At 44.6% G+C, this 71,838-nt stretch overlaps 4 protein-coding genes and 1 pseudogene across 6 annotated transcripts; 4 read left to right on the top strand and 1 right to left on the bottom strand.

Moving 5' to 3' along the window:
* Positions 1–5,492: 5,492 nt before the first annotated feature.
* On the bottom strand, positions 5,493–7,944 carry LOC125518442 (putative carboxylesterase Os04g0669600; annotated as a pseudogene). Its single transcript, XR_015609755.1, has 5 exons — positions 7,792–7,944; positions 6,314–6,439; positions 6,118–6,229; positions 5,914–6,021; positions 5,493–5,826 (listed from the first exon to the last, which is right to left on the bottom strand). The product of XR_015609755.1 is annotated as a putative carboxylesterase Os04g0669600 (transcript).
* LOC125525494 (uncharacterized) lies at positions 6,834–11,996 on the top strand. 2 transcript variants are annotated; one of them, XM_087535258.1, is made up of 2 exons: positions 6,834–9,283; positions 9,335–11,996. In XM_087535258.1, exons 1-2 carry the CDS (start codon positions 7,943–7,945, stop codon positions 9,599–9,601), a joined length of 1,608 nt encoding a protein of 535 aa, XP_087391384.1. In that variant the 5' UTR covers positions 6,834–7,942; the 3' UTR covers positions 9,602–11,996. The 2 variants fall into 2 exon arrangements, with proteins under 2 accessions (XP_087391384.1, XP_048546447.2); XM_048690490.2 differs by having other exon boundaries at positions 6,839–9,283; positions 9,371–11,995.
* A 10,927-nt stretch (positions 11,997–22,923) lies between these two features.
* On the top strand, positions 22,924–24,910 carry LOC147958355 (uncharacterized). Its single transcript, XM_087532103.1, has 2 exons — positions 22,924–24,219; positions 24,584–24,910. Exons 1-2 carry the CDS (start codon positions 22,924–22,926, stop codon positions 24,908–24,910), a joined length of 1,623 nt encoding a protein of 540 aa, XP_087388229.1.
* A 425-nt stretch (positions 24,911–25,335) lies between these two features.
* Positions 25,336–26,591, top strand: LOC125526929 (uncharacterized). The gene is made up of 4 exons (XM_048691528.2): positions 25,336–25,418; positions 25,525–25,827; positions 25,910–26,015; positions 26,088–26,591. The coding sequence occupies exons 1-4, from the start codon at positions 25,336–25,338 to the stop codon at positions 26,589–26,591; spliced, it is 996 nt and encodes a 331-aa protein (XP_048547485.2).
* A 5,410-nt stretch (positions 26,592–32,001) lies between these two features.
* LOC147958356 (uncharacterized) lies at positions 32,002–34,533 on the top strand. Its single transcript, XM_087532104.1, has 7 exons — positions 32,002–32,013; positions 33,009–33,164; positions 33,546–33,701; positions 33,799–33,904; positions 34,040–34,287; positions 34,373–34,430; positions 34,517–34,533. Exons 1-7 carry the CDS (start codon positions 32,002–32,004, stop codon positions 34,531–34,533), a joined length of 753 nt encoding a protein of 250 aa, XP_087388230.1.
* Positions 34,534–71,838: the final 37,305 nt, after the last annotated feature.

Raw genomic sequence — 71,838 nt, forward strand, 5'->3', positions numbered from 1 at the left:
TTTAACTTATGTAATCTTAACCTATCTCTATCTCTTTCTCCTCCCGTAGCTATCCCTGTCTCCTAAACTGAATCAGATCGGTATTCTCTCTGGACTTGTATGCCACGGCAAGGCATGATTTGCCCCAATATAAATACATACGATGCGGCTCCCTCGTGGAGTAGGAACGCTTATACCTATTCTTACATGGTATATAGAGCTAGCCTTTTCCCTATCATCTAGCGACACAACAAAAACAACTAGAACCCTAGCGCCCATCCTTCGTCTTCATCATGAGTTCCAGCGTCGTCGGCCTCAACCTCGGCGCTCCTCCAACAGAGAAGCTCGCAAGGGGGAATTACCTCTTATGGAAGGCGCAAGTTCTGCCGGCCCTGCGAGGCGCGCAGGTGACCGGTCTTCTCGACGGCAGCGCCGCAGCGCCGCTGAAAACAGTGGAGGTCGCCAAGGCGGACAAGACCACGGCCATCGAGCCGAACCCACTGTGTAGTCCATGGATTGCCAAAGATCAGCAGGTCCTAAGTTATCTGCTGAATTCGCTCACTCCAGAAATCCTCGCGCAAGTTATTGATAAGGAAAGTACCCTTGATCTATGGACCGCCCTTACCACAATCTTTGCTGCGCAGTTGCAATCGCGAATAACAAATTTGAGGATCGCCATCTCCAACACCAAGAAGGGCAACATGTCCAGCAATGCCTTCATCGCCAAGATGAAGAGCCTCGGAGATGAGCTTGCGGCACCAGGCCGTCCGGTGACAGATGGAGAGATGGTGGACTACATCCTCGCCGGACTCGATAGGGATTACGATCCCATCGTCGCAGCAGTTGGCGCCATCAAAAACTCCATCACGGTTGATGACCTTTTCTCGCAGATTTCCGCTTTCGATCAAAGGATGGAGATGCTAGGCGAAGGACCAGGATTTCGTTCGTCAGCTAACGTCGTGTACAGGGGACGCGGCCAGTATCGAGGCAGAGGAGGCCGCGGACGAAGAGGATGTGGTCGTTCTGACCGTGCTCCTTCTCCTTCTGTTCGCAACGGTGGAAACAGCGGCTACCAGCAGCGTCAACACCAGCCGCCACCACAACAGTATCAGCAGCAACATGAGGACGATTACTGAGAGTGCCAGATATGTTACAAATATCATGCTGGCGGCGCCAGGGACTGCTGGGATCGGTACAAGGAAGATCGTCAGGAAAAGAAGAAGGTTAACCTCGTCACCAACTCATATGGTATCGACACTAACTGGTATGCAGATTCGGGAGCTACCGAGCATATCACAGGAGAGCTTGACAAGTTAACGATGCGGGAGAAGTACCATGGAGGTGATCAAGTGCACACGGCAAGTGGAGCCGGTATGGATATTACTCACGTTGGTAACTCAATTGTTAAAACCTCTCAGAAAAAATTTCGTCTAAACAATGTCTTACATATCCCTCATGCATCGAAAAATCTTGTCTCTGTTCATCGTTTTACACTTGACAATAATGTTCTCATCACATTCTATCCTTATTATTTTGTGATTAAGGATTTGGCAACGAGGAGTCATTCTTAGAGGAAGATGCGAGGGAGGTCTTTATCCAATCATATCATCTTCTTCGCCGGAGTCAAATAAACAAGCTTGGAGTGTCACCAAACCATCTTCAGAAAAGTGGCATAGACGCTTGGGTCATCCATCTTCAGTCATAGTTCAACATGTCATTAGTAAAAATAAACTTCCTTTTGTGTCTAGTATTGAGTCAGTTTGTGATGCGTGTCAACAAGCAAAAAGTCATCAATTACCATATCCCATCTCTACTAGTATATCTACTGCTCCATTATAACTTATTTTTTCAGATGTGTGGGGACCAGCCCCCACTTCAGTCGGTAGATTTTCTTATTATGTAAGCTTTATTGATGACTATAGCAAGTTTACTTGGATTTATTTGCTAAAGAAGCGATCCGACGTCTTTCAAGTTTTTAGCAACTTTCAAAGTCTTGTTGAACGTCAACTGAACTCTAAAATTCTTGCCATGCAAATAGACTGGGGAGGTGAGTATGAGAAACTAAATTCCTTCTTCCAAAAGATTGGAATTTCTCACCATGTATCTTGTCCCCATGCTCACCAACAGAACGGTTCTGCCGAATGAAAGCACCGCCACATTGTTGAAGTAGGACTAGCATTGCTAGCTCATGCATCTATGCCTCTCAAATTCTGGGATGAAGCATTTCTCGCCGCAACATACCTTATCAATATTAGACCCAGTAAAGTCATCAAATTGGAGAATCCTATCACTCGTCTTTTTGGTATTACTCCTGATTATACATCCCTCCGCATATTTGGTTGTGCATATTGGCCGAATCTTCGACCATACAACACTCGCAAACTTGCGTTTCATTCCAAACAATGTGTTTTCTTGGGTTATAGTCCTATACACAAAGGAGTCAAATGTCTTGATGTCTCTACTGGCAGAGTCTACATATCGAGGGATGTTGTCTTTGATGAATCTATCTTTCCTTTCAAGTCACTTCATCCAAATGCCGGTGCTCTTCTTCGAAAAGAAACTCTTCTACTTCCGGAGTTTGATCAAGGGGGTGATAACAATTGTACTAACCAATGTGCTAATATTCCTTCTAGTTCTACTCCGGGTACTTTGTCTATGCAGGTGCATGAAGAAAACGGCGTTCAAATGGGCCAAAATGATCAAAATCCGGTACAAATTGACCATATATTTCATGTGTTTGAAGAAGAAGCAGCAGGCGCAGAACACGAGGAGGATGCGGCGGCGCCTGCCACGCCTGTGCGCCGATCCGCCTTGGATCACGGGCGGAGATCCGCGCGGAACTCCACGCCTGTCAGCCAACAGGAGAATCAGGCGTCCCCAACCCGCTCCGCGTCTGCCACATCAGCGCACATGCGGGGGACAGGAGACGACGCGGGATTTCCCTCGTCCAGCGCGCGCATGCAGGGGACAGGAGCAGCAGCGGTTTCGGGATCTTCTGCTCCAGATTACTCTGTGGACTCAGCTGCTGCTAGCTCAGGTCAGGCCACACCAGGGTCCACTGGATCCGGTGCACCAGCGCAGTCTGCACACATGGATGGATCTCTTGGATCTTCTGTCACTAGCCGATCTGTGCAATCTTTTGTGCAATAGCAAGAACAGCCTGCTACCACCTCAAGGGTCATGACCCGGCTGCAAAAAGGTATTAGAAATCCCAAAATAAGAAGAGATGGTACTGTACCGTATGGTATGTTAAATGGAAAAGGGCTATGGATGAAGAGTATGACGCACTCATGAAAAATAAAACATGGCACTTGGTGCCAAGTCAGAGAGGTAAAAATATTATCAACTGCAAGTGGGTCTATAGAATCAAAAGAAAAGCAGATGGCTCTATTGATAGATACAAAGCACGTCTAGTTGCCAAGGGATTCAAGCAACGGTATGGTATTGATTATGAAGATACCTTTAGTCCACTTGTAAAAGCCGGTACTATAAGACTTGTGCTAGCCATTGTTGTTTCTAGGGGATGGAGTCTTCGACAGCTAGATGTTCAGAACGCGTTTTTGCACGGTGTTCTGGAAGAGGAGGTCTATATGAGGCAACCACCAGGATATGAAAACAAACAAACACCTCATTATGTTTGCAAGCTTGATAAAGCTCTTTATGGTCTGAAGCAGTCACCTAGAGCATGGTTCTCAAGGCTAAGTTCACAGTTAAAGCATCTTGGGTTTATTCCATCCAAGGCAGATACATCTCTCTTCATTTACAATAAGGCAAACACAATGATTTTTGTGCTCATATATGTGGATGATATTATAGTTGCAAGTTCTTCTCAAGATGCCACTAATGCTCTCTTGCATGATTTGAGTTCAGAGTTTGCCTTGAAGGATCTTGGTGATTTACATTTCTTCTTGGGCATTGAATTTAAGAAGACTCAAGATGGCATAGTGTTGAATCAAGAGAAATATGCCACTGAACTTCTGACTCGTATGGGAATGAAGGATTGCAAACCCTCACCTACACCATTGTCTTCTTCAGAACAACTTTCAGCATATCAAGGAGAACCTCTTAATGAAGAGGAGAGCACAAAATATAGAAGTGTTGTTGGAGCCCTACAATACTTAACTTTGACACGGCCAGATATATCATTTGCTGTAAACAAGGTTTGTCAATATTTGCATGCTCCTACCTCTACTCATTGGACGTCTGTCAAACGGATTGTATGATATATTAAGCATACTGTGAGTTTGGGACTTCAGTTCAGACGTTCTAGTTCCACACTTGTCAGTGCCTTCTCTGATGCTGATTGGGCAGGTTGTGTTGATGACAGAAAGTCAACTGAAGGATTTGCAGTGTTTTTTGGTTCAAATATTATTTCTTGGAGTGCCAGAAAACAGGCCACTGTGTCAAGGTCAAGCACAGAGGCTGAATACAAATCACTAGCAAATGCAACTGCTGAAATTATTTGGGTGGAATCTTTACTTCATGAGCTAGGAATCAAGCAACTTCGTATATCTTGTCTATGGTGTGACAACTTGGGAGCAACTTATCTTTCTGCTAATCCAGTGTTTCATGGTAGAACCAAACACATTGAAATTGATTTTCACTTTGTGCGTGAAAGAGTTGCAGAGAAGAAGTTGGATATACGGTTCATTTCATCCAAGGATCAAGTAGCGGATGGATTCACCAAAGCTTTGCCAGCCAACTCTTTTGAAGAGTTCAAGAGAAATCTTAACATAGGATAGTTTAGATTAAGGGAGGGTGTTAGAGTTTGAGCTGTTTAACTTATGTAATCTTAACCTATCTCTATCTCTTTCTCCTCCCGTAGCTATCCCTGTCTCCTAAACCGAACCAGATCGGTATTCTCTCTGGACTTGTACGCCACGGCAAGGCATGATTCGCCTTAATATAAATACATACGATGCGGCTCCCTCGTGGAGTAGGAATGCTTATACCTATTCTTACAAGTTCTATAACTTGCAAAAGTGCACTATTTAGTCCTAAAACTTGTTCAAGATGTGCAAGTTTAGTCCTGAGCCAATCACACATAGCCAAGTGGCGCCAGCAGTACCGAGCCAGTCAACTGCTGAACATTTGTAGATACCCCCTGCCATTTCGTGAATTCAACCCGCAACACGAAGGAAAGGAGAAGAAGAAAAGCTCGTCTGCCAGCCATGGAGAGCTCCTCCTCGTCTCTGATGTTTGGTTCGTATACCGGCAACAACAAGAGGGCCAGGGAGGCCGACCTTGATGCGGTCGTGTCTGCAGAGGCGGAGGCCACAAAGAGGATGAGGCCGAAGGACCTGCTCGACGACGACATCGACGCCGTGGGGGCCGACCACCTGGCACCGCTGCAGCTGAGCTCGGTTTCCTGCTCAGGGCCTCCTCCTCGTCAGACGACGCCGGGGGCTGGGAGTCAGAGGAGCTACTATTACATTCAGATAGCACTAATAATTTAACCGTAGGATTAGATTTAAATATCTTCGTACAATCGTAAAGATAACACTAACCAGAGAACATCATCGATGAGCCACTGGGCATGTCAGATTCATGTGACACAGTTAATCGAAGCATCAATGAATAACAGAGCAAGTCATCAGGCACACGAATTGAGAAGACAGAGAACTAGTCAACTGAGATTCAGGTCACATATGTACTAGCAATGTGCCACCAATGGTGCCCATAAGTTTGTGAAGTACTCTAACTAGTGTAGTTCTTCGTGGTTCGACGACGATGATGACGATTGTCTTGCAGCTTCAGTTCCTTGAGAGATCCCTAGGCGATCGAATATGAATCATCAAAATACTGGAGCTCTTCATCCACAAGCCAGTGCCCAAGGGTCGGATAAGTCTGATAATATTGAAGAAAAATAGTCAGAGAAGCTAAAACCGAAGCTCCAATTAAACGGTTATGACTACAAGTATGCTTTTCTACCACCTTGAATTCGCAGGCCATGCCAAGCTCTTGGAGAAACGTGCAGCCAGCGTACCTGGCTTCAAATAGTACCACCCCGTCTGCCATCCCATGAAACCATAAAATCGGCATCTGCAGGTTTGCAAGAATTCAGAGACAAGACATTTGCAAGAGGATTCAGCTACGAAATATAATTGGTTTAGCCATGATTTGGTCAGTTGTTGTTACCTTTCTGGCTTCAGGCATCACCCTGTCAGCAAATGATTTGCTCAGAGGAATTGAACCACTGAAAACACACAAGTCTTGGGGTAGAGCTGAACACTTGCTATGGCTAGAGCACCTGTGGAGACAGAATGGAAACCAAATTCTCAGTAAGTACTATCTTGAAACCAGAAATGATTAGATGCATATTTCACCGCCGTACCTCCTTGGCTTAATCCACAAACGAAATTTTGTTTCTAGGACTCATCCCGGCAGCCAGTTCTTTGTCTAACATATCGTGCACATGCTCAACAGCTTCTAGGACTCCTTCCTCATCTCTAACAGTGGTCTAACAAACAAATTGGGAAGAAAAAGCATATAATGTTAAAACACTCTAAAATGAAAAGGTGTTAGCCTGTAAATGTTGAACGACCAGGAACAGTTTATCTGTTCTTCATCCAATTTGGTGGTCTAATACAGGGATACAGAAGTACTAGAACATTAGAACAGCAATCCACTCTGCTCGGTATATCCAGGCTCTAGTTAATCTGCTTTATAACATTAGAACACGCACCGATGAGCTTAAATAGCCATGAGGATTCCATACACTTAGTGCAAGAGATTCGTTGTAGTGCAAAGTGCTATAAAACTTGCTTTGTATTTAAAATATTCAAACAGAGATTTTTGACGCTGCCGAGAAAAAACTTTCTTTGTATTTAAAATATTCAAACGCTGATGAGAAAAATGATGTCATATCATTCTATAAAGTAACAGTGAAAAGATACTAAACCTGATTAGTCTTGAACAATGTTTACTTTGTAATATAGATTGACGTGCAAATCTGATGAGAAAAATGATGTCATATCATTCTATAAAGTAACAGTGAAAAGATACTAAACCTGATTAGTCTTGAACAATGTTTACTTTGTAATATAGATTGACGTGCAAATCTGGCAGTTCCAAATTAATGATTATTTGCTGGAGGGGGAGCACAGCCAGAGTCAGGCCTTTTTTGGTTCATAGGATTGGAAAATCATAGGAATAGGAAAGTCATAGGAAATGAGATGACATGCATCTCAAATCCTATGCATAGGAATAAAAAAGGAAATGCCCTTTGATTCACACCATAGGATTTTTTCCCATTAAGTCTAAGCTAATGTTTATTTTCCTATAAAATATGGACGATAGAAAGAATTTCTCCATAGGAATAGGATTTCATTCCTACAAACCAAAGAGCTCTGAAGGGATTTTTTCTATAGAAATCCTATCCTATGAAAATCCTACAAAATTTCTCCAAACTAAAGGAGGCCTCAAAGTGCGAAGGAAGCTTGATTTCTGACGCATGCATACTCTGAAGCATAGGCAAATAACACTAACCAATTCTTTAGCAACAATTATGACACACTGAAGAGAGATTGCGAATGGAAGAATGGCTACAGTATACGTAAATCACTCAACAGCAAGCGATTATTTCTGGGATTAAATTGAGCTGGGGATGATTACGGCGGTTATCGGGACCTCCGGCGAGGCGAAGGGTACTCGCAGGAGTAGACTGCTAGTGCTAGCAGAGTCCTTCAGTCCGGGGGTGGGGTAGCTGGCTCGTGACTTGACTCTTCGGTCCACGTGGCTGGACTTCCAGACGGCGTCTTCTGTCGTCTAGACAAAACTAGACATTGCAGCTCGCTGCAGCCTGCTACTGACTGCATCTTCAGTGCATATTTCTTTCCCTGCAGTAAATTTCTGCCTGTGACGGTATAGTGGAGTGTCCACAGTCTTTGCACAAACCCATCCGCGGGGAGAAAGCTCTTTGGGAAGCAAATCTGAAGCCATTGGAGTAGGACCTTCGCCCGCCATGGCTGCTTCTTCTTCTTCCTCCTCCTCGTCCTCCTCCTCCTCTTCCTCCTCCTCGTCCTCTCCGTCCTCCCCCTCCGACCCGGACTACAAGGTCACCACCTCCGACATCGAGGACGACGCCGCCGGGGTCGAGCCCCCATCGTCGGACGAGGAATTCCCCTCCGTCTTCCGCACGCAGGGCCACGTCGACGCGGTGTGCAGGAAGTACGGCATCGCCAAGGACCAGTACACCGCCTTCCCCGCCGGCGACCTGCGCGCGAGCTCGTCCCCACCGCACGGCGCCGTCTGCGTGTACGCGCACGCGCTGGAGGCCGGGATGCGCGTCCCCCTGCACCGGTTCTTCGTCGACGCGCTCAACCACTTCGGCCTCGCGCCCACGCAGCTCGCGCCCAACGGGTGGCGCATCATGGCGGGATTCATTGTGCTCTGCCGCTCCGCCGGCGTGCCGCCGTCGCTCGCGGTGTTCCGGCGCTTCTTCCTGCTGTCCGCCCTCCCCCACAAGCACCAAAAAGGCTGGTACTACTTCCAGCCCAGGTCGAAGGGCAGATCCGGCTTGCGCTTCACGGGGTTGCCGGAGTCCATCAAGGGTTGGAAGCGCGGGTTCTTCTTCCTCTATTCGCCGACCGCGTGGCCTTGTCCTGTGGAGTGGGGCAAGCCGTCCAAGAGCTCCCTCGTGGACCCTGTGCTCTCCGCCGAAGATGAGGCAGCGGCGGCCAAGTCGCTATCTGCTCAGGGAGCCTCCTCCATTGATCTCAGGAAGTATCTTTGCATCAGAAATCTTGCCGAGGCCGGGATATCTCCCTTGCCGGCACCGGTACGGGCGCCGTCATCACCGCAGCTCCCGGCACCGGAGCCGTCGTCACCGCAGCCGCCGCCTTCTTGTACTTGTACTGCTACCCAGTCCAAAGGGATGGATCCCGCAGTGTACGGCATGATGAAATCCATGCTAGCATCGAAGGCGGCGGCGGCACGAACATCGGCGTCGGCGAACAAGGTGAAAATTGAGCCGGACAGCGATGTGACGAGATCGTCGCCGTTGTGTGGGAAGAAGAGGAATCTGGCCGAAGCATACGGCGACGACGGCCCACCATCTGTGCTGCCAGACACTCCGCCTACCGCCGATGACAGCTCGGCGCCCACCGGAATTTGTTCCCCGCCCGAGGCCTTCTCCCGGAGCAGCCGGAAGATTCAGCATATTCCCAGCGGACACGACGGCGACAGCGCCGACTGGGTGGCCGCGCGGGAGAGGCTGCGGGGCGTCGTCCCGCTTCAGGCGCGCGTGTTCGCGGCGACCGAGCCCTCCGACACCGTCGCGTCCACCTATGTCGCCGTTCTTCAGGTATGCTAGTACATTGCTTGTCCGCGGTCGAATCGATCTCACTGGTTGTAGTATTTGTGCGTGGACGGCAACGACGCATGCGTGCAGGCTGCAAACTACGCGTCCTTCTCCTTGGCCTACGCGCTGGAGCTGGAGCAGCGGCTGGACGCGCGGGACGCGGAGGTCGCCGCACTGCGGGCGCGGCTGGAGAGGTCGGAGGCCAAGCTCGCCGCGGCGGAGGCGGAGGTGGAGACGGTGAAGGCCGAGCGCGCCCACGGCGCGCGCAGGACGCGCTGGATGGTTACGAGCGCTGGCGGGGCGCGAACGCGGGGCAGATGACGTGAAGCGCGCTGTGCGCTCTAGCTGTCCTCTCTACACCGTCCGGCAGGTCAGGCGGACGCTTAATTACCTTGTAGATTAATCTTTTGGAATACTACTCCTGAAGCCTGGTTGATGATTTTTTGCACACGACTGTTCTGTGTTCCAGATCGACCAACATTTTGGGGCCAAATTCACTGTTTTGAACCTTATGCAAAAGTTTAGCACGATTTGACCATGTTTGTAAAAAAACTTAGGATTTGACCATTTTCCTACCGCCGTTGGCATTGGCGGTAGAATAGTCATGGTCAACGACGGTAGACTTCTGGTCAACACAACGATGTGGCAGCGATGTGGCGAGTACGGCCTGACCTTGTCCACGGGCCGGGCCTGGGCCTAATTTTTGAGTCCGAAGGTCGGGATGGGCATGGGCCTGCCATATTAGTGATTTATCGAAAAGGCCTAGTGGGCTTTTACACCGGCGGGCTAGGCTTGGGCCTGATTTTTAGGCCTGATGCTTGGGGCGGGCTGGACCGGACCTGAACCCGAGCCTAGGTTTTCTGCATTGGGCTTGGTTAGGCCTGGTCCGGCCCGATATGAGGGATGGCCAGATATAATGGCAAGTGGCTACCGCCACAGTCCCTGGGCTGACCTGAATGGCATAGATAGCGTGCGTTGCTATGTTATACTAGTGGTTGGGACGCTCCTTCGGTGCGACGCATGAGCCGCTCCTGAACGGTGCTAGATAGGTGGCCGCACTTTCTCTTTCTTTTTACAACTTCTGAATAGAAAGGCAAGGTAAGAAAATGCCCCTTTCAGTGGCTTTTTTTGCAGTTGACAGGACAAGTGCATATACAACTGGTTATCAAACTCAGTAAATAAACAAGCAATCCTAACATTATGTCTCTAGAAGATACTCTCCATCATGCCGTTGTATTGCATCGCATCCGCCTTCGCATCCTCACCGCTCTCCGTTGCCCCAATGAGCCGACACTCACCTTCATCATCGCCTTCTTGAGCAGCTACTCCTTCACCATCTTATTAGTGCCCAACACGTCCCATGTCGCGAGCATCGCAGAATAAGTAGCAGTCCTTGTCATAGACATCAGGGGTTTGCAGGATGAATGGCACAATGCAGGACATAAACTGGAGCACACACATGGAGGGGGTGCGGGACTGGACGCTTGCATTTGAACGATGGAAAATTCCCGCTCGTTGTCGTTGTGGTGCCTGCCGCCGAGGCCAACGTGACTGTGCCGCATGTAGTGTCTTAGAGCAGGCGGAGATTGTGCGCCGCGCTCCCATTGCGCGCCCACGAGCAAAGAGGACCACCTTTGATCATTGAACCCTTGCCAAAGCAAATGGCTCCTGCCCAGGGTCTTTGGTTCTGAAAAAATAAACATAATACCATAAGATAAATTTCTAATGCAAAAGAATGTACAAAATGTTGCATCCAAGAGTTATGATCTATAAGGCATGGTAGCACAATTCTTACATTTATACACGAAACATGGTAAGAGAAATGCCGCATTGTTCATAATATTTACTGCACGGAAGCTAAGCTATGGCCCGTGAACCACAAAAAATATAGAAGACTATTCATGATTTACCTCTAAAACTTGGTGGACAGATAAATTAACACTGGATAGCAACATGACAAGAGACAAAAGTTAGCCAGCCCTTAAACTAATACAGGATAAGAAGTCTAAAATCTATCAGAAAAGGTAGCTATACTGGACAATGGTACACTTGCAACTTCAAAAAAATCGTGGTAAACTTTCGCATAAGGTTCAGAAATGGTGAATTTGGCCACATTTTGTTGGTTATTTGCAGCACACAAGTGGTTAATTTTCTGACATAATATTCGCCGGATTTGTTATTTGTGGTTTGCTAACTTTCTGTTCATACAGTTTTGCTAAACAACATTTAGAGCATATGCCATTGATTTTAGGTGATGATTCATGTGGGTATCTTATTTTTCCTTTTTTTTTCCTTTTTATGTTTGCTAGAGTTACTTAGATGAGTAATAACTAGGGCGCATTTAGATATGCTATAGACAGACTCATATTCATACTTTACTAATTATCATCTGCATAAAAAGAAGTTAAGTCTTATCTAATTCCTTGATTACATGATCCACACGTCCATATTCTTGTTTTCGCTGCGTTGCATTGCTTGTGGTTTTTCCGTGCCATACCGCCAGGGCGCACCTATGTTAACGAGATTATGTCTTGCTTGAAGGGAACCCTCACGTGAAGGGAAGCCCGAGACGGGCCAACCCAGGCGCACGCAAGGCCCAAGCCTTGTTTTTTTCCATGGTTTTTTTTTCATTTTTGCTTTATTTTTTATTTTTGTTTATTCTTTCAAATATTCTAAATATATATATGACGAAAAATACTCTACATAAAATTTTGAAAATATTAACAAAGAATTAAAAAAAGTTAAATGTGTATGTATTATCATATATACAAAATATGTATTTAAAAAAATTAATCAAGCATTTGAAAAATGTTTAACAATTATATGGAAAATTATAAATGTGTATACACAAATGTTGACACTGTATTAAAAAGTGATGAATTTTTTTGATCATTTATATAAATATGTGGATCAAGCATTTGATAAACTAGATGATCCCCTGCGCGTTGCTGCGGGAATTTGTGGTAGCAATATGCATCCTAAATGTTTATGTATTGAGTAATAGTAGTTAAAATCAAAATGTGATAGTTCCCCTATAAAAAAGTGAATATTGTAACTACATAAAGTTTGTTATGTTTGCATGAATAACTCATTGTTCAATTGTAAACATAACAACTTGTAAGAGGTGTGCTTGTGGTTTGTGCCCTCTTCAGTAAAATGTGTGGAGATCTGTCATTACATTTTTAATGCAATCATCTGTTACAGCCGGGTAAGCATATGCTTCGGGTTGTTTCATAGGATTCTCAATTTCACCAGTGAACAAACTTTAGTATAGAGGTGTAGAAGTATCACGTGCCTATTACTTTATTGTGAGTGTTGAATTCATCCCCTCTATACCAACCATTAGTATTCAAGTGCAGAAACTTGCTTGGAGGGCAAAGAGTGTACATGATGTGATAGTGACTACTTGCGGCTGGAATTTTGTCTATTTTGGGCCTAGCCTAATAACAGTTTCAGAAATTCCTAATAAATCCTAGAGGCCCACGCAGCCCATTTATGCAAGGCAAGAGGTGGAACAAAAGTTTAGTCCCACATTGCTAGTTTAGAGGGAGTTGGACCTCTTTATAAGGGAGGTTCTTTCCCCACATGTATGAGTATGAGAACAAGAGGAACATCCACGCGCGCTCCTCCTCCTCCGCCCGCCTCGCCACGCCTCGCCTCGCCTCGCCTCGTCACGACGCGCCGCGCCGCGGGTTGCGGGAATGAGCCGAGGCCGCTGCCTGTTCGCTTCGTCTCCCTTCGTTGCTTCACCTCCCGCCGCAGCCTCTTTGCGTCCTACTGGCTTCTTCATCACGGACTCCGACGACTACTTCCCCGATGTCCACGACCTCCTCGACGACATGGCAGGCGAGGACACCGACCCCAAGTCCAGCGCTTCTGCTGCTACTGTCCCGTACGTGTTAGACTCTATTTCATATATGCAACTTGCTGTACTAGCTGCTCTAGATGTGTTCGGTTATAGTCCATATATGAAGATGTTGTTTACCTTCTCTTTGTCAAATCGCATGGCTTGTTTTGTCATTGTTATATTAGTCATGCTTTATCTAATATTTCTGCTAATAAAATCATTTGGTAAATTGCTCATATTTCCAACAATCCAAAAACCTTGTAATAGGCGATTTACCCCAAGTGGTTTTGCTGCTTCCATGAGACCTCCTATGTTTGAGGGTATCCACTATAAGAGATGGCGCGTGAGAGCAGTCTTATGGTTTCAAACCATGAGTTGCTATGACGCCACTCTCGGCAAACCTGAAGGGGAGCTTGATGCTCAACAGGCACAAGCCTTTCAGAAAATGGATACTCTATTTAAGGCTGCTCTCTTGAGTGTTCTTGGTGAGAACATAGTTGATGCTTATGCATCAATTGATAATGGAAAAGATATATGGGATGCACTCGAGGCCAAGTTTGGGGTCTCGGATGCTGGCACTAAGCTGTACATCATGGAGAAATTCTATGATTACAGGATGACTAAAGAGCGCTCCGTGGTTGAGCAAGCTCATGAGATAAAGTCATTTGCTAGAGAACTTGAGCACTTCGGTTGTATGCTACCGGACAAGTTTGTTGCCGGAGGTATCATCACTAAGCTTCCTCCTTCATGGAGGAACTTTGCTACCTTGCTGAAGCATAAGAGGCAGGAGTTTTCCGTCCCGGATCTCATTGGCACTCTTGACGTGGAAGAAAAGGCGAGAGTAAGGACACACGTGCTCGAGGTATTGAGGGAGGATCTAGTGCCAATGTGGTACAGAAGCAGAACTTCCAGTCCCACAAGTTTAAGAACAAGGGCAAGTTTGATGGTAAAGCAAAGTTTGATGGGAAGAACAAGGCTGTGCAACACACGAACTTCAAGAAGAAGAATGACAAGAAGAAAGGTGCTTGTCATGTGTGTGGGGATCTTGATCATTGGGCTCCTAGTTACCCTAATCGCTATGACAAGCGTCATCCTGAGAAAGGCGGCAAGACTGTTAATGTTGTCATTGGAGACATTGACATGAAGGATGCTGGGTATGGTATATTTCCCACTATTCTTTCAGTATGTCATTCTCCTGACTGGTTGATTGACACGGGTGCTAATGTGCATGTATGCAGTGATATTTCCATGTTTTCGTCTTATCAGACCGCAGGGACTTCAACCGTGCTGATGGGCAACGGTTCAAGTGCTTCTATTCGTGGTGTTGGCACGGTCGATCTGAAGTTTACTTCGGGGAAGATCGTGCGACTGAAGAACATGCATTATGTCCCCTCCGTCAATAAAAATCTTGTTAGCGGATCTCTTCTGTGTAGAGATGGCTAAAAGCTTGTCTTTGAGTCGAATAAATTTTTAATATCCAAGTATGGAACCTTTGTTGGTAAAGGCTATGAGTCAGGAGGCTTGTTTCGTTTATCCTTATCAGGCGTTTGCAATAAAGTTGTTAATCATATTTGCAACAATAGTAAATCCAATGTGTGGCATTCACGTCTTTGTCATGTTAACTTTGGTTGCATGTCGCGACTAGCGAAGTTGAACTTAATCCCTAGTTTCACCACCGTCAAGGGATCTAAGTGTCAAGTGTGTGTGCAAGCCAAGCAACCTCGTAAGTCTCACACGACTGCGGAAATAAGAAATCTTGCACCACTAGAGCTCATACATTCAGATCTATGTGAAATGAATGGTGTGTTGACAAAAGGTGGAAATAAATATTTCATGACGTTAATTGATGACTCCACTAGATACTGCCGTGTGTATCTTCTGAAATCTAAGGATGAGGCTTTGAACTTTTTCAAGATCTATAAATTTGAAGTGGAAAACCAACTTGATCGAAAAATCAAGAGGCTTAGGTCCGACCGTGGTGGAGAGTAATTTTCCAATGAATTTGATGCTTTTTATGCGGAACATGGTATAATCCATGAGAGGACGCCTCCCTATTCACCTCAGTCAAATGGGGTGGCCAAAAGAAAGAACCGTACTCTAACAGATTTGGTTAACGCCATGTTAGACACTTCGGGTCTCTCCAAGGCATGGTGGGGGGAGGCGATATTGACTGCATGTCATGTACTAAACCGAGTTCCCACAAAGAACAAAGAGATAACTCCATTCGAGGAATGGGAGAAGAAAAGGTTAAAACTCTCTTATCTACGAACATGGGGTTGTTTGGCGAAAGTCAATGTTCCAATTCCAAAGAAGCGGAATCTTGGACCAAAGACTGTGGATTGTGTTTTCCTGGCATATGCTTTTCATAGCATTGGCTATAGATTCTTGGTTGTAAAATCTGAGATACCTGACACATATGTCGGTACGATCATGGAGTCGAATGATGCGACTTTATTTGAAGATATCTTTCCCATGAAGGATATGGCTACCTCATATAATCAGGAGATGCCTAGTTCATCGAATCAGGAACCAGTTACAATTACCGAACCTGCCATTTCGATGGAACACTTTGAAAGTCCTGTGGAGGAGAACAATGAAGTTCCTACTAGGAGCAAGAGATAGAGGACTGCAAAGTCTTTTGGTGGTGATTTTCTTGTGTATCTCATAGATGACACTCCCAGTTCTATTTCAGAGGCCTATGCATCTCAAGATGCTGACTACTGGAAGGAAGCGGTTCGTAGCGAGATGGATTCCATCTTGGCGAATGAAACCTGGGAGATAATTGATCGTCCTTATGGGTGCAAACCTATAGGATGCAAATGGGTATTCAAGAAGAAGTTTAGGCCTGATGGTACTATTGAAAAGTACAAGGCTCGGCTCGTGGCTAAGGGTTATACCCAAAAGGAAGGTGAATACTTCTTTGATACTTACTCACCTGTGGCTCGACTGACCACTATTCGAGTTCTACTTTCAATAGCTGCCTCGCATGGTCTTCTCGTTCATCAAATGGATGTTAAGACCGCTTTCCTAAATGGAGAGTTGGACGAGGAAATTTATATGGAACAACCAGATGGGTTTGTACTAGATGGTCAGGAAGGGAAAGTGTGCAAGTTGCTGAAGTCTTTGTACGGACTTAAGCAAGCACCCAAATAGTGGCATGATAAGTTTGAAAGAACTTTAACAGCTGCAGGCTTTGTTGTGAACGAAGCTGACAAATGTGTGTACTATCGCCATGGTGGGGGCGAGGGAGTTATCCCGTGCTTGTATATTGATGACATACTGATTTTCAGAACAAATCTGAATGTTATTAAGGAGGTCAAGGATTTCCTATCTCGTTGTTTTGAGATGAAGGATTTAGAAGTGGCTGATGCCATTCTGAACATCACGTTGTTGAAAGACGATGATGGTGGGATTACATTGCTTCAATCTCACTACGGGGAAAAGATCTTGAGTCGCTTTGGTTATAGTGACTGCAAGCCCTCTCCAACACCATATGATACGAGTGTGTTACTTCAAAAGAATCGAAGAATTGCTAGAGATCAATTGAAATATTCTCAGATTATTGGCTCGCTTATGTACTTAGCAAGTGCTACAAGACCTGACATCTCTTTTGCTGTTAGCAAACTGAGTCGGTTTGTCTCAAAACTAGGAGATGTGCATTGGAAAGGTCTAGAGAAAGTTTTGCGTTATCTGAAAGGCACTGCAAATTATGGAATTCACTACACCGGGCATCCAAAGGTGCTTGAATGGTATAGTGACTCAAACTGGACCTCAGATGCTGATGAGATAAAGGCCACGAGCGGTTATGTATTCACTCATGGAGGTGGCGCTGTTTCTTGGAAGTCTTGCAAGCAGACCATCTTAACGAGGTCAATAATGGAAGCAGAACTCACATCACTAGATACAGCTACGGTCGAAGCAGATTGGCTTCGTCGGCTCTTGAATGACTTATCGGTTGTTGAGAAACATGTACCGGGTATCCTTATGAACTGCGACAATCAAACTGTAATCACGAAAGTGAGCAGCTCAAAGGATAACATGAAGTCATCAAGACACGTTCAGAGAAGGTTAAAATCTGTCAGGAAAATGAAAAACTCCGGAGTTATTGCATTGGATTATATCCAAACGTCTAAAAATCTGGCAGATCCTTTTACTAAGGTTCTATCACGTAATGTGATAGATAATGCATCGAGGGAGATGGGTATGAGACCCACAATATGAGTTGTTCACAGTGGTAATCTATTCTTTGTGATCGGAGATCCCGTGAATTAGATGTGAAAGACAAGCTGTTGGTCAACTGAGACGAGAGTATCCTTACTATTCATAATACCACTCCATGAAGATGCAATACTCTCCTAATCTGCATGGCAGGTTGATGTATATCTTAATGTGTTCTAAGTGACTTATTTAAGCAGAGATGTTATCCTGGAGAACATCTTTTGAAGAACACACATATATGAGTCTGATTATCAAAGGTCGCGATCTATGAGAGTAGGGTTCTCTCTAGTAAACTCATAAAAGGTCACAGAGTATGACGCATAAGCTCCACCCGCGGGGAAGACCCACGGTAGCCACATATCGGTCAAGGCTTTATGTGAAGTTAGATTCGCAGAAAACTTGCAATTCAAGGCACAATCCACTGTTCAAGTTGCTTACTAGTGTAGCATAGAGTTCTAGGTGGAAGTTCAACTTAACAGTCTTCACTACAGTACCGGTATATAAAACAGTGTTTTGGAAGCAAAGGCAAATTTTTGTGTGCCTCTGGGATCTGGTGGGGGATTGCTAGAATTTTGTCTATTTTGGGCCTAGCCCAATAGCAGTTTCAGAAATTCCTAATAAATCCTAGAGGCCCACGCATCCCATTTGTGCAAGGCAAGAGGTGGAACAAAAGTTTAGTCCCACATTGCTAGTTTAGAGGGAGTTGGACCTCTTTATAAGGGAGGTTCTTTCCCCACATGTATTAGCATGAGAACAAGAGGGACATCCACGCACGCTCCTCCTCCGCCGCCCGCCGCGCCGCGCCGCGCCGCGCCGCGCCGCGTGTTGCGGAAATGAGCCGAGCCGATGTCTAAATTTTTGCCACGCACGACGGGTATACGAAAGGTCGCGTGGGAGTTGAAACGTTTTCTTTAGTGGACACTGAATTCGAACGGCGTGCCTCTTCGGCCGCTGCCTGTTCGCTTCGTCTCCCTTCGTTACTTCACCTCCCCCCGCAGCCTCTTCGCGTCCTTCTCCTGTGCCTATATAAGAGAGGTCGCTCCTCTCCAGAGAGACACAACAGAAGCTCCTCTTCCTCTCGCCACAAAGTTCCAACCACTGCGCTGCTGCTACGTTCTTCTCCATCCCGTTTTGCGGCGTGCACCGCAGGTCGGGACAGTAGGTCTCCAAAATCGCACCTTTTGAGTTATGTACGGGAGAAGGGTGATAAGGTTTTCGGGGAGCGCTCCGCGTGACTACTGGCTTCTTCATCACGGACTCCGACGACTACTTCCCCGACGACGACTTCTTCCCCGACGTCCACGACCTCCTCGATGACATGGCAGGCGAGGACACCGACCTGAAGTCCAGCGCTTCTGCTGCTACTGTCCCGTACGTGTTATTTTCCTTTCTGTTAGAGGTCTTGCTGCAGTTCCTTGTTCTAGTATTTGCCCTACATATGTTAGACTCTATTTCATATATGCAACTTGCTATACTAGCTGCTCTAGATGTGTTCAGTCACAATCCATATATGAAGATGTTGTTTACCTTCTCTTTGTCAAATCGCATGGCTTGTTTTGTCACTGTTATATTAGTCATGCTTTATCTAATATTTCTGCTAATAAAATCATTTGGTAAATTGCTCATATTTCCAACACTTGCAGTCATTATGTCAAGCATATTTGAAATATGAAATGTAGCAAGTAGCAATAGCTAACTCAAGACAATATTCTAGGAAAATAAGCCTATAGGGGAGTAAAGTTCTTGCAATCAGAAATCTATAATACCTAAATAGTTTATTCCCACTAATCTATTTCTCTTGACATGCAAGCTATCCACGTCAACAGCCTAACCACATCAGCGTTTCACTACACTGTCGTGCGTCCACATCATCATCTTGCTTGCACCATCCTACAGGTTCCCTTCCACGACTGATTTATTGCCAGTACTGGTCTACGACGCCGCATCATCCGAGTGCTGAGGCCCACACCTTGCCGTCTGATCCCCTTCCCTTGAGTGACACACCTTCCCGTCCTATCCCCTCCCCGTACGATATTGGCAACCACTACAACAAAAACGGTTTGTATGGTCGCTTTTTCTGAGACGCTATTTGTCTTCGTCTCTATGCCCAAAAACACTAGCAAGCTAAAGACGCTTCTTAAGACGTTTATGGGGCGTCACAAACTTTTGCTTATAATTGGCCATTTAGAAAATAGGTATATAATTTTAATTAACTTAGAGACGATTTGTGAGATGTTTTATATGCGACTATAATCAAAGATTTTGTACTCAAAAGGCAAATAAAATTGTACTTGTGGTAAAATTCGAATGGATGACCCGAGTAATTGCACGAACAAATTGACCAAGAGGCATTTTGTTATTTGATTGCAACCTTAATCATCACATTCATAATATTCTCCTAAGTAATATTATATTACCTTTCTAATATTCTCATGTTAAAACAAAAACCTTAATCATCTCTCCTTGGAAAAAAATCCTTAATCATCCGAAAGATACAAGGGATTTGATGATTTGCCCTATTATAGTTTGGCACTTGATGATTTGCAACATTTGATTTAGACTTATATATACTTTTCATTAATTTACTGATCATTTGCCCTAAGTGGCGTTTTGCTGAATTTTAATTTATTTAACTTGATAAATCCTGGTGGACTGACCTATATACCCTTTGGTATTTTTGCAATCTACTTTGTACTAATATATGCGGCTCCTGGACTAAAAAAATTGATGTACTATGAGGGTTCGTTCTTAGCGTCGCCGCTGCTCGGCACCTCGGCACCAACCGCCGCTCTCCCGCCACTGTTTGCCCCCAGCCAGAGCTCTCAAGCCGCCAACGGTCGCCACCTATCAGAGATCTGACGCCACCGCCACTCGCCCTTAGCCTCAACTCCTACTTCGCTCCACTCTGCTCCCCCGCCGCTCGATGGCTGTTCCCTCTGGCCAGAGCTCCCCCGAGGCCCCCGCTGCTTCTCCCAGCCAAGTTCCCCAGCCGCCATATGCTGATATCCTCCCTCCAGCCCAAGTTTCCCCGCCACCCGACGCCGGTCTCCCCGCCAGCCCAAGCTCCCCCGTCGCCTGACGCGATGGCGAAGTTAGGGGTCTTCCTGGGAATTCCGGGCAGATCCTATATGACACCCATGTCCGTCCGTTCGTCGCTGCTTCGCTGAAGTGAAGTGAGCGAACAAGGCGCACGGGCCGGCTCACTTTGAGCGAGACCTGGTTTTGGGAACCTTCTAGTAGGTTCCCTAAACCGACTTTTTTCCTTTTGCTAGTTTTTCCATTTTTACTGTTTTTTTTTACCTTTTTGTGTCCATTTTTTTGTTTCTTTTCTTTCATTTTATCCTTTTTTGTTTTACTTTTATACTTTGTTTTCAAGAAAATGGTTCGAATTCCAAATTTTGTTCATGATTTTAAAAATTGTTCATGGATTTATTTATTTTTTCACTTTTTTAAAAAATGTTCAAAATTTCAAAAATGTTCAGCGTATATCACAAAATGTTCAATATATATTTAATATTTGTTTAGTGTATATAAAAAAATTGTTCCATGTGTAGTTAAAAATAGTTCAATGTATATTACAAAAATGTTCAATGTATATTTAAAATTGATGCATCATATATCACAAAAATTTACAATGTGTAGTTAAAAAATTGTTCGGCATATATTCACAAAAAATTCAATGTATATTTGAAATTTATAAAAATTCAACAAATGTTTGGAGTTTCATCCGTGGTCAATAATTATTCACGTTCTTTTTTTGTAAAAATCAAGTTTTAAAATTTTGTTTTAGAAAATGTTATTCATTTCTTGAAGGAATGATTAGAAGACGGATCTACCTCTGTACATAATACCTATCTTTGAGCGTTGTAATTTAACATATGGTCAATCGCTGGTGCAGTGAGGAACAAAGTTGCTATATCGCGGTGGGTCGCGGGTTCTAGTCCATGGAACGCTCCATTTTTTTCGTGGCATTTCTCTTTTTTAGATTCGCTCGTTGGAATGGCCGGCCCTTTTTGCGCTAATCCTTCAGCGTGTGGGTGAGCTCGCTGCCGGCCATTTCTCTTTTTAGGCGTGGACTATGAAAGAGTTTTGGAGTTTTGTGCAAAACAAATACTACATGTAGGTAATGAGTGACTAGGCCGTTGGCCCATGAGCCCAAACACAACCAGGCAGCCACGCTCGTTATCAGACACGAGCGACGTGGCGTCTGGTCAGGCGCGCGAGTCGCCGATCGTGTTTTCCTTCCTCGATTCCAACTTTTCCCCAGCCTAGCGCTAGCTGAAGGCTCTGGCGGCGGCGAGCGATTCTTGGTCCGGCGGCGGCGGCCGGCTCTCTTGCCTCTCCCTTGGTCCCTCCCCTCCCCTCCATCCGGCCATCTCACTCCCCTGCCCTCGCCCTCCGGCGCCCAGCCCTCTCCTCCGCGGCTCCCCCAGGCGCCAGGCCACCAGTCTGCCTCCGGCCTCCCGAGCGCGGCGGCAGCCGGCAGCGCCCTCCAGGCTCCAACCACCGTCCTCGCGCCTCCCCGGCGCGGCGGCAGCAACAGTCCGGCCTCCGTTCCTCAACAGCCACAATGTAGTGCATCTATTCTTTCCCTCCGTTTCTATTTTCTAAACGAATTGAAGATTATTCTGTGATTGCTTGTAAATTTAAATTGAATTTGATTCATTCGCTGCGTATGATCATAAATGATTGCTACTTACTAATTACTATGTGATTCATTTGCTTCTTACTATGGAAATTGAAATGTTTATCCAATGTACATCAGACCCTGACGCCGGTTGCCCTGGCAAAACGCCGCTCCCCGCCAACGCCCCTCTCTCTCAGCTGCCAACCTCGGCAACGAGCTCACCCACACGCCTCTGCTGCCAGAAGATTGCCCGCAGGTTGTTGTTTTCTTTTTTTATATCTCTTCATCATGTGGAACATAGCTCGAATTGAGATGTATCACTTGTGTTTTCCCTTTCTATCTTACTGTGATGCACTGTATTATTGCAATTTGAAAATTGTTGTTAAAAATCGGTGAACCTTTTTGGTTGTTGAATAACAATTGTTGTTAAAAACAGTGGTACTGTTGATTGGATGGCGCTTATTTATGACATAATATTCTTAAGTCGATCTGGTTAGGGGGAACTGCCTATGAATGCCAGAGAAGAATATTCAGCAGTGTGATGCAAAATTTGAATTACCTAAGTTGTGTGTCATCTCTACTTTTCTTGATTTAGCAAAGCGAAACTAGTGGATATTACTTAGATTTTTAGTAACTAGTTACACTAGCTAGCCTTCTGCTGTTTGTCACTTGAATGCAGAAAAAAAATCAAGCATTGGAGACATCCATTTTTTGTCATCGAGGAAAACTTCTTTATGTACTTCACATAAATTCTTCTAGTAAAGACACATCTCGATTTATGTTTTGTAATGTAAGGTGAATGATGTCGGTAAATCATATTATACAATTTGAACCTAAGTATCGAATGCATAGTTTAAAATATTCATATAAACCTATGCTTAATGTAAAAGAGCATATGGAAAATTATAAACTGATCTATTTTGTTTTCATTACTACAGCTAGCAAAGGCTAATGGATCGAGGTTGGATGAGTAAACCAAGATCAACTACTGATTATAAAGAAGGTTTCGAGCAATTTCTATCTTTTGCCTTCCATGATGTTCCACTCGGTGATAAAATTCTCTGTCCCTGTGTAAATTGTGGAAATAAGGCAACACAGAATTACGACGAAGTGAAAACCCACCTAAGATGTGATGGTATTCTTCAGGGTTATACAAAATGGGTTTGCCATGGAGAAGAGTATGATTCACCGTCATTTGCATTTGCTCCCATGTCAAATAACAACAACAATTTTCATATTCCGGGTTTTCCAGTGAATTCTGATGTAGAAGGCAGTAATAGAAGATTGCATGACATTTCTGGGCTCTTAAGTGCCATTTTCCCCATGGCTGGCAGCTTCCAATCACTATCAAGCGCATCTGATGGGGAACTAGATGGTGTTCAGTCTGAATTTGAGAACTTGGAACCTGGTATGGCTGAGAATGTCAATACAACATCTGCAGATGATGATGCAATGAGAGAACAAGACATATACACAAGTTTCCTCGAGGAAGCAAACACAGATTTATACCCTGGATGTGCAACATATTCGAGGTTGTCATTTCTTGTCACTTTATATCACATGAAAGTCTTGCATGGATGGTCACAGGAATCATTCACACAGCTACTTGGTGTATTATCGGTTGCATTTCCTCAGATAAACCTACCCAAGAAATATTATGAGGTGAAAAAAATCATACGCAGATTAGGGCTGGACTATGAGAAAATTCATGCATGCCCAAGAGACTGCATGCTTTTTAGAGGCGAAAGAGCTAACCAGGAGTCTTGCCATGTGTGTGGTGCCTCTCGTTGGGTTACCAATGAAAATGAGAAGAAAGATTCGGCAACTGAATCTAAAAAGAAGAAGAAGAAGAAACCAGCCAAGGTGTTGCGATATTTCCCATTGATTCCAAGGCTCCAAAGGTTATTTGCAACCAAGAAGACATCAACTGACACGCGTTGGCATGATGAGGGTCGTACAAAAGATGGATTGCTGCGATGTCCAGCTGATGGAGAGGCTTGGAAAGATTTTGATGCCAGATATCCTAAATTCGCTCAGGATTCCCGTAATGCGCGGCTAGGTGTTGGGTCTGATGGGTTTAATCCTTTCCGACTCATGAGTGCAAAGCATAGTACTTGGCCAGTGATACTTATTCCATACAACCTACCACCTTGGATCTGCATGAAGCAAACATCTCTAATTTTATCAATGATTATTCCTGGACCAAGTTCCCCTGGCAATGACATTGATGTATATTTGCAGCCATTGGTAGATGAGCTGCAACAACTTTGGAAGGGTGTGGACACTTTTGACTCATGTACTCAGGAGAAATTTTCTCTTCGAGCTGCACTATTGTGGACTTTGAACGATTTTCCAGCATTAGCTTACCTCTATGGGTGGAGCACGAGCGGTAAATATGCTTGCCCGTCTTGTGGTCCTTTCACAAGATCATATTGGCTAAAGAAGAGTAAGAAATTTTGTTATATAGGTCATCGCCGATGGCTACCACAGAATCATGTATTTCGGAGACGAAAGAAGGAGTTTGATAACACCGAAGAGATGGAACTTGCACCTATAACAATGAGTGGTAGCACAACTTTGAGAATGTTGCAGGGCAGAGTGTTTGTCTTAGGAAAAAAAGGTTATTGTGGCAAAGAAAGGGAAAGGGAAAAAGAAGGGCAAAGACAGTGAAAAAGGAACTGAAGGTCCTGAAAAACAGAAGCGTAAAAGAGCGCCTAACAAGAAATCAGGTAACGTCGCACGTAAAACTGAAAAGAAGCCTGAGGATTGTTTCAAAAAGAAGTCGATATTCTTTGATTTGGAATACTGGGAGCACAACAAGTTAAGGCACAATCTAGATGTAATGCATATTGAGAAAAATGTCTTCGAAAATTTAATTGGAACCTTACTAGATATTGATTCTAAAACAAAGGATGGCCTTAATGCACGATTGACTTAGGAGAAATTGGAATTCGATCTAGCCTTCAACCTCATGAAGGTGATAAGGGTAAAACTGAATTGCCGCATGCACCTTTTAATATGTATAAAGAAAAGAAGGAGATTCTTTGTACAGTGGTTAAGAATTGTAGGACACCTGATGGTTGTGCATCAAACTTTTCGAGGTGTGTGAACATGAAATAATTGACATTGATTGGCCTCAAAAGCCACGACTGCGATGTTATTCTACAAGACATCCTTCATGTGGCACTTTTACACTGTTATCCTAGTAAAGATGTCATGATAATAGTTGTTGAGCTGGCTAATTTCTTCAAGAAGCTATGCTCCAAAGTGTTAGATGTCTCTGAGCTTGACAAACTGCAAGAGAGTATTGTGAAGACACTTTGTAATATGGAAAAGGTTTTTCTTCCATTGTTTTTTACTGTCATGGTACATTTAATGGTGCATTTAGTTGAAGAAGCTAAACTTGGTGGCCCGGTGCATTACAGGTGGATGTACCCTCTAGAGAGGTATTCTACTTTGATTGATTTGTTATTTTCCACGGTGCATCTAAGTATGTGGTTTGATTTATTGTTTCCCACTATGCATATAACATTGTTGTTTTATGATGTTCAGATCATTTGTTTGGCTAAAGTCACTTGTGCGCAATAGAGCTTATCCTGAAGGTTCTATTGCTGAAGGATATATTGTTGAAGAATGCTTGATCTTTTGTTCAAGATTTCTAGAAGGAACCACGCGTTTCACAAGAACATCTAGGAACCCTGATCCTTCAGATAATACAAAGGGCATGCACATGTTTGATAGTGTTGGTGAGCCAATTGGAAAGGCTGTCACTATAGGCCAGTTGGACGATCAGCTTCTAGTTCAAGCACATCGATATGTCTTGCGACACTCTGATGAGCTTGATGATCTCCGTAGGTGTGCTTCAATGTTGTCTCCTATTTCTTTTATTTTTCACAAGTTGGAAAAAATCATGATGTTATTTGTCTTATTATTACAGAGAATTTCTAGACCAAGAGAGGAGGAAACCGGGTAACTTAAATTTGACGGATGATGACTATGAGGATTTGATTGGTAGACACTTTGCTGATTGGTTGGAACAAAAGGTATAATTCACCTTTAGCATGTTCCTTCACTATAGTTCCATGTGAACTCAATGTAACCACTCTTACATACAGGTTATACTAGATGATGGACCGGATATCACAGAAAAGATAAGAGCATTAGCCGCAAAACCAAGCAAATGCGGGGTGCGCTATAGTGGCTATATAATTAATGGTTTCAGGTTTCATACTATCAGTCGCGAGACAGGACACGTGACACAAAATAGTGGTGTTGTGAACCTTGCTGAAAATGGCGTGTCCTATTATGGTCGGTTATCTGACATCTTCGAATTGTCATACAAAGATTACAAGGTGGTCTTCTTTAAATGTGATCGGTATGATGTTCACCACAAAGCTGGTATTATAAGAGATGAGTTTGGATTCACTCATGTGAACTTCTCCCGAAAAATACATACAGGGGAGAAGTTAGAGGATGAACCTTTTGTATTTTCTTCCCAAGTGGACCAGGTCTTCTATATCCAAAATCCGAGAAGTGAGAATTGGAATACCATGGTGAAATTCAAACCTCGTGATATTTTTGACATGGGTGGAGAACCATCTTCAGATGAAACAGAGTAGTCTTTGTGTTTTTAGCTTGTTATCTCTAGCTAAGATATAGGTTGAGCAATTGTCATCCATGCTCCTAGGTAGAATTACTCCAACATAATTATTCTAGCTGGGTGGATCTTCTTCGGAATGTATGTTACTTTGTGATGAACGAGCCTATGGTCTTTTTTTTAATGTGTATGTTCCCTTTTGTTATGAATGAGTTGTATGGCTGTCCGTTCTTTGAACAATTTTTTAACTTTCAGTGACAGTACTACTGCTAAATTTTGGAACCTTCTGATAAAGTGTGCTTCAGGTTAATTTGTCCTGATTGGATGCCTCTTTGTGCTAGTTTATAGAAAAGGAAAGTAGTCTAGTCAATATTTCAATAATATTTTGCAAGTGCATGACATCGACTTTGCATGATTAACATCCCAGTTAACCAGAAAAAATTATAGTCAACAAAGATGGAGAAACTGGAAAATCATAAAAATCAAACGCAGTAAGGGATATTTGGTGAAATCATTGAAGTGTTACAGTAACTAGTACATTTCTTTTGTTATTTTTAAAATCCTCGAAACGGCTACATATGGCCGTTGACTTTTATAAAAATTTAAAATTTTGGGGGAAAATCAAATTTGAAAATGTTTGCGATCTTGAAGAAAAACATGAATTTGAAAAGGATTCACGCCTTCTGAAAATGTTCATGAATTTGAAAAAACTTCACCAATTCAAATAAATATAATCACGAACTAAAAAAAATCAATTTAAAAAATATTCATGACCTTTAAAAACTTTGAGTATTTGAAAAAGTTTCGTGAATTGGAAAATGGTTTATGGTTTCAAAGATTTTTTGCAAAAAAATGATTTTTTCACAAATTAGGGAACAATCCACAAATTCCAGAAATGTTTGTGAACTTGAAATTATTGTGAATTTAAAAAATGTTCACGGTTTGAAAAAAATATTCATGAATTAAAAAAATTGGGAATTCTAAACAAAAGTTCACAAATTTGGAAGAACCTCAAGAATTTGAAAAATAAGAAAGAAGGGAAATAAAAAAATAGAAAGGAAAAATAAATAAAAATTAAAACAAAAGGTTAAAAATAAAAAATAAAGGAAAAAAAGGAAAACCCAGGAAAACATAGTAAAACCCGGCCGAAATAAACCTAAACAAGATAAAGATAACCGACTTTAAAAAGCTAACAAAGCTTCTAGATGCTTCCTAGAACCCAAGCAAGGAAGCTTTTGGGGGCCTCGAAACCAGGGAGCAAGAGAGAGGTTCGCGCTTGTGCTTTAATTGGGCCGGTTATTTGTAACAAAAACAGCATGTCGCGAGATGCTGCAACCGGCTACGCCGAGAGCTGGAAATGGTGACGGTGGCCCTACCGGATGCTCGAGCTAGCCACACGGTTTGCTGGAATCGGTGTGGCAGGTTTATTTCGGACCAACTGCATTTTTTGCTCCAACCGGAGTTGGGTATGGACTACGACCGGAGGCATGAGATGCTGGAAATGAGTGGCGGCGCGGTGCTTCAAGTGAGGTACTACGTTGATCACTCCTACAAGGATAAATGAACACGGGGACTGAGAAGCCTACTCCGGTCGATGTGCCACATTGAAGCAGTGTCGGTCTGTCTGCCCTGGCTATTTAAGTACGACGCAAACGCCGGCCAACATACATGTTGAGGAGGAGCCCCTCTCCTATGATGAAACTGTCGAGACCAAACTAGACGTCGCATTAAAAAGGAGCCACCCCCTCACGCAACACGTTTGACTGTTTCGACCAACTGGCATCACCACCGCGCCGCAACTGGCGTGACAAGGTCGTGAAGGAGGAGGAGCCCTCCCGGACGCCTCCTCCATTACCTCTACATGGAGAAGACACATCATCACCCAACACCCTGACGTCGGCCAAGAGGATGGCACAGGAGAAGGAGCGGCAGGAGTGGCGCAATGCTGGGCCACGTTTGCCACATCAGACGTCGGCACCGCAGAGATGCCGACGCCGCAACAATGACCAGCTGGTCTAGATCGGCTTGGAGGAGTCGCTGTGCGCCGCCACCCCTGTCGCCGACAAGGGCTAGGTGAAGGGATGACACGTCGGGGCGGCGTCCGCAGTCGACACAGCATCGCGCGGAGGAGGGGCAAGCCCAACTTCGATCTACCACTGCCTTTATTATTTTCATTAAGCTATATCAAAAATACTTGGAACATATATTACCCAATGAAGTTTCATATTTTTTCAGAAAAGAACAAAGCATACAGATTTATCCAATAAATGATACACCTAAAAAAATTGGCGCTAGAATGTTTTATTTACCGTGGGAAAGACTTCCCACGTCTCTCCTATTTCCCCCCCTCCATCTTCTCCACCTCCCCATTATCCAACCTCCCCCAATGTGCCTCCATTCCCGCACACCGCGCGGTGGCAGCCTCCGTCGCTAGCTCCGCCCGCCGACGACTCCCTTCTTCCTCCATCAACAAGGTCGCTAGTTGGAACCTCGTCGGCGTTCGTCGTCCTCACCATCACGAAGCCGCGCTCCTCCCGACTTCGTCCTCACATCCACGAAGCCGCATCCGTGCCGATCTCTCAGCCTTGACACAAAGCTGCGCCTGTCCATCCTGTACACCGCCCACCAAGCAGCTCTTGCCTCCATCTAGCATCTTCAGCATCCACCACGTCAAGCAGGTGATCCCTCCATACATTCAGAGAAGTATGCTTCAGTAGTACAGTAGGTAAGGTAACCCACTAGTATGCACTCTAATTGTTTATTGAATTGCTTGCTTGCCTATAAATCAATTCCTTTTTAGGTAAAAGAGTTGCAGTTGTTCTTTTTACAGTATCAGACAAGATGACTACAGATTTTCAACCTTACAGACTGAACACTAGTCATAAGCAGGCACTGTCAGTGTCATGCACAATGAATTAGCCAAGTGACTTTATACTCTGAGAGCTTGAGTAGACAAGCCTTGGTAAAGTAGTTACAAACTCGGATCCAAATTTGAGCCTAATCCATGAGAACATTTTGTTATGATGGCTAAACACACAAACCATTTGCTAAAATCCTCTCTAACCATAGCAAGGCGTTCATGTTAATCACCTAGACCGACTTGCTGTTAATAGCAAGTTTATACAAACATGTACTGTACATGAAGGATGGAGTTAGTTAAATGCCATTGACACTCAAGGTCAGATATAGGACTTAGAACCCAGCAACCTGATTCCTTTACTTTATGCATGCATACAACGAGATATCCCTATACTACTGAAGCATACTTCTCTGAATTTGGTACAGAGAAGTATGTGTACATACTAGTGGGTTACCTACTGTACTACTAAATTATACTTCTCTGAATATATCCTCATCCCAAAATAATTGTAAACTTCCAAGCTACTTCTACTCATGATAAAAAGTACAGTATGTTATGTAAACTAAGTGTCCATATGCTTAGTATTTTATAAATTTGGTTCCAAGAAATTTGTGAAATCATATGCAGGACCTTGACATATGCTTTGATGCTTGACCTTAACATATGATTTTAACATTGTTTGGTAAAGATATCATGTCGACGATACCTCGACGGCTTCGAAGCCTAAACATCCCAGAGCAAGCTTCTGAAAGTGTACAACCAGATGAAGAAAATTTACAAGGCCCTCCAGAGATTGATGATGTAGTACCAAAAAAGCCTCCTGAATCTACTAGGCAAATTAAAATAATTTGTAAGCTTAATTTTCTTTTTCAAACACATATCTAGTATGATGTATATGGTCCAGTTATATGCCACTGTGATACTCTTGCATGCAGGGCCAAATGGAGATGTGCGACAGATTATAGGGGAATTCCGAGGTAAAAATTTGTCGGAATTACGCGGGGGGAAGATAATTGTGGAGATTGACGGAAGTGGAATTCCAAATGGAAGGTCGGCTGCGATTCTCGGTCAGCATCTTACCTGGCTTGCAGAAAACTCAACATTTGCACCATTGCATATTCCAAGATGGGACAATGAATTGTTTCTACAAAAACATGGGCAGATGATCACAGATGTGGAGGTAAAAAATTTATAACACTGTTCAAGACTGTTCATTTCACATTGCTGATTGTCAATTTTAATATTTGAAGGAGAAATTTATCTACCCCAATGAGACTAGACAACTTACGAGAGACTGGATCCTATTGAATATTAACAAAAAATGGAGAGTGTATAAGTCTCGTTTGAAGAGTAAATATTTCAAGCGTGACAAGAAGTCTTTGGCTGAAATTGTAGCAGCTGTTCCCAAAGGTGTTAATGAACATCAATGGGGTACTCTTGTTGGGTTTTGGTGCCAGGATTCACACATGGTAATGTGTTATATTCTCACACTTAATCTGGTGTACATAACTAGTTTGGTGACATTAATATTGACTATATGTGTTGTTTTCCTAGAAATTATGTGAAAAGAACACCGAGTGTGCAAAGAAGCAGAAGACTCCACATACAACTGGGAGAAAAAGCTATGCTAGGCTCAAAAAAGAGATGGTAAAACTTTTTCTTTCTAAAGATGGATCAGAAAATGTGAAGAAAACTGAACATGTTCTAACAGAAACAAAACATTCTAATTTACTTTGTTGAACAGGAAATTAAGAGCATCGAAAGGTTAGCAAGATTGAACTATGGGATGAAGCTCATAAGCAGAAGAAGGACAGTGAATACAAAAATGTGAATACAAAGATAGGGATGGTATACTTCTACTTGTGATTAAAGTAAAGGTTTTAATTTAAAACTACTTAGTATAATGAGATGTTTGTATTTATTTCAATAGGAGAAACTGGAAGAAAGAAAGAAAGGTAACAACGGGAGCCTTTCATTTAGTGATTATAAAGAAGTATTTAAAAGTGTGCATGGGGAAGAGGCAAAAAAACTTCGAGGGTATTATGGTGATAAGTATTGGAGCGAAATAAAAGTTTCTCAGGGACTGACTTTTGTTCAGCATCCTGAGAAAGAAGGAAATGTTCAATTTAGAGTGCGGGCACTAGGAGATAATGTAGAAAATGTGACAGATGAGTTGGCTATGACCCGTTCATTCCTGAAGAGAAAATTCCCCACAGAGGATTTGAGAAATGAATATGTAACCGCGGGAAGTGATGAAGTTAGTATCTAGACCACACCTCTTTCTGCAAAGATAAAAATATGAGTATTAATATACTGTTGTCCTATTCTTGTTTCAGGTTGATCTCAATGAAAGAGTTGTTGGCAGTGATCTCCCAAATGAATCACATAATGAAGCTGAAGAATATGCTTGATTGAGTGCTATGCAGGTGATGTAATAGTTTCTTCACTAATAAATATTCCACTTCATTCTCATACTTAAACAATTGTTCATCATATGTCGCAGGAACTACATCCTAGTGATTGTGCGCGAACCAAAGAGTGTTACACCGGTTTATCTTTACCACAAGAAAAAATGGTTGCTAAGGTGTGTGCATAAATTTCTGCTTTTTTATACTTGGACCCTGTTTTGATTAAAACAGGCCAGTTTTGAAGAGGTCAATTAAGTGTTTGTGCAAGAGTATGTGTGTGTGCTTGTGTACAAGTTAGTCTAGTGAGAACAAGAGAAAAGTAAAGTGTTTGCACTTCTACTTGTGTGTGAACAAGAGAAAGGCAACTGTACTGAATATAGCTTAAGAAAATCTGAATATAACTGAACATAGTTTGGACATTTCAGAGCATCATACTGGATTTAGTTGAACATAGTTTGAACCCAATTTAGTTGAAAATAGTCTGAACATATTCTCAGCCCAATTTAGTTGAACATAGTCTGACAAAGTCCTAAATCGGAAAGGGAAATAGTACTGAATAGAGCTTACAATCAACGACAGACATGAATTCTCACATGGTTTGACATAAGAACAGACAGCAGCAAATAAGCCATTCATAAGAACAGACAGCAGCAAATAATCCTTTGAATCTTCATTTGCAGCATCTGGATCTTCATTTGCAGCCTCTAGGTCTTCATTTGCATGCTCATTTGAGTTACCTGCAGTGATTGCAAGACAATCAGTAGGTGCAGAACTAGCGACCACCGCCGTTGCCACGCCTCACTGCCTGCCGCCACCGCCCATGAGGGACTCGCCGCTATCGTCGCCGCTCTATTTAGGGTTCATGAATGGGAAAGGGGATTGAGAGAATGTGAGAGTGAGAGTCGACAGGTGCCCGTTTTAGTCAAAAACCAGACCACGTGGTTCTTTTTAGTTAAAACAGGGTCACATCACTGTAAAACCACCTTAAACCATATTAGTGATGAAAAGTATCCGGTTTAGATAGTTGAGGGACTAACTTTTGGTGGTTTTGAAGTTGAGGGACGATTTCTCAACTTTGGGAAGAGTTCGAGGACGAAAAATACTTATCCCTATTAAAAATACCTATGTTTTGTATAAGTTTACTTACAACTGAACTAAACCTCAATTGTAGAAAGCACACATTGAAAAGTTTGATAGGGCCAATCAAGGAAGTGCAGAATCAACTTTGTCGGACAAGCAGATCACTACCCAGGAATTTTATCCTAGTTTTTCTATGAGAACCAAAGAGGGTTACACTGGTTTATCTTTACCACACATGGTTGCTAAGGTGTGTGCGTGGGCATAATTTTTTTACTTCATTATCAACCAATGCCTATGATTGTGTATGTTTATGTCGTACTGGACTGCACCTCAAATGTAGAAGGCACGCATTGAAATGTTTGAAAAGGACAATCAAGGTCGTGCAGAATCAACCAAAGAGGGTTACACCAATGAAGGAAGTGCAGAATTAACTTTGCCGAATAAGCAGATTACTGCCCAGGAATTGCATCCTAGCTTTTCTTCAAGAACCAAAGAGGATTACACTGGTTCATCTTTACCAAACATGGTTTCTAAGGTGTGTCTGTATGCATAAACTTCTGATTCTTTGTCAAACAGTGTCTATGTTTTGTGTATGTTTACTTACAACTAAACTAAACCTCAACTGTAGAAAGCGCACATTGAAAAAATTGATAGGATAAATCAAGGTTGTGCAGAATCAACTTTACTGGACAAGACTAACCAGGAATTGCATCCTAGCAATTGCGCAAGAACCAAAGAGGGTTGCACTAGTTTATTTTCACCACATGAACACACAGTTGCTAAGGTGCGTGTGCATGCGCGCATAAATTTCTGCTATGTTATCAAACTATGTCTATGTTTTCTATAAGTGTACTTACAACTAAACTGAACATCAACTGTAGAAAGCACATGATGGTCCTGAAACAAAGAATGGTCATGCTGAAAATAACAATGCGACCAAGCAAGGTGGTCCTGAACCAAGTGTACAACTTCATCGCATCACTAAGCAGGTATATTATATATATCTGAATGACAATGGTTAGAATAGTTAGTTGGTCTAATTCCATGTGCAATCGTCCCTTTCTGTGTAAAGTGAAATCTTCCATGGTTTGTGATAATGGATGTTTCATTTCTTGAAAAAATATGATAAAATGAAAGTCTTCTTGGTTTCATTGAACCCAAGATGCAAAGATAAGTTTGTGGCCAATGGAACTTTAGTGAGTAGAGATATGACATACGTGGTTGGAGGAAACATGCTTGGAGAGCAATATGTAGCGGTCTCTGTTTGTGCTGTTTCAAAACTTGGAGATCAGACAGTAGTTAGACCATATGGAAAATTGCAAACAGTAAGGGATGCTATTGGTCATGTTATTGCGTGGCCTCTATCACATGTAAGTGCACTTCCATGCAATCATCATATGCTCCAATGTGCGTGCTTAAGGCTTTTTATTTATGAAGGATCTTTATGATTTTTAGGTTAAAAAACCGAAATTAACCATTCCTACACAACCTCAAAACAAGCCACCAAACACTGGTATGGTACATCATCAAAACACATTTCTTCTCACAATAGTCCTAAAGCTATGTTCTAAATTTTTCTCTGTTATCTTTCTTTTTCAGGGCAGCTCAAGATTTAGAAAAGGAGTGCATTGCAGGAGCCAGGAGCAACTATAGAAGAATTAGTCTTTAGATGGAAAAATATTATGTTTTATATACAGATTTTAGCTTTGTAGGGAAACTTAGTTCAAGTTTGTATTATATCTTCTTAATTATTTGCACATTTTATATGAAGATCTTATTTGATTCAGTTGTGAACCTAAGGTGTTTGTTCCTACTAAATGAAATTGTACGAATGGGATGGTTGTGTATACAATCGGTGATATGGGTGGATCCCTTCATATAATGATATTTGTTGTTTATGAATGCGATTGGTGATATGGGTGGATGTTGTTATATATAATATTTCTTGATCATTCTGCACAAGCATATGGCATGATAAAGTTACTGGATTTGAAATGGCGAAGTACAAATTTGGAATAAATCAAATATTATTTAAATTCAAATTTTACATGGTTAAAGCTTTTGTATATTTAGAGACGAATACAACGTCTATACATAGAGTGTATAGGAAAGGGCCTAGGGCCTATGACAAATCAAATGGCCATGTTAGTAGAGACGCACGAGCGCGCCTAACAGAACGACTCTACATATCAGAGACGCTTTTGAACGTCCAAATATAGCGTGTCATATCTAGAGACGCCTTTGGACGTCCCAATATAGCGTCTCATGCCATGTACAGACGCTTAGACAGCGTGTCTATATGTTTTGAGACGGTCCGTGGGGAGACGCTCCAAAAACGCTTTTCTAAGTCGACTCTACGATTGCCTAGAGATGAAATAACAAGTCTCTAGCTTTGGAATATGACGTCTCTACATGCAGTTTTTGTTGTAGTGAACTGAAGAGGCGGTGATCCCTTAACTCTCCCCTCCGATCTATAAAGGCGCGCGGCCTTATGAACTTCGAGTGGGAAATCAAGAGCCCTTCATATTGGCACTACTCCTCTTCCGGTTGTCTCCGAGTTAGTATATATAGGAGTAGATAGTAGATTTGTGTCTCCGTGCAACACCAAAAATCAAAGCAATCAATCTCCTTCTGTTATCAGGGCTTCCGGCGGCCAAATCTGTCGATCTGTCTACCCCCATCAGGAGTTCTCGGCAGATGAAGAGGGGTGAGGGAGGTGGTGCGCTAGAGCAGAGTGTAGAGTTGTGTCTAGGGTTTCTGTGGTCGTGCATGTCAGGTGGAGGAGGGTGGGCTGCAGAGGAATAAAGCCCCCTGACTCCATCCCTGCCGTGGTCGTGTGAGTTCCGGTGAGGTCGGGTATGCTCCTTCATGGTGCTGCTGCTAGGTATGTGGGGATAATAATCAGATAATGTACATGAGTCCTTTTTTTTTTGCCTTGAGGTGTGTGTGTGTGTGTGTGGGGGGGGGGGGGGGGGGGGGGGGGGGGGGCGGCTGTAGGTGTATGGATTGTGTTGAATCGGCGACGCCGGTAAGTGGCTTCTCATGTTTTCCTCCGATCATTGGGGTGATTGCAGGGGGCAGGGGAGCATGCGGTTGTGGAGAAACAACGGCCATGTTCGTTAACTGGAAAACATCCTCATTTGCTCCCGTAATTCTTGCGGCCAGAAAAAACTATTCATGGTGCTGCTCATGGTCGGAGTGTCCATTTTTTGTCCCTGCTACGACATGCTCACCGGCGACAGCGTAAATTGGCCAGGTGCGGTGCCGCAACCGGGCTGTAAGGTGCATATTTTGAGGGTGCTCTGCGCTAATTGCTTGAACAGCTGTCCTTCGTGGTATGTACCGTATGTGTATGCATCGGTATTGTACGTGCGTGTGGTATTGTCACTCATGGACATGTTGTAATGAAACCGTGCAATACTTTTCTGGAAAAAGAATCTTTGCTGTTATAGCGGATGGTAACCCCTTGATAGAAGAAACATTTTTTTTTTGCAGGTGACAGAAGAAAAAACTAGACTATAGCTTTTGCGTAAAATAAGGAATTACAAAAGTGAACGGAGGGAGTAACAAGTACTCCCTTTGTTCACTTTCATAAGATCTTGCAGACATTCCAGACAATGTGCAAAACATGCCATTTTGAGTTATCTGAAACGACTTACAAAAGTGAACGGAGAGAGTAATACATATTATATGTTTTGACAGCAACTAATTAGAAATTCTGTTTTTTCATGTCCACAATCCTCGATCCTATTTTTGTTCACATTCTTTTATTTTATTATATAGGCCGTCCTGATGTTTTGGACTCATGTGAATCTTTCATATGAAAGTTATTTTGACACATACTACATCGTCGACCATTTGTGGAAACTTCTCACAAAACTAGACTATGGCTTTTGCGTAAAATAAGGAATTATGTTGTTCTTAAATTAAAATTAGTTATCACTAGAGTGATCACCTTCATTTGTAGTCAAGAAGAACTCTCATTAGTACTCCTGGCTGCTGTTCCTTACCTCATGGCTCGCCGTGACCCTGTAATTAAATATTCATGTCTATATGGTAACCACTTTGATCTATATTCGTTACACTAATGGTAGACCTGGCAAACTTTCATTGTTTCATTATTTGCCAGTCGATGAATTTTTATTTTCATGCCACTTTCCATGATATGCACACCCTTCACATCATCAAGCGGCCATACAACCATTTAACTTTTTTACTTAACACTTTCTACCACATACAAGCCCTTCACATCATCAAAAACATGAAAACCCTTCACATCATTAATTTTTTTAATAAGTTCGTTGCTAAAAAATTCCGCAGCAACGTGCGAGGCGTTATCTAGTTAGTATTAGAGACTGGAGACGTTTCTCAAGTAGTTAATAGGCACTCAAGCAGGTTTCAATAAATGGCATTCGGATAAATTTGTGTATAACAGAATCACAATTCAGTACCTAAATTATATAAACACAAAGCATGGACGTCGACAGAACTAAGTGTTGTTGATAGTTGGCCCTGCCTTGTTTGCATAATTAATTACATGATGCATCCATATGGAATACATGGGTAAAGAAAACTCACATGTAGAGAAAAGGCATCTGCCCTGCACACAGATTGACGCCAGATATTTCAAGTAAGGCCAGTACATGGTGTGTACTTGCATCAATTGTGATTCAATAAAGCCAGTGTGGGTGCTTGAGAGGTGAGCCCGTATTTTCATACACAACAGCAACTACCATCGAGGGTTGGGACATACTGCATCAACACCAATTGAGCAAACATGAACAGCATCTTCTGCACCTCCATCTAAATTAGATAGAATGTTGAACCTGGTAGGGAACGCAGTAATTTCAAAAATTTCCTACGCACACGCAAGATCATGGTGATGCATAGCAACGAGAGGGAAGAGTATCGTCTATGTACCCTCGTAGACCGTAAGCGGAAGCGTTATGACAATGCGGTTGATGTAGTCGTACGTCTTCACGATTGACCGATCCTAGTACCGAACGTATGGCACCTCCACGATCTGCACACGTTCAGCTCGGTGACATCCCACGAACTCACGATCCAGTAGAGCTTCGAGCGAGAGTTCCGTCAGCACGACAGCGTGATGACGGTGTTGATGAAGCTACCGACGTAGGGCTTCGCCTAAGCACCGCTACGATATGACCGAAGTGGATTATGGTGGAGGGGGCCACCGCACACGGCTAAAAGATCAATGATCAACTTGTATGTCTATGGGGTGCCCCTGGCCACGTATATAAAGGAGTGGAGGAGGGGGGGAGGGCCGGCCCTCCTATGGCGCGCCCTGGGGAGTCCTACTCCCACCGGCAGTAGGATTCCCCCCTTCCATGTAGTAGGAGTAGGAGAGAAGGAAAGGGAAAAGAGAAGAGAAGGAAGGAGGGGGCGCCGCCCCTCCCCCTAGTTAAATACCCGAATACTCCCAATATACTCCCCGGCGCACAACCTCCTCTCTGTCTTTCCCCTAAAGCCCAATAAGGCCCATATACTCCCCGGCAAATTCCCGTAACTCTCCGGTACTCCGAAAAATACCCGAATAACTCAGAACCTTTCCGATGTCCGAATATAGTGGTCCAATATATCGATCTTTACGTCTTGATCATTTCGAGACTCCTCGTCATGTCCCCAATATCATCCGGGACTCCGAACTACCTTCGGTACATCAAAACACATAAACTCATAATATCGATCGTCGCCGAACGTTAAGCGTGCAGACCCTACGGGTTCGAGAACCATGTAGACATGACCGAGACTCATCTCCGGTCAATAACCAATAGCGGAACCTGGATGCTCATATTGGTTCCTACATATTCTACGAAGATCTTTAGCGGTTAAACCGCATAACAGTATACGTTGTTCCCTTTGTCATCGGTATGTTACTTGCCCGAGATTCGATCGTTGGCATCTCAATACCTATCTCAATCTCATTACCGGCAAGTCTCTTTACTCGTTCCTTAATGCCACATCCCGTGACTAACTCATTAGCTACATTGCTTGCAAGGCTTATTATGATGTACATTATCGAGAGGGCCCAGAGATACCTCTCCGACAATCAAAGTGACAAATCCTAATCTTGATCCATGCCAACTCAACAAACACCATCGGAGACACCTGTAGAGCACCTTTATAATCACCCAGTTACATTGTGACGTTTGGTAGCACACAAAGTGTTCTTCCGGTATTCGGGAGTTGCATGATCTCATAGTTATAGGATCATGTATAGTTATGGAGAAAGCAATAGCAATAAACTAAACGATCATCGTGCTAAGCTAACAGATGGGTCAAGTCAATCACATCATTCTCTAATGATGTGATCTCGTTAATCAAATGACAACTCATATCTATGGTTAGGAAACATAACCATCATTGGTTCAACGAGCTAGTCAAGTAGAGGCATACTAGTGACATTCTGTTTGTCTATGTATTCACACATGTATTAAGTTTCCGGTTAATACAATTCTAGCATGAATAATAAACATTTATCATGATATAAGAAAATATAAATAACAACTTTATTATTGCCTCTAGGGCATATTTCCTTCAGTGTCCCACTTGCACTAGAGTCAACAATCTAGTTCACATCGTCGTGTGACTAACACCCAAAGGGTTTACTAGAGTCAATAATCTAGTTCACATCGCTATGTGATTAAACACTAATAGTTCACATCTTTATGTGATTAGATCAGATCTCCATGTGACTAACACTCAAAAGGTTTACTAGAGTCAATAATCTAGTTCACATCGCTATGTGATTAACACCCAAAGAGTGATCATGTTTTTCTTGTGAGAGAAATTTAGTCAACGGGTCTGCCACATTCAAAGCCGTATGTATTTTGCAATTTTTCTATGTCTACAATGCTTTACACGGAGCTACTTTAGCTAATTGCTCCCACTTTCAATATGTATCTAGATCGAGACTTAGAGTCATCCAGATCGGTGCCAAAGCTTGCATCGATGTAACTCTTTACGATGAACTCTTTGTCACCTCCATAACCGAGAAACATTTCCTTATTCCACTAAGGATATTTTTGACCGTTGTCCAGTGATCCACTCCTGGATCACTATTGTACCCTCTTGCCAAACTTCTGGTGAGGTACACAATAGGTCTGGTACACAACATGACATACTTTATAGAACCTATGACTGAGGCGTAGGGAATGACTTTTCATTCTCTTTCTATTTTCTGCCATGGTCGGGTTTTGAGTCTTTACTCAACTTCACACCTTGCAACACAGGCAAGAACTCCTTCTTTGACTTTTCCATTTGAACTACTTCAAAATCTTGTCAAGGTATGTACTCATTGAAAATATATCAAGCATCTTGATCTATCTCTATAGATCTTGATGCTCAATATGTAAGTAGCTTCACCGAGGTTTTTCTTCGAAAAACTCTTTTCAAACAATCCTTTATGCTTTCCAGAAAATTCTACATTATTTCCGATCAACAATATGTCATTCACATATACTTATCAGAAATGTTGTAGTGCTCCCACTCACTTCGTGGAATCTGGGCCTCAAGCCATTTCGCGGAATATGGGCTCATCATCGCTTCCTCATAGTTCATAGGTTCGTCATGGTCTAGTAACATGACTTCCAGAAAGGATTACCGTACCACTCTGGTGCAGACCATACTCTGGTTGTCCTACAAGGTTCAGTAGTAACTTGATCTGAAGTTTCATGATCATCATCATTAGCTTCCTCACTAATTGGTGTAGAGATCACTAGAACTGATTTCTATGATGAACTACTTTCCAATTGATACGTCTCCGTCGTATCTACTTTTCCAAACAATTTTGCCCTTATTTTGGACTCTAACTTGCATGATTTGAATGGAACTAACCCGGACTGATGCTGTTTTCAGCAGAATTACCATGGTGTTATTTATGTGCAGAAACAAAAGTTCTCGGAATGACCTAAAACTTCACGGAACAACTTTTTGGAAATAATAAAAAATCTTTGCAAAAGAAGAAGGCCAGGGGGCCCACCACCTGTCCACGAGGGTGGGGGGCGCGCCCCGTACCTCGTGGGCCCCCCTAGAGCTCCTCCGACCTCAACTCCAACTCTATATATTTGGTTTCGGGGAGAAAAAAATTAGAGAGAAGAATTCATTGCATTTTACGATACAGAGCCACCGCCAAGCCCTAAAACCTTTCAGGAGGGCTGATCTGGAGTCCGTTCGGGGCTCCGGAGAGGGGGATCCGTCGCCATCATCATCATCTACCATCCTCCATCACCAATTTCATGATGCTCACCGCCGTGTGTGAATAATTACATCGTAGGCTTGCTGGACGGTGATGGGTTGGATAGGATCTATCATGTAACTGAGTTAGTTTTGTTAGGGTTTGATCCCTAGTATCCACTATGTTCTGAGATTGATGTTGCTATGACTTTGCTATGCTGAATGCTTGTCACTAGGGCCCGAGTGCCATGATTTCAGATCTGAACCTATTATGTTTTCATCAATATATGAGAGTTCTTGATCCTATCTTACAAGTCTATAGTCACCTATTATGTGTTATGATCCGTTGACCCCGAAGTGACAATAATCGGGATACTTACCGGTGATGACCGTAGTTTGAGGAGTTCATGTATTCACTATGTGTTAATGCTTTGTTCCGGTACTCTATTAAAAGGAGGCCTTAATATCCCTTAGTTTCTGTTAGGACCCCGCTGCCACGGGAGGGTAGGACAAAAGATGTCATGCAAGTTCTTTTCCATAAGCACGTATGACTATATTCGGAATACATGCCTACATTACATTGATGAACTGGAGCTAGTTCTGTGTCACCCTCGGTTATGATTGTTACATGATGAACCACATCCGGGATAATTCTCCATCACCGATCCATTGCCTACGAGCTTTCCATATATTGTTCTTCACTTATTTACTTTTCCGTTGCTATTGCTATCATCACTACAAAATACCAAAAACATTACTTTTGCTATCGTTACCACTACTATCATATTACTTTGCTACTAAATACTTTGCTGCAGATATTAAGTTTCTAGGTGTGGTTGAATTGACAACTCAGCTGCTAATACTTGAGAATATTCTTTGGCTCCCCTTGTGTTGAATCAATAAATTTGGGTTGAATACTCTACCCTCGAAAACTGTTGCGATCCCCTATACTTGTGGGTTATCAAGACTATTTTCTGGCGCCGTTGCCGGGGAGCATAGCCCTATTCTTTGAGTCACTTGGGATTTGTATCTGCTTATCACTATGAAGAACTTGAAAGATCCAAGAACTAAGATTTATCCCTCAACTACGAGGAGAGGTAAGGAACTGCCATCTAGCTCTGCACTTGATTCACCTTCTGTTTTGAGTAAGCTTGCGACACCTAAACCTGCTTCTGCTATTCGTTCTGATATGTCGCATGTTATTGATGATGGCACTTCTTCTATACATGATACTTATGATGAAACTACTTCTGTGCTTGATACTATTGTGCCACTTGGTGAATTTCTTGATGAACAACTTGCTAGGGCTAGAGAGAATGAAAATATTGAATCTGATAATATTGATGAAAGTGATGATGAAGACTCACCTGTTATTCCCAAGGGTTATATTTTTGATAAAGAAGCTTCTTTAGCTATTTTAGCTTGCAAAGATAGATACGAGCTCAAGAGGTTATTAGCTAAATGGAAGCAGCAATCTCTTAATGCTAGAATGAAACCTGACCCTGCTTTTGCTACTTCACCTATCTTTGTTACTGATAAGGGTTATGAATTCTCTGTTGATCCTGATATAATTACTTTGGTTGAATCTGATCCTTTTCATGGCTATGAATCTGAAACTGTTGTGGCACATCTTACTAAATTAAATGATATAGCCACCCTGTTCACTACTGATGAGAGAACTCGTTACTTTTATATCCTTAAAATATTTCCGTTCTCATTAAAATGTGATGCTAAGATATGGTTTAATTCTCTTGATCCTGGTTGTGTGCGTAGTCCCCAGGATATGATTTATTACTTCTCTGCTAAATATTTCCCTGCTCAAAAGAAACAAGCTGCTTTAAGGGATATATATAATTTTGTGCAAATTGAAGAAGAGAGTCTCCCACAAGCTTGGGGGAGGCTTCTCAAGTTACTTAATGCTTTGCCTGATCATCCTCTTAAGAAAAGTGAAATACTTGATATCTTTTATATTGGACTAACCGATGCCTACAGAGATTACCTGGATAGTTGTGCTGGTTCTGTTTTCAGGGAAAGAACACCGGATGAAGCTGAAATTTTCTATTGAATAATATGTTGACAAATGAAAATAATTGGACACTTCCTAAGCCAGCTCCGGAGCCAATTCCTGAGCCTATTCCTAAACCAACTCCGAAGAAGAGGGGTATTATATTTCTCAGTCCTATTGAAGAAATACATGGCCTTAATTTACCGCCCGTTGAAGAAACATATGATCTTAATCCTTTAACTATTGAAGAAACTCATGGTCTTGATAACCCGACACAGGTAGTAAAGGTAAATTCTCTCTATAGATATGATAAAGCTAAAATCCCATTTACTAAGTTTGCTAGCCCATGCTTAGATGAGTTAGATAAATTTATGGTTAAGCAAGAAGATTTTAATGCTTATTTTAGTAGACAATTGAAATACAATTCAAATATGCTTGAACACTTGGGTGATTATATGGCTAATGTCAAAGGTGAACTTAAACTTATTAGTAAACATGCTTCCATGGTTACCACTCAAGTAGAACAAGTACTTAAAGCTCAAAATGATTTGCTCAATGAATTGAATTGTAAAAATAATGATAATGTTGTTAGAGTTATGACTAGAGGTGGTAAAATGACTCAGGAACCTTTGTATCCTGAAGGCCACCCTAAGAGAATTGAGCAAGATTCTCAAAGAAATAATGTAGATGCACCTAGTCCTTCTAATAGGAAGAAAAAGAAAAATGATAGGACTTTGCATGCTTCTAGTGAACCTGTTATTGAAATACCTGAGAATCCAAATGATATTTCCATTTCTGATGCTGAAACAAAGTCTGGTAATGAACCTGAAACTAGTGATAATGTTAATGATAATGTTCATGATGATGCTCAACCTATTAATGATAATGATATAGAAATTGAACCTGCTGTTGATCTTGATAACCCATAATCAAAGAATCAACGTTATGATAAGAAAGACTTTGTTGCTAGGAAACATGGTAAAGAAAGAGAACCATGGGTTCAAAAACCCATGCCTTTTCCTCCCAAACCATCCAAGAAAAAGGATGATGAGGATTTTGAGCGCTTTGCTGAAATGATTAGACCTATCTTTTTGCGTATGCGATTAACTGATATGCTCAAAATGAATCCTTATGCTAAGTATATGAAAGATATTGTTACTAATAAAAGAAAGATACCGGAAGCTGAAATTTCCACCATGCTTGCTAATTATACTTTTAAGGGTGGAATACCAAAGAAACTTGGAGATCCAGGAGTACCCACTATACCATGCTCCATTAAAAGAAACTATGTTAAAACTGCTTTATGTGATCTTGGAGCCGGTATTAGTGTTATGCCTCTCTCTTTATATCGTAGACTTGATTTGAATAAGTTGACACCTACTGAAATATCTTTGCAAATGGCTGATAAATCAACTGCTATACCTGTCGGTATTTGTGAGGATGTGCCTGTTGTAGTTGCAAACGTTACTATTTTAACAGATTTTGTTATTCTTGATATTCTCGAGGACGATAGTATGTCTATTATTCTTGGAAGACCCTTTTTGAATACTGCAGGGGCTGTTATTGATTGCACTAAAGGCAATGTCACTTTTCATGTTAATGGTAATGAGCATACGGTACACTTTCCGAGGAAACAACCTCAAGTTCATAGTATCAACTCTATTGGAAAAATTCCATCGATTATATTTGGAGGTTTTGAATTTCCTCTTCCTACTATCAAGAAGAAATATGATATTCTTATTATTGGGGATGTGCATATCCCCGTTGAGGTCACATAGTGTTATTCGAAATTTCTCCGGTTCCATGTTATTCGAAATGAGTTCGTTAACAAGACTTGACCAACCTTGTTAGTAGATTCCTTTTGATGATCATGAGATGGATGAAACTAGAAGGCACAACCTGCTGTACCCTCCTTTTACTTTCTGTTATTTATATTAAATAAAATAAAAATAGTATTTTTCTATCTGTTATCTGATTATCCGTGCAATATAAAAATACCCCGAAAATAAAAGTTCTCCAAATGCCCTGAAATTTAAATATGATTTTTTCTGGAATATTTGAGAATATTTAGCACTGAGAACACAACAGGGGGGTCATCCACCTGGCCACGAGGGTGGAGGGCGCGCCCTACCCCCCTGGGCGCCCCCCTGCCTCGTGGGCCCACGGTGGCCGTCCTCCACTTATCCTTTCACCCACACACTCCTTCTTCCTCCCCTAAACACGAATATCCAGCTCAAACCCGAGTCCAAGCTCATTTTGCTGCCATTTTCGATCTCCTTGTTCAAAGCACCTCTCACAAAACTGCTAGGGGAGATTGTTCCTTGGTATGTGACTCCTCCATTGGTCCAATTAGTTTTTGTTCTAGTGCTTTATTCATTGCAAATTTTTGCTGCCTAGGTGACCATGTTCTTGAGCTTGCATGTCAAATTTATATGGTCAAAAGTAGTTTTGATGCATGATATAGGCCCTAGGCACTTGTAGGAGTAGTTGCTATCAATATTATTGAGTTTGGTTTTACTTTTATTTTGAAGTTACTAAAAATTTCAGAAATTTTTCAGAGGAAGAAACATGCTTAGGAAAATGTTCCAAGGTGGTTCTTCAAGGAAGCAAGGACCCAGGTTTGCAATGTGTCATGCTGATGAAGAGCCACCAAGAGATGCTCCAGTGCGTCCTTGTGAGTGGCCTTCTGAAAACTTTATGGATCGAGCGGGAATTAAGGAAGAATTTAACGCATATTTGCGTAACGCTGATCTTGTGAGCATCGAGGAAGAAAAGTGCAGCCAGTATCACTATCTCACTAGTTCCTTTGTGAGGAGGTTTGAATTTTCATCTTCACGTAATTCTCCAACTGTCCTGTTTGATCTTTATGAAATTTCTTACACTATGGACTTAGAGGATTTTACCACTGCTTGCAAACTTCCACAATGGGGTAGTACCAGGGATCCTCGCAAATCTGAATTTAGAGATTTTTTTGCTAGTATAACTGTGGGAGAACTAGAGATATAACACAAGCTTCCATAGGGAGCATTCACTTTCCTACTATAAATTATTTTGCTCTCTTCATAGGTAGATGCATTAATGGTAAAGATGAGGCATGTCACATGCGTGTCCCTGACCTCAGTATTCTTAGGAGTGCTGTGTTAGGAGACAAATCTTATAATTTGGGAGCCATTGTTGCACGTAGGTTGCATCTTAATAGACTTAATGGAGATTTCTTTGGTGGAATTTATGCAACCCGCATAGCTAATTTTCTTGGTATAGCCATACGTGAAGATGATATTGAACTACCTCTTGCTTACCTAGACTTTAATGCTATGGTTCACCACCAGTTTGTCGAGAGGAATGAATCACCTCTCCAGTATCGTTTAATCTTTGACAGACGTCGTGCTGTCCATATTACTCTCCCTGCTCCCACCTTCTTTGATTATCAGGCAAAAGGAAGATATGTTATTACCACAGAGGAGGCAGATGAGTACGAGAGGAGGGCGGAGGCCGCTTGTTGCCACGCTGCAGCTCAGGAGGCGATAGCCGCCGCATCTCAGTACGACCCCAACTTTTACTATGGATATCCGCCAGGCCAGCCGTGGCCATAGACCAATTTAGGCCAAAAGCCTAAGCTTGGGGGAGTACGTATTTCTCACCAACATTACATTTATGTTCACGCACTCATTGCCAGATGTCGGTGCTCACACTTTTTCATTGTATCATCCATGCTAGTTTATTTCCCTTTTTATGCTTTCTTCTTGTGTGTTTGATAAACCTTAAGAAAAACCAAAAAAATTAGTTGTAGCTTTTAATTAGTTTACTTTCCATGCTTGTAGTAGTAATTAAAAAGAAAACCCAAAAATATTTCTTGTTCTTCTTTTACTTGTTGGGAGCTCTCCCGTGTAAATAGTTTTATTTCTTTTCTTTTCTGTGGGGCTCGATAGGAGAAGACCATAATTAAATTGTTGAAGTGGCTCTTATATGCATTATTGTTGATCTGACAAAAGAGCCCATATTGCCTTGTCTTCTCCTATTTATTGAATGCTTGCAGATTCCAGCTTAGTCCAATGCACGTGCACTATTATTATTATCCACATCGTTCGCTCGTGCAAGTGAAAGGCAATAATGATGATTATATGATGAACTTATTGAGATGAGAAAAGCTGGTATGAACTCGACCTCTCTTGTTTTTGTAAATATGATTAGTTCCTGATTCAGCCTATTATGAATAAACATGTTTGCAATGACAACTAGAGATCATAGTTCTTGTGCCATCCTTGATTAGCTAGGAGCTTATAATGGTTTACCTTGCGTGCCAACATGCTACTAAAATGGTTGTGATGTGGTATGATATGGTGGTATCCTCCTTTGAATGATTTAAGTGACTTGACTTGGCGCATGTTCACGCATGTAGTTGAAACAAAATCAACATAGCCTTCATGATATTTATGTTCATGGTGGATTATATCCTACTCATGCTTGCATTCGGTGTTGATTAATTTTAATGCATGTTCATGACTGGTGTCGCTCTCTAGCTAGTCACTTCCCAGTCTTTTGCTAGCCTTCACCTGTACTAAGCGGGAATACTGCTTGTGCATCCAACTAAATAAACCCCAAAGTTATTCCATATGAGTCCACCATACCTACCTACATACGGTATCTACCTGCCATTCCAAGTAAATTTGTATGTGCCAAATTCTAAACCTTCAAATAAATATCCTGTTTTGATGCTCCAATAGCTCATGCATCAACTAGGGCTGTCCGTATCTTCCATGTTAGGCGGGTTATTCTCAAGAGGAGTGGACTCCGCTCCTCACTCACGAGAAAGTGGCTGGTCACCGGGATGTCCATTCCCATGCTTTATGCAAATCAAATCAAAATAATTGCAAACAAAACTCCCCCTAGGACTCTTGTTAGTTGGAGACACTCGTTGTTTCGAGCAAGCCATGGATTGATGCTTGTTGGTGGAAGGGGGAGTATAAACTTTACCATTCTGTTTGGGAACTGCCTATAATGTGTGTATCATGGAAGATATCACCATCTCTTGGTTGTTATGTTGACAATGAAAGTATACCGCTCAAAATATTATTCACCTCTATTTCAAAACCGAGCTCTGGCACCTCTATAAATCCCTGCTTCCCTCTGCGAAGGGCCTATCTATTTACTTTCATGCTGAGTCATCATCCTCTTATTAAAAAGCACCAGTTGGAGAGCACCGCTGTCATTTGCATTCATTACTATTAGTTTACAGTGAGTATGACTTGACTGGATCTCTTTTACCATGAATTACAATGTCTAGTCAGTCCTTGATCTTTAAAGGTGCTCTGCATTTATGTTTTGCGGTCTAAGAAAGGGCTAGCGAGATACCATCTTGTCATATCATATTATGATTGTTTTGAGAAAGTGTTGTCATCCGAGATTTATTATTATTGCTCGCTAGTTGATTATGTCATTGATATGAGTAAACTAGAGACCTAAGCGTTATTGTGAATGTGGTTGGTCATAATCTTTGCCGAAAACTTGAATGCTGGCTTTACAAATTAACAACAACAAGAGCAAACAGAGTTTGTAAAAGTTTTTCTTTATCACTTTCAGTTTATCAACTGAATTTCTTGAGGACAAGCATAGGTTTAAGCTTGGGGGAGTTGATACGTCTCCGTCGTATCTACTTTTACAAACACTTTTGCCCTTGTTTTGGACTCTAACTTGCATGATTTGAATGGAACTAACCTGGACTGACGCGTTCTTCAGCAGAATTACCATGGTGTTATTTATGTGCAGAAACAAAAGTTCTCAGAATGACCTGAAACTTCATGGACAACTTTTCGGAAATAATAAAAAATCCTTGCAAAAGATGAAGGCCAGAGGGCCCACCACCTCTCCACGAGGGTGGGGGGCGCGCCCCCTACCTCGTGGGCCCCCTGGAGCTCCTCCGACCTCAACTCCAACTCTATATATTTGGTTTCGGGGAGAAAAAAATCAGAGAGAAGAATTCATTGCGTTTTACGATACGAAGCCACCGCCAAGCCCTATAACCTCGCGGGAGGGCTGATCTGGAGTCCGTTCGGGGCTCCGGAGAGGGGAATCCGTCGCCATCGTCATCATCAACCATCCTCCATCACCAATTTCATGATGCTCGCCGCCGTGCGTGAGTAATTACATCGTAGGCTTGCTGGACAGTGATGGGTTGGATGGGATCTATCATGTAATCGAGTTAGTTTTGTTAGGGTTTGATCCCTAGTATCCACTATGTTTTGAGATTGATGTTGCTATGACTTTGCTATGCTGAATGCTTGTCACTAGGGCCCGAGTGCCATGATTTCAGATCTAAACCTATTATTTCATCAATATATGAGAGTTCTTGATCCTATCTTGCAAGTCTATAGTCACCTATTATGTGTTATGATCCGTTAACCCCGAAGTGACAATAATCGGGATACTTACCGGTGATGACCGTAGTTTGAGGAGTTCATGTATTCACTATGTGTTAATGCTTTGTTCCGGTACTCTATTAAAAGGAGGCCTTAATATCCCTTAGTTTCCGTTAGGACCCGCTGCCACGGGAGGGTAGGACAAAAGATGTCATGCAAGTTCTTTTCCATAAGCACGTATGACTATATTTGGAATACATGCCTACATTACATTGATGAACTGGAGCTAGTTCTGTGTCACCCTAGGTTATGATTGTTACATGATGAACCACATCCGGCATAATTCTCCATCACCGATCCATTGCCTACGAGCTTTCCATATATTGTTCTTCGCTTATTTGCTTTTCCGTTGCTATTGCTATCATCACTACAAAATACCAAAAATGTTACTTTTGCTATCGTTACCTTTTGCTATCGTTAGCACTACTATCATATTACTTTTCTACTAAATACTTTGCTGCAGATATTAAGTTTCCAGGTGTGGTTGAATTGACAACTCAACTGCTAATACTTGAGAATATTCTTTGGCTCCCCTTGTGTTGAATCAATAAATTTGGGTTGAATACTCTACCCTCAAAAACTATTGCGATCCCCTATACTTGTGGGTTATCACCAATTCGGGAGAAGGTATAATTACCTTATCAGTTCTACTTTCCTCCCACTCACTTCTTTCAAGAGAAACTCCTTCTCTAGAAAGGATCCATTCTTAGCAACAAAATATCTTACCTTCGGATCTGTGATAGAAGGTGTACCCAACTGTCTCCTTTGGGTATCCTATGAAGACACACTACTCCGATTTGGGTTCGAGCTTATCAATTTGAAACTTTTTCACATAAGCATCACAACCCCAAACTTTTAAGAAATGACAACTTTGGTTTCTTGCCAAACCCTAGTTCATACGGTGTCATCTCAATGGATTTAGATGGTGCCCTATTTAACGTGAATGCAGTTGTCTCTAATGCATAACCCCAAAACGATAGCGGTAAATCAGTAAGAGACATCATAGATCGCACCATATCTAGTAAAGTGCGATTACGGCATTCAGACACACCATTACACTGTGGTGTTCCAGGTGGCGTGAGTTGCAAAACTATTCCGCATTATTTCAAATGAAGACCAGACTCGTAACTAAAATATTCTCCTCTACGATCAGATCGTAGAAACTTTATTTTCTTGTTACGATGATTTTCCACTTCACTCTAAAATTCTTTGAATTTTTCAAATGTTTCAGACTTATGTTTCATCAAGTAGATATACCCATATCTGCTCAAATCATCTGTGAAGGTCAGAAAATAACGATACCCACCATGAGCCTCAACACTCATCGGACCCCATACATTAGTATGTATTATTTCCAATAAGTCAGTTGCTCGCTCCATTGTTCTGGAGAACAGAGTCTTAGTCATCTTGCCCATGAGGCATGGTTCGCAAGCATTAAGTGATTCATAATCAAGTGATTCCAAAAACCCATCAGCATGGAGTTTCTTCATGCGCTTTACACCAATATGACCTAAATGGCGGTGCCACAAATAAGTTGCACTATCATTATTAACTTTGCATCTTTTGGCTTCAATATTATAAATATGTGTATCACTACGATCGAGATTCAATAAACCATTCACCTTGGGTGTATGACCACAGAAGGTTTTATTCATGTAAACAAAATAACAATTATTCTTTGACTTAAATGAATAACCGTATTGCAATAAACATCATCCAATCATATTATGCTCAACGCAAACACCAAATAATATTTATTTTAGGTTCAACACTAATCCCGAAGGTAAAGGGAGTGTGCGATGGTGATCTTATCAACCTTGGAATTACTTCCAACACACATTGTCACCTCGCCCTCAACTAGTCTTTGTTTATTTTGCAACTTCCATTTCAAGTTACTACTTTTAGCAACTGAACCAGTATCAAATACCGAGGGGTTTGCTATAAACACTAGTAAAGTATACATCAATAACATGTACATCAAATATACCTTTGTTCACTTTGCCATCCTTCTTATCCGCCAAGTATCTAGGGTAGTTCCACTTCTAGTGACGATTTCCTTTGCAGCAGAAGCACTCAGTTTGAGGCTTGGGTCTAGCTTTGGGCTTCTTCATGGGAGTGGCAACTTGCTTGCCATTACTCTTGAAGTTCCCTTTCTTTCCCTTGCCATTTTACTTGAAACTAGTGGTCTTGTCAACCATCAACACTTGATGCATGCTTTTCTTGATTTCTACCTTCGTCGATTTCAGCATCATGAATAGCTTGGGAATCGTTTCCGTTATCCCTTGCATATTATAGTTCATCACGAAGTTCTAGTAACTTGGTGATAGTGACTAGAGAACTCTGTCGATCACTATCTTATCTGGAAGATTAACTACCGCTTGATTCAAGTGATTGTAGTACTCAGACAAATCTGAGCACATGCTCACTGGTTGAGCTATTCTCCTCCATCTTATAGGCAAAGTACTCGTCAGAGGTCTGATACCTCTCGACTCGGGCATGAGTCTGAAATACCAATTTTAGCTCTTGGAACATCTTATATGCTCCGTGGCATTCAAAATGTTTTGACGTCCCGGTTCTAAGCCGTAAAGCATGGTGCACTAAACTATCAAGTAGTCATCATACCGAGCTTTGTCAAATGTTCATAACGTCTGTATCTACTCCTGCAATAGGTCTGTCACCTAGCGGTGCATCAAGGACATAATACTTCTATGCAGCAATGAGGATAACCCTCAGATCACGGAGCTAGTCCGCATCATTGCTACTAATATCTTTCAACTTATTTTCCTCTAGGAACACATCAAAAATAAACGGGGAGATACATCACAAGCTATTGATCTATAACATAGATATGCAAATACTATCAGGACTAAGTTCATGATAAATTAAAATTCAATTAATTATATTACTTAAGAACTCCCACTTAGATAGACATCCCTCTAATCATCTAAGTGAGTACGTGATCCATATCAACTAAACCATGTCTGATCATCACGTGAGATGGAGTAGTTTTCAATGGTGAAGATCACTATGTTGATCATATCTACTATATGATTCATGCTCGACCTTTCGGTCTCAGTGTTCCGAGGCCATGTCTGCATATGCTAGGCTCGTCAAGTTTAACCCGAGTATTTCTGCGTGTGCAAAACTGGCTTGCACTCGTTGTATGTGAACGTAGAGCTTATCACACCGATCATCACGTGGTGTCTCGGCACGATGAACTTTGGCAACGGTGCATACTCAGGGAGAACACCTGTACCTTGAAATTTAGTGAGAGATCATCTTATAATGCTACCGTCGAACTAAGCAAAATAAGATGCATAAAGGATAAACATCACATGCAATCAAAATATGTGACATGATATGGCCATGATCATCTTGCGCCTTTGATCTCCATCTCCAAAGTACCGTCATGATCTCTATCGTCACCGGCATGACACCATGATCTCCATCATCTTGATCTCTATCAATGTGTCATCATATGGTCGTCTCGCCAACTATTACTCTTGCAACTATTGCTATCGCATAGCGATAAAGTAAAGCAATTATTTGGCGCTTGCATCTTATGCAATAAAGAGACAACCATAAGGCTTCTGCCAGTTGCCAATAACTTCAACAAAACATGATCATCTCATACAACAATTTATATCTCATCACATCTTGACCATATCACATCACAACATGCCCTGCAAAAACAAGTTAGACGTCCTCTACTTTGTTGTTGCAAGTTTTACGTGGCTGCTATAGGCTGAGCAAGAACCGTTCTTACCTACGCATCAAAAACCACAACGAGGTATAGCGATTGCTTTTTGATCTTTAGAAAGAACCCTGTTCATTGAATCCGATTCAACTAAAGCTGGAGAAACGAACACCCACTAGCCACCTGTGTGTGAAGCACGTCGGTAGAACCAGTCTCGCGTAAGCGTACGCGTAATATCGGTCTGGGCCGCTTCATCCAACAGTGCCGCTGAATCAAGAATCAACTAGTGACGGCAAACAATATGTATATACCCACGCCCACAACTCCTTTGTGTTTTACTCATGCAAATGACATCTACGCATAAACCTGGCTCGGATGCCACTGTAAGGGAACGCAGTAATTTCAAAAATTTCCTACGCACACGCAAGATCATGTTGATGCATAGCAACAAGAGGGAAGAGTATCATCTACGTACCCTCGTAGACCGTAAGCGGAAGCGTTATGACAACGCGGTTGATGTAGTCGTACATCTTCACGATCGACCGATCCTAGTACCGAACGTACGACACCTCCGCGATCTTCACATGTTCAGCTCGGTGACGTCTTACGAACTCACGATCCAGTAGAACTTCGAGGGAGAGTTCCGTTAGCACGATAGCGTGATGACGGTGTTGATTAAGCTACCGACGTAGGGCTTCGCCTAAGCACCGCTACGATATGACCGAGGTGGATTATGGTGGAGGGGGGCACCACACACGGCTAAAAGATCAATGATCAACTTATGTGTCTATGGGGTGCCCCCTGGCCACGTATATAAAGGAGTGGAGGAGGGAGGAGGGCCGGCCCTCCTATGGCGCGCCCTGGGGAGTCCTACTCCCACCGGGAGTAGGATCCCCCCTTCCATGTAGTAGGAGTAGGAGAGAAGAAAGGGAAAAGAGAAGAGAAGGAAGGAGGGGGCGCCGCCCCTCCCCCTAGTCAAATTCGGACTAGGCCAGGGGGGGGGGGCACAGCCTCCTCTCTCTCTTTCCCCTAAAGCCCAATAAGGCCCATATACTCCCCGGCGAATTCCGTAACTCTCTGGTACTCCGAAAAATATCCGAATCACTCAGAACCTTTCCGATGTCTGAATATAGTCGTCCAATATATCGATCTTTATGTCTTGACCATTTCGAGACTCCTCGTCATGTCCCCGATCTCATCCGGGATTCCGAACTACCTTCGGTACATCAAAATACATAAACTCATAATACCGATCGTCACCGAACGTTAAGCGTGCGGACCCTACGGGTTCGAGAACTATGTAGACATGACCGAGACTCATCTCCGGTTAATAACCAATAGCGGAACCTGGATGCTCATATTGGTTCCTACATATTCTACGAAGATCTTTATCGGTCAAACCGCATAACGGTATACGTTTAGTCCTGGCCATGGGCAGCCCGACCCGGCCAAACGCTGCTCCCGGGCCAGGCTCGGGCCTAGATTTTGAGCCCGATGGCCTGGCTGGGCCGGGCCCGGGTGAGGGAGTCCAGGACTAAGGGGTCCTCGGGCGTCCGACCTGTTAACCATGGGTTGGACTGATGGGTTGTGAAGATACGAAGACCGAAGACTACACCCGTGTCTGTATAGGACTCTCCTTGGCGTGGAAGGCAAGCTTGGTGATGAAATATGTAGATTCCTTTCTTTGTAACCGACCTTATGTAACCCTAGATCCTCCCGGTGTCTATATAAGCCGGAGGACTTAGTCCGGTGGGGGCGAGATTTATTATGATAGCCATGCAAGCTAGACCTTTAGGGTTTAGCCATTACGACCTCGAGGTAGATCGACTCTTGTAATACTCATACTCATCAATATCAATCAAGCAGAACGTAGGGTATTACCTCCATAGAGAGGGCCCGAACCTGGGTAAACATCGTGTCCCTTGTCTCCTGTTACCATCGACCTTAGACGCATAGTTCGGGACCCCCTACCCGAGATCCGCCGGTCTTGACACCGACATTAGTGCTTTCATTAAGAGTTCCACTGTGCTATCGCCAAAAGGTTTGATGGCCCCTTCAATCGTCAATAATGACGCTGTCCAAGGAGAAACTTCCCTCCCCGGACAGATCTTCGTGTTCGGCGGCTTCGCACTGCAGGCCAACTCGTGTGGCCACCTAGAGCAGATCGATAGCTACGCCCCTGGCCATCGGGTCAGATTTGGGAGCTTGAACTACATTGCTGAAATCCGTGGAGACTTGATCTTTGCTGGATTCGAGACCGCGGCGGCCACCCCCGGTCACCCCGATGATCATGACCTAAATCTGTCATCAGACCGCATCCAGGAGATCACCCCTGTAACCGTTCTGGCCTTAGAGCCGGAGCAGACTGTGCCTTCCGAGGATGGGAGGATCAACCCCACCACGGAGGCCACAGATTCCACGGCGTTGGAGCCGCACATAGACTTAACCTCTCACGACCTCTTTGTCACCGGAACTCAGGACTCATATCCGGCCGTAAGTTCCGAACCACGTGAGCCCGCGGACGCCGAACTTGATCATTTATCGATCTTCGAGTTCAGCGCCGCAGATATCTTCCAGCACTCGCCTTTGGGCAATGTGCTAAACTCGTTAAAGAACATGTCCTTGGCAGAGGACTCACAGCCGAACTATATCCGGTTCGAACTAGGGGCCGACGGTGGAGAGTTTTGCTTCCCACTCGCCACCCACTTCATAGCCACGGTCGAGGATTTGACCGACACACTTGATTACGACTCCGAGGACATCGACGGTATGGACGACGATGCCGGAGAAGAAGAGGCCCAGAACCCGCCGTTCACCGGACGCTGGACGTCCACTTCCTCGTACGATGTATACATGGTGGATGCACCAAAGGAGAACAGCGGCGATTGAGGGAGTCCTGGACTAAGGGGTCCTCGGGCGTCCGGCTTGTTAGCCATGGGCCGGACTGATGGGCTGTGAAGATACGAAGACCGAAGACTGCACCCGTGTCTGGATGGGACTCTCCTTGGTGTGGAAGGCAAGCTTGGCGTCGGATATGCAGATTCCTTTCTTTGTAACCGACCTTATGTAACCCTAGATCCTCCCGATGTCTATATAAACCGGAGGACTTAGTCCGGATAGGGGAGACTCATCATCATAGCCATACAAGCTAGACCTCTAGGGTTTTGCCATTACGATCTCGAGGTAGATTACCTCTTGTAATACTCATATTCATCAATATCAATCAAGCATGACGTAGGGTATTACCTCCATAGAGAGGGCCCGAACCTGGGTAAACATCGTGTCCCTTGTCTCCTGTTACCATCGACCTTAGACGCATAGTAAGGGACCCCCTACCCGAGATCCACCGGTTTTGACAACGACATTGGTGCTTTCAATGAGAGTTCCACTGTGCTGCCGCCAAAAGGTTTGATGGCCCTTTCAATCATCCATAATGACGCTATCCAAGGAGAAACTTTCCTCCCCGGACAGATCTTCGTGTTCGGCGGCTTCGCACTGCGGGCCAATTCGTTTGGCCATCTGGAGCAGATCGAAAGCTATGCCGCTGGCCATCAGGTCAGATTCGGAAGCTTGAACTACGTTGTGGACATCCGTGGAGACTTGATCTTTGCCGGATTCGAGACTGCAGTAGCCGCTCCCGGTCACCCCGATGATCATGACCTAAATCTGTCATCAGGCCGCATCCAGGAGATTGCTCCTGTAACCGCTCTGGCCCCAGATCTGGAGCAAGCTGTGCCATCCAAGGACAGGAGGATCAACCCCACCACGGAGGCCACGGATTCCATGGCGTTGGAGCCGCACATAGACTTAACCTCTCACGATGTCTTTGTCAGTGGAACTCCAGACTCGTCTCCGGCCGTAAGTACCGAACCACGTGAGCCTGCGGACGCCGAGCTTGATCGTTTATCGATCTTCGAATTCAGCGCCGCAGACATCTTCCAGCACTCGCCTTTGGGCAATGTGCTAAACTTTTTAAAGAACCTGTCCTTGGCGGAGGACTCATAGCCGAACTATATCCGGCTCGAACTAGGGGCTGACGGTGGAGAATTTTGCTTCCCACCCGCCACCCACTTCATAGCCACGGTCGAGGATTTGACTGACGAACTTGATTACGACTCCGAGGACATCAACGGTATGGACGACGATGCCAGAGAAGAAGAGGCCCGGAACCTGCCGTTCACCGGACGCTGGACGGCCACTTCCTCGTATGATGTATACATGGTGGATGCACCAAAAGAAAACAGCCGCGATGACAAGGAAGATCCAGCTGAGGGTAAACCTTCTGAAATACAATCCAAACGCCGGCGTCAGTGGCGCCGCTCTAAGTCACGCCGCAGTAAAGACAGCAACACCGGCACATGAGAAGATAATACTCCAGAAGGTGTCGAAGACAACGAAGACCCCATTGAAACAGCTAATGAACAAGACGAACGGGAAGATGGGAAGGCTAGCCCTGGCAAGCAGGCCACGCACGAAGACTCAAAGGATGGAAGTTATCTTCCGCTCTCCGAGGATGAGGTGACCCTCGGCACCAACGATTTCATCATGCCCGAGGAACCTCTGGAGTAGGAGCGCTTCAAGCGCCAGCTAATCGCCACCGCAAGGAGCCTGAAAAAGAAGCAGCATCAGCTTCAAGCTGACCAAGATCTGCTCAATGATAAATGGACTAATGTCCTAGCAACCGAAGGATACGGCCTCAAGCACCCAACCAAAAGCTACCCAAAGCGCAAATTGCTACCTCAGTTTGACGAGGAGGCGCCGGAGTACATACCATCATCGTACAATGCGGTTGACCGACCACCACGTGGTCAGGACAAAACGACAACTCACGTTGAACACCAGCCCGCCCCGCCTCATCGCACAGGTAGAGGTAAATTAGCCCAAGGCCATACATATGACCTCCGGCAGAACCTGAACAATAAATCAGGACATACCAGATCAATCTATGAATCGCGAGGACGTGCCTCGACATGCGATGAAGGCCACCAATTCGGACGTGACAAACTTAGTCATGCGCGGGCTGAAAACCACAGACAGACTCCATGAGGGCTACATCGCGATACGACCCGATATAGAGGCGCCGCACACCCTCATTGCTTCACTGATGAGGTCCTCGATCATGAATTCCCAGAAGGGTTCAAACCCGTGAATATAGAATCATACGATGGAACCACAGACCCCGCGGTGTGGATTGAAGACTTCATTCTCCACATTCATATGGCCCGCGACGATGACCTCCACGCCATCAAATACCTCCCTTTAAAACTCAAGGGGCCAGCTAGGCACTAGCTCAACAGTCTGCGTGCAAATTCTATTGGCAGCTGGGAGGACTTGAAAGAGGCCTTCCTCGATAACTTCCAAGGTACATATGTTTGACCTCCGAACACAGATGACTTAAGCCATATAGTTCAACAGCTCGGAGAGTCCGCCAGGAAATTCAGGACTAGGTTCTTAACTAAAAAGAACCAAATCGTCGATTGTCCGGATGCCGAATCCCTAGCATCCTTCAAACACAGCATCTGCGACGAATGGCTCGCTCGCCACCTCGGCCAAGAAAAGCCAAAATCCATGGCAGCCCTCACGTCACTCATGACCCGCTTTTGTGCGGGTGAGGATAGTTGGTTGGCCCATAGCAAAAACAATGCAAGCGACGCCGGCACCCCTGAAGCTAAAACTAGCAAAGACAAGTCTCGACACAACAAATCCAAGCATTAAAACAGCAGTGATAACACCAAGGACATGACAGTCAATGCCGGATTCAAGGGCTTGATACATCTCCAATGTATCTACTTTTCCAAACACGTTTGCCCTTGTTTTGGACTCTAACTTGCATGATTTGAATGGAACTAACCCGGACTGACGCTGTTTTCAGCAGAATTACCATGGTATTATTTATGTGCAGGAGCAAACGTTCTCGGAATGACCTGAAATTTCACGGAGCCACTTTTCAGAAAATAAGAAAAATACCTGCAAAAGATGAAGGCCAGGGGGCCCACCACCTCTCCACGAGGGTGGGGGGCGCGCCCCCTACCTCGTGGGCCCGCTGTTGAGTCTCCGACTCCAACTCCAACTCCATATATTGTGTTTCGGGGAGAAAAAAATCAGAGAGAAGAAATCATCGCGTTTTACGATACGGAGCCGCCGCCAAGCCCTAAAACCTCTCGGGAAGGCTGATCTGGAGTCCGTTCGGGGCTCCGGAGAGGGGAATCCGTCGCCATCGTCATCATCAACCATCCTCCATCACGAATTTCATGATGCTCACCGCCATGCGTGAGTAATTCCATCGTAGGCTTGCTGGACGGTGATGGGTTGGATGGGATCTATCATGTAATCGAGTTAGTTTTGTTAGGGTTTGATCCCTAGTGTCCACTATGTTCTGAGATTGATGTTGCTATGACTTTGCTATGCTTAATGCTTGTCACTAGGGCCCGAGTGCCATGATTTCAGATCTGAACCTATTATGTTTTCATCAATATATGAGTGTTCTTGATCCTATATTGCAAGTCTATAGTCACCTATTATGTGTTATGATCCGTTAACCCCAAAGTGACAATAATCGGGATACTTACCGGTGATGACCGTAGTTTGAGGAGTTCATGTATTCACTATCTGTTAATGCTTTGTTCCGGTTCTCTATTAAAAGGAGGCCTTAATAACCCTTAGTTTCCGTAAGGACCCCGCTGCCACGGGAGGGTAGGACAAAAGATGTCATGCAAGTTCTTTTCCACAAGCACGTATGACTATATTCGGAATACATGCCTACATTATATCAATGAACTGGAGCTAGTTCTCTGTCACCCTAGGTTATGACTGTTACATGATGAAACGCATCCGGCATAATTCTCCATCACCGATCCATTGCCTATGAGCTTTCCATATATTGTTCTTCGCTTATTTACTTTTCCGTTGCTATTGCTATCATCACTACAAAATACCAAAAACATTGCTTTTACTACTGTTACCTTTTGTTACCGTTATCACTACTATCATATTACTTTGCTACTAAATACTTTGCTGTAGATATTAAGTTTCCAGGTGTGGTTGAATTGACAACTCAGCTGCTAATACTTGAGAATATTCTTTGGCTCCCCTTGTGTCGAATCAATAAATTTGGGTTGAATACTCTAACCTAGAAAACTGTTGCTGTCGGTGTACAAAAAGAGGGGTACACTTTTTGTACCCCTATAACTGTGCACGGGCAGTCTGAGCCACGAGCATCGCCACACCAAGCAAGGCAAGGGAGGTGAGCCAGGGTAAGACCGAAGCTCAAGAGAACTAGAACGACGCCAAGGCCAAGACCACGAAGAGCAAAGGGGACGAAGCGGACTCCCCCGACAAGATCCTTGCCGGGAGATAGTTCTAGCGGCCCCGGCAAGACCCTTGCCGCAGCGACTCGTCCCGCGCCTACGGAGCGAATCACCCTTGAGTCCACTCCCCCCAAAGGGCAAGGATTCGGGAGACATCCCCGTGGCGACATGCAGATCTTTATGAAGACATTCAAGATCAGATACGCACTAAGGAGACGACAACCCTTGGCGGGATCCCAGCCGAGGAAGACCACAAGGCCCCCGGCAAGCGCCTTGCCGGGGATGACAGCAGGCGCCTCGGCAAGACCCTTGCCGGGGCCCCGGCAAGGCCCTTCCCGAGGACACCCGCGGGGCCACCATCAGGCCCACGCCGACTAAACCTCCACTGCCGTTCGCATGCAGCTACCGACCCAACCAGCTGGGCAGGCACCTGCGTGGCGGCATGCAGATCTTTGTGAAGACCCATCACTGCGCCACCTCAGCTGCCTGCCCACCTACGTGGCATCGCAGGCCTCGCTGGCCAGGGCGCGTGTCGACACAAGGAGGAGCGGCGGCGGACGAGACAGGTTTCTCCCCCGTCCCCGATAAAGCAAGGACACCTAAGCAAGACGCATTAAAGGCACCTTGTCATGTAATGCGAGGGATAACCTCGCATGACTGTACCCTTTCCACCTCCGGTGTGCCACTGTGGCAACCCCTTTTTCTATAGAAGGAGGCCCGAGGCGACCAGGAGAAGGATTCGGCTTTTTGGAGCTCCTCACGCCCCATAGCTAGCTCAAGAACACAGATATACAATCCACCAAACAGGAGTAGGGTTTAACGCATCCTCGTGGCCTCAACCTGGATAAATGAACTGTGTGCTACCTGTTAGATCCGCTCTTCTCACGACCCCGCGCCCAGCCAACCATAGTAGGGATTCTTGTGATCCCATAGGTGTCGTTCCACACCGACATCTCTGGCGCGCCAGGTAGGGGGGCGCAGTTGTGAGAATCGGCTCTAGCAATCAGCCCAGCACTCCTTCGTCTTTGTGGCTCTTGGAGAGGGAAGGAGGCTGGAAGATCAGCGCTCGAGTGACTACAAACAGAAGCTAAGTTGCACTGAACCCTTATTTGTTCTATCCTTTTTATATGAGGTTATTCCCCCCGGAGATGTCATGCCTTTGTATGAGAAACCTGTACGCCAGGGGGCTCTCCCACGATCGGCAATGCCCTTGCCCTGTTTCGAGTCCGCTCAACAGCTCAAGCGGATGCGTCGTGAATGGCAGAGTAGCCTTCCGCGATCAACAACGCTCTCAATTCTGACTCGAGTCAAGCTCGATAGTTCGAGCGGCCGCGTTCAGAACGGAAAGCTGGCCCGTCCGGCAGCACGCGTACCCAGCAGGCCCATGGGGATCCGTCCCCAAAATGCCGCTAGGGGCTTCCACGCCGGCGAGCCTACCCAATCGATGTAGGGCGCGCATACAAAGAGGAATTGAACGGGGAAATAACATGCATGAAATTAAAAGTACTGCAGCGTTATATTACACCACATCATTGCTGCGGTTCTAACTAAAGATGAAATTTGTCTTGGTCGTGAACCTGCAGCGGCTGTGAAGAACGGGATGCCTAATCCCGGCGCTGGCCTTCCACCCTCTTGATTTCGTCGATGCTGCTGATGACGGGCTTGATGCGCTCCTTGAGCACCCTGAGGTCGATACCGTCCGACAAGCTATCCATCGCGGCACCAAAGTCGAGGTCGGGGTCCAGTACGCCATCTTGTTGAGGACCTTTGTCATGACCCCCCGGGAAAGTCACCGGGCTTCCCCGGCCAACGTGGCCGCTCTGCTGGAGTGAAGATAAACCAAGGCTCCAAGGACGCCCTCGAAGAACAGAGTCATCTTGGTGTTGACGGTCCCGCTGCGCTCAGGGGCGTACCTCACGTTTGGCATCCCATGGTGGCCAACTGCGAGGTGACCCTGCCGGCGACGTCCTCCAGACGGCTGATCCATCTGTTCTCGCCCGCCACATAATCCTGGTGGGAGGCGGCCTTGTTCGCCCGCAGCTGCTTCTCCTCCTCCAGACTCTTGGTCAAGGTCTCCTCCCGAGCCCTGCTCTCCGACAACATCTTCTCGAGATCCTCCAGCTTCAGCTTGAGATCTTTGATGGAGTTTTGCGCTTCGGAGAGCTCCCCAGCCCTGCTGATGACCGCTCCTTGCGCCTCCACCAAGGCGCTGTTGAGCATGCTCTTCTCGTTGGACAGCTTGAGGGCCCGCTCCTTCAGCTCGTCCTGCGCCACCTCCAACTCCCTTACTTTGCCGGCATGGGCCAGAGCCTGGGGATCGAGTGCCTCCTTGTGCCTCTGCTCCAGCTCGCGAGTCCGCCGCGCGACAAGGGCCTCGAGCTCCTCATCCTTGCCACGGAGCGCTGCGGCAAGCTTCGCCTCACGCACGGTGAGGTCCTCTTCCTGGGAATCCAGTGCGGCTTGATGCTGGTTCCGGACGGCCTCGGCCGCGGCAGCCAAGTTCGCCGCCTTTTCCTGGGCCTTCTCGATGTCAGCCATCTTCATGGTGAGATCGACATTGCGCTTGGCAAATTCCTCCTGAAAGGCCCTCTGCTCCTCGCGAGTCTGGTGGAACCAGGTCTGCGTCTCAGCAACGCGCGCCTTGAAATCCACCTCCGCCTGGTCCACCGTTGCTGTCCTGGACTTAACCTTGTCTAGACGGACACGGTAGAGCGCCTGGAGTTTTCGGAAGTTGGCCCCCATAGCGCGGAAAAGATGCTCTTCTAGAGAACCATCACCGCCAACGCCCGGCTCACCGACAAACCTCGACCCCGGTGGCGGCAAGCACCTCACCGTCAAAGACTTCCCCTTCGGCGGGCGCCTGGGAACTTGACGCCCCTGGGAGATGGACGAAAAGATCGTCGCCCACCTTCAGATATCTGCCGAGGCCCGAGGTTGAGGAGGAGGGAGGCTGATCATCAGCCACCTCTTCCTCGGCAGTGGCCTTGCCGGCTTCCCCAGTAGGCCCACCATTGGCGCCCTCGGCAGAAGCCTCGCCGGTCGCCTTGGCAGCCCCCGCAGCGGTGTCCTCGGCAGCATCCTTGGCGGCCTCATCAGCGGCGACCTCGTCAGCATCCCTGGCGGCCTCCTGAGCAATGTTCCCAACAATAGTATCCACGTCCTCCATACCTATTGAAGGAGGGCCTGGGTAGTAATGGGAGCATTGAAGCCAAGAAAAATAAAAAGGGAAAAATAGAGACGGAGGACAGGCGACTCACCAGTGCCAGGCTGTGAAGCAGAAGTCCCCTCCCCGCCAGCATCCAGCGCCGTGGCAGAGTCACCAGCGCCCAAGTTCCCCTCTTCCTCCATGGGTGTGGGCTCCGTGCTTGATGCCCTTGCCGGGGACGCCCCTCGCGGCAGCGTAGTCGATGGGGGTGGTGTGTTGGGGGTAGCGCTCTGCGGCTCCTCCTGCTGCCGCTCCCCTCCTGCAAACCCGACAAGGTCAACACCATAGCATCGAATGCCTACCACATGTCGAATAAAAGGAGGGTGACGAACTTACGCTGGGGGCTGTGCCGGGGGCTGCTGTCCGGGCTGCTCAACACCACCAGTGGCGTCTTTGAAGCCCCAGCTGGGGGCTGACTGCTCGCCGAGGCCTTCGCCCTCTTCACCCTCTGGGCCAACGTCTCTGCATCCCTGCAAAAGCAAAAACGGATCAAGATGAGTGACTTAATTTAGAGGAATGGAAATGGCAGTAAGGAACGGAGTACTTACTCGTCATCCACCTCCTCCTCTTCCACCACTTTCCTTTTCCTCTTCGGGCTGAGAGGCCCGAGATCAAAAGTGACCTCCGCGTCAACATCCGAGTCGACATCTGCCGGAGGAGGCGAAGACGGCGGGGTTTGTGCGCGCCCAGATGAGGAAGGGGCTGTTGTCTTCTTCTTCTCAGCGGCCTTCGTCAGCCTGTTGGCTGCCGTGGCCCTCGTGTGACGCCCAGACCCCTCTAGGGTCAAATGAGGCTGCGTAGCCCTGCCGGGCCAGACCGGCTCGCCGGAGCCAGCCCGCCGTGGGATTCACCCTCTTCCCCTGGTTGGCGTCGAGCCCGCCGCCACGCCCTCCTCCTCCGATGACTCGTCAGCCGCGTCTTCGACGAGCGGAGCTCCAGTGTCGGCGCTGCTGACCTCCCCGGAGGCTGCCGCCCACCGGGTGAGCTCCTCTTCCTCCGCAGCCGTTGCGGCCTTGTCCTCCACACCCCCAGTGCTGCCGGCCTCCATGGCAAGCTGTGCCTCCCTCGCCCTAGTGGCGATGTAGTCCAGCTCTGCCTGGGTGGTGTCCATGACAAGCCACCGCTCGGCATCAGCATTGACATACACCTCGATCAGGCTGTCAAAGAATTGCTACACATCCGCATCCTTCGGCTCCTTCCAGCTCGAGACAGGGCCGTGCGCGTTATAGTCCGGCATCATAGCAATGATCTCGGACCGACGTGAGTTGTTGCACAATGGGACCACCCCCGCTGGCAGCTTGAAAAACGGCCCCTTGAGGGCCTTGCCAACCTTTGCGGCAGCCCTCGCGGCTTTGCCGGTCCGTTCGACCTCGCCATCGCGACCCACATCAAGCTGGAAAAGCCGCTGGCAGAAGTGGGCATGCGCCAGCACTGTGCAGTTGTGATCGAGGCCGGGGCGGAGTCGCATAATGTCAGCCGGATTCGTAAAGAGCCAAGCTGGCCTCCCCTTGTTGTGCAACGGGGCGATCCGGCGGCAAATGAAGTCCGCCCCGATCATCTCAAGGGTGAGTCCGGCCCGGGTGAGCCGGAGAATCCTGGTGGTGGCGACAGTGAGCCTCCCGTCGGCAACGTCGACATCACTCCAATCGCTGCCACGGACCGGCGGCACTCGGCGGACCTTGCAGAATTCCGGCGGGTCTTCATCTTCAATCCAGCACCACCGGCCACGCCATTCCTCCCACCTCTCCTTCATGGCATCGTCCGGGTACACCCCCTTGGATCTTGGGAACCAGGTGATGCAACCAGAGACGACACCTCCCGGCTGGATCCGAGGGAAGAAGTAATGGCGAAGAGCGCCGTGTTGGGATGCACCCCGGCAAAGCCTTCGCAAAGATGCGCGAAGAAAGCCATGCACGCCACCGCATTCAGAGTAAAATCCAAGAGGCAAAAGCCGAAGGTGTGCATAACATCGCAGAAGAAATCGGAGAAAGGGGGCATAACCCGCAAGAAAGATAATCGATGAAAAAGGGATACCGATTTGGAGCAGGATTGGCGCAAGCAGCAGGAATGACGCGCGTCGCCGGGTGTCCCGAACTCTCTCCCCCCGTCTTCGCTCCCCATAGGGGCCTGAAGGAGGCCCGGAGCTCTTGAACATCAACCGTCGAGGGGAAGAAAAAGGCGGACTTCGTCCGGTCCCCCGACAGCGCGCTCTCCGGCGGCTCCACAGTCCCGGCGCCCTTAGCCACCCCCTTGCCCTTGACGAATTTGGGTGCCATGGCGACCAAGAAGTTTAGAGGGCCGAGGAAGGGGGATGGCGAAGCAACGACGGCGGGCAATGGCGGAAGCTTAGGAAGGAAGGAAGAGAGGAAACTGCGGCTCTGAGATTGGAAAAGGCACGAGGAAAGAGGAGAAGGTGAGCAGCGCGCCCACGGTTATTCCTTTCTTATGGGGGAAAACACGGGCCGCCTCCTTTCACATTAACTATGGTGTGACGCATGCCCACAGGAACCAACCCCACGCATGCCGCCCACGTCACACACGCCTCCCCACGCCGTGCCACGCGCGGGAGCCGTGGGAAGCGCAGCGCGCGAAGAATCCTATCGCGGTAAAAACCGCCCCGCCTGCCCGCGCACCGTTTTTGGGCCTAGCCCAACAACGCGTTGCGCTTATGTGTGGCCCAGGCCCGGGGGCTCCTGTCGATGTACAAAAAGAGGGGTACACTTTTTGTACCCCTATAACTATGCACGGGCAGTCTGAGCCACGGGCACCGCCACACCAAGCAAGGCAAGGGAGGTGAGCCAGGGTAAGACCGAAGCTCAAGAGAACTAGAACGACGCCAAGGCCAAGACCACGAAGAGCAAAGGGGACGAAGCGGACTCCCCCGGCAAGATCCTTGCCGGGAGACAGTTCTAGCGGCCCCGGCAAGACCCTTGCCGCGGCGACTCGTCCCGCGCCTACGGAGCGAATCACCCTTGAGTCCACTCCCCCCAAAGGGCAAGGATTCGGGAGACATCCCGTGGCGACATGCAGATCTTTGTGAAGACATTCAAGATCAGATACGCACTAAGGAGACGAAAACCCTTGGCGGGATCCCAGCCAAGGAAGACCACAAGGCCCCCGGCAAGCGCCTTGCCGGGGATGACAGCAGGCGCCTCGGCAAGACCCTTGCCGGGGCCCCGGCAAGGCCCTTCCCGAGGACACCCGCGGGGCCACCATCAGGCCCACGCCGACTAAACCTCCACCGCCATTCGCATGCAGTTGCCGACCCAACCAGCTGGGTAGGCACCTAGGTGGCGGCATGCAGATCTTTGTGAAGACCCACCACTGCGCCACCTCAACTGCCTACCCTCCTACGTGGCATCGCAGGCGTCGCTGGCCAGGGCGCGTGTCGACACAAGGAGGAGCGGCGGCGGACAAGACAGGTTTCTCCCCCGTCCCCGATAAAGCAAGGACACCTAAGCAAGACGCATTAAAGGCACCTTGTCATGTAATGCGAGGGATAACCTCGCATCACTGTACCCTTTCCACCTCCGGTGCGCCACTGTGGCAACCCCTTTTTCTATAAAAGGAGGCCTGAGGCGACCAGGAGAAGGATTCGGCTTTTTGGAGCTCCTCACGCCCCATATCTAGCTCAAGAACACAGATATACAATCCACCAAAGCAGGAGTAGGGTTTTACGCATCCTCGCGGCCCGAACCCGGATAAACGAACCGTGTGCTACCTGTTAGATCCGCTCTTCTCACGACCCCGCGCCCCGCCAACCGTAGTAGGGATTCTTGTGATCCCATAGGTGTCGTTCCACACCGATAGTTGCGATCCCCTATACTTGTGAGTTATCAAGACTATTTTCTGGCGTCGTTGCCGGGGAGCATAGCTCTATTCTTTGAGTCACTTGGGATATATATCTGCTTATCATTATGAAGAACTTGAGAGATCCAAAAACCAAGATCGATCCCTCAACTACGAGGGGAGGTAAGGAACTGCCATCTAGCTCTGCACTTGATTCACCTTTTGTTATGAGTAAGCTTGCGACACTTACACCTGCTTCTACTATTCGTTCTGATATGTCGCATGTTATTGATGATGCCACTTCTTCTATGCATGATACTTGTGATGAAACTACCTCTATGCCTGATAATTCTATGCCACTTAGTGATTTTCTTGATGAACAACTTGCTAGGGCTAGAGAAATTGAAAATATTGAATTTGATGATACTGATGAAAGTGATGATGAAGAATTACTTGTTATTCCTAATTAAGGGTCATGTTTTTGATCAAGAAGCTTCTTTAGCTATTTTAGCTTGCGAAAATAGAAATGAACTCAAAATGTTATTAGCAAAATGGAGTAAGCAATCTCTAAATGCTAGAATAAAACCTGACCCTGCTTTTGCTACTTCACCTATCTTTGTTACTGATAAGGATTATGAATTCTTTGTTGATCCTGATATAATTACTTTGGTTGAATCTGATCCTTTTCATGGTTATGAATCTGAAACTGTTGTGGCACATCTTACTAAATTAAATGATATAGCTACCTGTTTACTAAAGATGAGAGAACTCGTTACTTTTATATCCTTAAAATATTTCCGTTCACATTAAAGGGTGATGCTAAGATATGGTTTAATTCTCTTGATCCTGGTTGTGTGCGTAGTCCCCAGGATATGATTTATTACTTCTCTGCTAAATATTTCCCTGCTCATAAGAAACAAGCTGCTTTAAGGGATATATATAATTTTGTGCAAATTGAAGAATAGAGTCTCCACAAGCTTGGGGGAGGCTTCTCCAATTACTTAATGCTTTGCCAGATCATCCTCTTAAGAAAAATGAAATACTTGATATCTTTTACAATGGACTAACCGATGCCTCCAGAGATTACCTGGATAGTTGTGCTGGTTCTGTTTTCAGGGAAAGAACACCGGATGAAGCTGAAATTCTATTGAATAATATGTTGGCAAATGAAAATAATTGGACACCTCCGGAGCCAATTCCTGAGCCTACACCTAAACCAACTCCGAAGAAGAGGGGTATTCTATTTCTCAGTCCTGAAGATATGCAAGAGGCAAAGAAATATATGAAAGAAAAGGGTATGAAAGCTGAAGATGTTAAGAATTTACCTCCTATTGAATAAATACATGGTCTTAATTTACCGCCTATTGAAGAAACATATAATCTTAATCCTTTACCTATTGAAGAAACTCATGGTCTTGATAACCTGACACAGGTAGTAAAGGTAAATTCTCTCTATAGATATGATAAAGCTGAAATCCCGTTTACTAAATTTGCTAGCCCATGCTTAGATAAGTTTGATAAATTTATGGCTAAGAAAGAAGACTTTAATGCTTATTTGGTTAGACGATTGAAATACAATTCAAATATGCTTGAACACTTGGGTGATTATATGGCTAATGTTAAAGGTGAACTTAAACTTATTAGCAAACATGCTTCTATGGTTACCACTCAAGTAGAAGAAGGACTTAAAGCTCAAAATGATTTGCTCAATGAATTGAATAGTAAGAATAATGATAATGTTGTTAGAGTTATGACTAGAGGTGGTAAAATGACTCAGGAACCTTTGTATCCTGAAGGCCACCCTAAGAGAATTGAGCAAGATTCTCAGAGGAATAACATAGATGTACCTAGTTCTTCTAAAAATTAGAAAAAGAAAAATGATAGGACTTTGCATGCTTCTAGTGATCCTCTTGTTGAAACACCTGAGAATCCAAATGATATTTCTATTTCTAATGCTGAAACTCAATCTGGTAATGAACCTGAAACTAGTGACAATGTTAATGATAATGTTCATGATGATGCTCAACCTAGTAATGACAATGATATAGAAATTGAACCGGTTGTTGATCTTGATAACCCACAATCAAAGAATCAACGTTGTGATAAAATAGACTTTGTTGCTAGGAAACATGGTAAAGAAAGAGAACCTTGGGTTCAGAAACCCATGCCTTTTCCTCCAAAACCATCCAAGAAAAAGGATGATGAGGATTTTGAGCGCTTTGCTGAAATGATTAGACCTATCTTTTTGCGTATGCGATTAACTGATATGATCAAAACCAATCCTTATGCTAAGTACATGAAAGATATTATTACAAATAAAAGAAAGATACTGGAAGCTGAAATTTCCACCATGCTTGCTAATTATACTTTTAAGGGTGGAATACCAAAGAAACTTGGAGATCCAGGAGTACCCACTATACCATGCTCCATTAAAAGAAACTATGTTAAAAATGCTTTATGTGATCTTGGAGCCGGTGTTAGTGTTATGCCTCTCTCTTTATATCATAGACTTGATTTGAATAAGTTGACAACTACTGAAATATCTTTGCAAATGGCTGATAAATCAACTCCTATACCTGTCGGTATATGTGAGGATGTGCCTGTTGCAGTTGCAAACGTTCCTATTTTAACGGACTTTGTTATTCTTGATATTCCCGAGGACGATAGTATGTCTATTATTCTTGGAAGACCCTTTTTGAATACTGCAGGGGCTGTTATTGATTGCACTAAAGGCAATGTCACTTTTCATGTTAACGGTAATGAGCATACGGTACACTTTCCGAGGAAACAACCTCAAGTTCATAGTATCAACTCTATTGGAAAAATTCCATCGATTATATTTGGAGGTTTTGAATTTCCTCTTCCTACTGTCAAGAAGAAATATGATATTCTTATTATTGGGGATGTGCATATCCCCGTTGAGGTAACATAGTGTTATTCAAAATTTCTCCGGTTCCATGTTATTTGGAATGAGTTCGTTAACAAGACTTGATCAACCTTGGTAGTGGATTCCTTTTGATGATCATGAGATGGATGAAACTAGAAGGCACAACCTTATGTACCCCACTTTTACTTTCTATTATTTACATCAAATAAAAAATATTTTTCTATCTGTTATCTGATTATCCGTGCAATATAAAAATACCTCAAAAATAAAAGTTCTCCAAATGCTCTGCAATTTAAATATGATTTTTTTCCAGAATATTTGAGAATATTTGGCACTGAGAACACAACAGGGGGTCAACCACCTGCCCACGAGGGTGGAGGGCGCGCCCTACCCCCTGGGCGCGCCCCCTGCCTCGTGGGCCCTCGGTGGCCCTCCTCCACTTATTCGTGCACCCACACACTTCATCTTCCTCCCACAAACATGAATATCCAGCTCAAGCATGAGTTCTAGCTCACTTTGCTGCCATTTTCGATCTCCTTGCTCAAAGCACCTCTCACAAAACTGCTTGGGGAGATTGTTCCTTGAAAATGATGAGGAGACTTTTGAGGGGCTCATCGAGCCAAAGCTCAAAGGAAAAGGCACCGAAGCCTAAGTATAATCTGCCTCGCCCCGCGGAGGTTCGGGCGTGTGAATGGCCTTCTGAGGATTTCTTGAGAGCAGCCGGGATTTATGAAGATATTCATGAATTGGCTCAGAATGCAGGCCTTATCGCTTTCCTCCATGACCAATGCGATCAGTATCTCTTACTCACAAATACCTTTGTGCAAAACTTTCATTTCCATTCTAGGAGCTCACCACCTACGGTGGAGTTTCATTTATATGATTAGCATAAGGAGATGTCACTTTATGATTTTTGTCGGGTTTGTTTAGTCCCTTTTGAGGGCAAGACAGAAGAACCACATCGCGATGATGTGGAGGGGTTCATTGACACTATCACTGTAGGGGAAACAAGGAAGGTTTCCGATGCACGAATCACTAGCATACATTTTCCTGTTTTACGTTATTTTGCATTATTTGCTAGTCGTTGCTTAATTGGTCGCGGAAATTGTGGAAACCTTAGTATCCCTGATATTATTATTTCGCTCCACGGTTTATATGGTGATAACACTGTTAGTATGGGCGGCATTATTGCCAAACAGTTAAGTCTGAACCGTACCAAGGGCCCCATCTTTGGAGGCATCTATGCTTCACGCCTAGCTGCACATTTTGACATACCTATTAGGCATTATGAGAAGGAAGAAAAAGTGATGCCTCGTGTTTATCTAGATTATAAAATTATGGTGGCACATGATTTTATTGTTAAGAATAGGGAAGGAGAGCTTAAATATCAATTATTCTTTAATAAACACCATCCTGAGA

Source organism: Triticum urartu, chromosome 7A (genome assembly GCF_056163025.1).
Source record: "Triticum urartu cultivar PI428250 chromosome 7A, HENAU_Tu73, whole genome shotgun sequence".
In the NCBI taxonomy this organism is placed as follows: Eukaryota; Viridiplantae; Streptophyta; class Magnoliopsida; order Poales; family Poaceae; genus Triticum; species Triticum urartu.

Bases quoted from the DNA above. Each gene is read 5' to 3' on its own strand.
- LOC147958356 (XM_087532104.1), top strand. The intron at 33,165-33,545 runs GTGTGTGCGTGG...CCTCAACTGTAG, and splicing joins TACCACACATGGTTGCTAAG to AAAGCGCACATTGAAAAAAT. The intron at 34,288-34,372 runs GTAAGTGCACTT...TATGATTTTTAG, and splicing joins TTGCGTGGCCTCTATCACAT to GTTAAAAAACCGAAATTAAC.
- LOC125525494 (XM_087535258.1), top strand. From the start codon at position 7,943: ATGGCTGCTTCTTCTTCTTCCTCCTCCTCGTCCTCCTCCTCCTCTTCC. The intron at 9,284-9,334 runs GTATGCTAGTAC...CACTGGTTGTAG, and splicing joins CCTATGTCGCCGTTCTTCAG to TATTTGTGCGTGGACGGCAA.
- LOC147958355 (XM_087532103.1), top strand. From the start codon at position 22,924: ATGGATCGAGGTTGGATGAGTAAACCAAGATCAACTACTGATTATAAA. The intron at 24,220-24,583 runs GTAGATGAGCTG...TGTTTGTCTTAG, and splicing joins ATGTATATTTGCAGCCATTG to GAAAAAAAGGTTATTGTGGC.
- LOC125526929 (XM_048691528.2), top strand. From the start codon at position 25,336: ATGGTACATTTAATGGTGCATTTAGTTGAAGAAGCTAAACTTGGTGGC. The intron at 25,419-25,524 runs GTATTCTACTTT...TATGATGTTCAG, and splicing joins TGGATGTACCCTCTAGAGAG to ATCATTTGTTTGGCTAAAGT. The intron at 26,016-26,087 runs GTATAATTCACC...TCTTACATACAG, and splicing joins CTGATTGGTTGGAACAAAAG to GTTATACTAGATGATGGACC.